General features: G+C 40.4%; 2 protein-coding genes across 3 annotated transcripts; one reads left to right on the top strand and one right to left on the bottom strand.

Moving 5' to 3' along the window:
• Positions 1-8,213: 8,213 nt before the first annotated feature.
• Positions 8,214-35,279, bottom strand: NSUN2 (NOP2/Sun RNA methyltransferase 2). Of its 2 annotated transcripts, none has more exons than XM_054058648.1 (20): positions 35,053-35,279; positions 34,816-34,973; positions 33,739-33,843; positions 33,520-33,625; positions 32,795-32,866; positions 29,724-29,808; positions 28,724-28,916; positions 28,237-28,311; positions 26,682-26,812; positions 24,016-24,089; positions 20,848-20,978; positions 20,142-20,238; positions 18,843-19,018; positions 18,224-18,316; positions 17,711-17,846; positions 16,321-16,401; positions 15,954-16,092; positions 14,967-15,006; positions 13,945-14,327; positions 8,214-9,247 (listed from the first exon to the last, which is right to left on the bottom strand). In XM_054058648.1, the coding sequence occupies exons 1-20, from the start codon at positions 35,134-35,136 to the stop codon at positions 9,108-9,110; spliced, it is 2,499 nt and encodes an 832-aa protein (XP_053914623.1). In that variant the 5' UTR covers positions 35,137-35,279; the 3' UTR covers positions 8,214-9,107. The 2 variants fall into 2 exon arrangements, 1 of the variants encoding a protein (XP_053914623.1); XR_008448506.1 differs by having other exon boundaries at positions 9,130-9,247; positions 13,141-14,327.
• Positions 35,280-36,105: 826 nt separating this feature from the next.
• SRD5A1 (steroid 5 alpha-reductase 1) lies at positions 36,106-59,532 on the top strand. The gene is made up of 5 exons (XM_054059772.1): positions 36,106-36,474; positions 39,102-39,268; positions 45,885-45,986; positions 47,414-47,564; positions 50,463-59,532. The coding sequence occupies exons 1-5, from the start codon at positions 36,134-36,136 to the stop codon at positions 50,527-50,529; spliced, it is 828 nt and encodes a 275-aa protein (XP_053915747.1). The 5' UTR covers positions 36,106-36,133; the 3' UTR covers positions 50,530-59,532.
• The last annotated feature ends 1,416 nt before the right edge of the window (positions 59,533-60,948 follow it).

Genomic DNA, 60,948 nt, shown 5'->3' on the forward strand with positions numbered 1-60,948 from the left:
TTTTATCCACCTGGAATCCCCCATCAAGCAGAGGTCTCCCCCTGAGCTGTGTAGAGCGGTGCCCAGATCTCGCCACCATGTTGGTTGTTCAACATCTAACATAGAACAAGGTGTTTGCAGAGGTTTATCTTTTGCCTCCAGTGCCCTTTCCTTTGTATTCACTATGGAAGACCGTTCATCACAACATCCTCCATTTGCTTGTCTTTCATTAAGTTCTTTATTTATAGAATCATAGAACCATAGAGCCATAGAATCATGGAATAGTTTGGGTTGGAAGAGACCTTAAAGATCATCTAGTTCCAACTCCCCTGCAATAGGCAGGGACACCTCCCACTGTATCAGGCTGCCCAAGGCCCCATCCAACCTGACCTTGAACACCTTCAAGGATGAGGCAGCCACAGCTTCTCTGGGCAACCTGGGCCAGTGTCTCACCACGCTCATGGTCAAGAAAGTCTTCCATATGTCCAGTCTAAATCTGCCCCTCTCCAGGTTGTACCCTTTACCCTTCATCCTATCACTACCAGCCTTTATAAACAGTCTCCCCTCAGCTTTCCTGTAGCTCCTTCAGGTACTGGAAGGTGGCTGTAAGGTCTCCTCGGATCCTTCTCTTCTCCAGGCTGAACAAGCCCAACTCTCTCAGCCTGCCCTCGTATGGAAAGTGCTCCAGCCCTCTGACCATCCTTGTAACCGTCCTCTGGACCCCTTCCAACAGCTCCATATCGTTATGTTGAGGATTCCAGAACTGGACACAATACTCCAGGTGAGGTCTCACAAGAGAGGAATAGAGGGGCACAATCACCTCCTATTCAACTTGCCTTGTAATATTCTCAGGTTTAAACTAAAACAAATAGCCATGTGGCCTCTGCAGATTTTGCTAATTCACAGTTCATGTTCTTTACAAATTTCTAAGTATTTAATACGCTATGCAGATCAACTGTTGAAGCTTAATGTTTTTAAACATTTTGACATCTCTAATTCTTTGTCATCCTGAAAACTGATTTCTCAGTCCTACTCTGTTTTCTATATCGTGGCCAGATTTGTAGCCAGAAGAAGATTCTGCATTTTTAAAGCTGCTAAGAAAGGACTTCCTCAAAAATTTTTGAACCATTAATTACATTATGATGCCCTTTATCTATTATTTTTTATTTCTTTTTTATTTCAAATGATCAATAGAACCTATTCATCAGCCGCAGGCATAAGGTTTACTGGCTCTTGATTCCCCAGATTACTTAGAAAGCTTTAATTTTTTTATCTGAAAAAAAGCCAGAACAAAGTAGACACACAGCATTTGTGTATTTTTAATGCCCTAGCACAAGTCAAGTTTCAGTGAGAACTTTTTTTACTATGTAATACATATTATTTTATACATTATGTAATACAAATTTGTATAGATAGAATGCATAATGTCATATATGTAAATGTGTCTAGGAAAAATGTTTACATTATATTATATAAGATATAAACATAATAATATTAAATAATATGTGATATATTATTATGTAATTTAGTAGTATATAATCTATAAATAGACAATTATATCAACATATGCATATATTATGTGCTATGATATACAAATATATAATGATATACATATAGTATATAGTGTAATATAATTTATAATATATGATGCATATAGTTTATAAATAATAATATAAGAAAAATTGAAAAAAATAGATTTAGAGTCTAAATGAAACATAAGCATTTAACATAAATTTAAACTGGTAAAATTAATTTTGGTATATCAATTTAATAAACATGGAATATAGACCATGGATTAATATTTCTGATGTGTTATGTACTACAGCACAATTTCATTTGCAGGTCTTCAGTGTCAGGCTTATGGCTTTTCCAAGTTGTTGAACACACACCAACTGGGCCTGTTGGAACAGGCCATTCTTTTATGTGTCATTTTGTTTCAGTTCCGACTATTTTGTTCACCAGTTTGTTCTGGTACTTCTTGTCCTCATAAGACTTAATCATCACTCCCAAGTCCAGAGCTGGCCTGTCTTCAACATTTTCTTCAGAAGCAATTGCCATTAAGAAATGATGTATCTTGCTAGCAATGCCCTTAACTGCTCCCTTTAAGCCTTCAAGACATCAGCTCTTGTGAGGACGTATTTCCCTCAGGAGCTGGAACCAGTGAGTGAGTGCATCAATGCTTAAATGTCTTGTTCACCCTTTGAAAGCCACTGTTCTAGTGCTTTGCGTACAAAAATGTCCTGGGTGCACCTTTTCCTTTTAACATTGGATATTTGATCATCAAAACCTTTCTAACATTCCTTTCATCCATAGCCTACTATTCCAAATGTTTTCGTTTCTTCCAGCAAGCTTCCTAAGTTTCTCCTACTGCTTGTTCTTTGCCCTCCCACTTCTCATCCAGTTCACCACTTCTCGACGGAGCTTTCTCTCCTTTACAGCCTCCCCAGGGACTCACAGCTCATTTCACTTTCCTGCTAGGAAGCACAGCCGTTCGTAAACAGCCACATCTGCACAAGAAGCAGCAGGCACAGTATTTGAGAGGATATTCATAGTTAGGTCAAATAAACTTTTCCCCTAAGCCAGGAAAGTCCTGCAGGAGTGCCTACCAGGGGAGGTAGCTTTTATTCAGTGTTTGCAATAAACAAACTCTGCTCTCCCACCTCTGAGGGAGCATTGCTCATGCGCGCTGCACCACTCTACACTGCTTCTTCAGCATCCAGGGCTCCCGCAGACCCATTCTACATCCTACAAGGGTGTAGGCAGACAGTGGTTTTGAACAGTTTGTTCAAGAAGGTCACCCCCTCCAAAGAACGTTTATATGACAGTTTGTGGAGCTGTTATCACGGCTGCACATATTCCGGCTTCTTTTGACAAGTTGTTATTGGGCCATCTCTTAGATGTGCCATATGTGAGAGCAATTGGTTGCTGCTAGCACACATCTTCCACACGTGAGGGGGCAAGCAGCTCTACATCCAGAGCCAGTATTTCTATCTGCGACTTTCAAGCTCAGTCAGGGGTCTGGAGGTAAATACGGTGGATTTCCAGTAATCACAATGCATTACTTAGACTCCTGTCCCCAGACCCTGCTTGGAAGCAAGAGCTGACAGCTTTCCCGGTGTTACTGGCTGTAAATTCAAGTGGTGTTTTTACCAGCTGTTTGAGATTTTTAACTTCTTTTTAGAATCATCGTCTGCTGTTCATTTTTGCACAGCAAGGCCCCTCTGTGGCTGTTTTAGCAGTTAGCCTGAGAAAAGGTATCCTTTCTATAAATCTCTGTGCATTTTCTCTGTAAATCAGCTGTAATTTGTTGGTAATCACTCATTTCCTACCAAGACCTCTCTGTTCTCCCATGTACCACCTTTCTTTTTTCTCACTATATTTCAGGAAAATACAGTATTTCAGTGCAGCTGTGTGAAGGGACAGCTGACTGGTTTGGCTACAGTTTTGCTGAATGCCTTTCCCTGCAGGAGCAGATAATTACCAGAGCAGTTGCCCAGAGAGGTGGTGGACCCTCCACCCTGGGACATTCCCAAGGCTCACCTGGACCTTGAGCAATCAGCTCCAGTCTTAAAACTGACTGTTCCTGGTGCATGGGGCTGCACTGCCTAACTTCCCCCAGTCCCTCCTAACCCAACCTATCTACTGTTTCCATGATCCCGTGTTCTCAGTTTAGTGGACAGAGTTGATTTGAAATAAAGCCTTGTTTGCCTCAGGGCACAGCCCGGAAATTAATCTAGAGAGATGGAAAATTATGTCAGCTTTTCATAGATGCTCGCCATGCTACAAAGAATATATCAGGGAAAATACCCTGTTTCATGAGGCTTACCTTTTCAGATCAAATCTGGTTTACTGTACTTTTCTATGAACTTCAGTAAAGAATTGGGCTGTCGTTTCAATGTAGTTTGCAGGGGTCAACAGCATTACCCTCTTATTGCAGCTCTGTACCGAGACAGACTGGAGTACAAAATGTTAATGTTCTGCCCTGTGCTCAGACTCCTCAGAAAAAGATTATTTTTCACCATTAGTGTTACATTATCCCTCCTATTTCTTCTCAGAGGGAACAGCACAGTCTCTGTAAAAGCATAATCAAAGATTCCATATTATTTTAAGCCTGCAAACCCTTTTGTATGACATCAGTTTTTAATAAACCATGTCACTTACGTGACCTGTTGCAATTTATCAAAGGAAACATTAGTTCTTATTTGAGGGGGTTGACTGAGGTATTATGTGAGTTTTCCTGAATGCTGGATGCAGATTCAAATCCTACGTGGATATGAAAAGCAGAATAAGCGAGTTCTCCATAGAAAGCAAATAAATTGTTTGGCGGTTGTGATAGCTGCTTTTGTTATTTGACACACTTTTACTAGGCTTTTCTTTAGCCTATGGTTTTTTATCACTGCAAGGCATACTAGTGTAACTTGAAAAGCTTTTGCTAAAACAAAAACTCAACTAAACTACTTTCTTTCAGAAAGAAACTGAAATCAAAACTGAATTCCTTTTGATATTAGCCAAACACTAAAGCCCCACCCATAGAGAAGTAAGATTTGAATGCCTTAATGTTGTCTCTGACTGACTTTAAGATGTTCTAGAGCATCAGAAACATCTCCATAGGACAGACTGACACCACATGGGACCTCCAGGAGACTCATCAGTGCACACAGGTATTACCTTTCTCCACAGATCATTTGTTCTTGAGATGGTCTCACAAGTCATCTAGAACAAAGCTAATGCTTGCTATCAAAACCTTCTACCAGTATTTCATTCCTAGAGAGGAATTTCCCAACCTCCTTGGAACATGGTGTAGTCCTGCCAGGTTTAGTGCCTCACAGGCACTACTTACACCGTTAGTGCAGAGACTTCCATTCTAAAATGGGATACCCGAGACACTGAATCTCCTGTGTCCCCTGATTTTACCACGTGCCTGTTCGCAATGTCTTATATCCCCTCCGGTCAAGTCTCAGCCCTGGGCACGGCGCTGATGTGGCGCTGATTTTGTTGGATGGCCATTTCTTGGCCAGAGTTGAAGGAAACTTGGGCTCTCCTATGCTGTATAATAACCAGATAATTCTGCTCTCATTTCAGGTATTTTTGCAGGAAAAGAAAAATCTAAAATTGCTCAGCTCTGCCCTTTCTATATGAAATTCATAGTCCTTATGTACAACTCATCCTTTGCCTCTAGAGACAACATAACATTTACAGCTGAACATACGACTTAATAAAACCAGGAACAATTCAGATCTGTAGATATCTCACATTACTCACGTACTGCAACTTCCTTCAGCTAGGAATGCAGCATTTTGAAATGCAGGATACAATTCACCAGCCTTGTACCTTCTCGTCATGTTATTGAAACAACGGTACAGTGCAGACATACAAAAATCAAAGGTGGAAGCTTCTTTCTACCACAGCAATCTAACGTGTTAACAATTTCATCAGCCGTTTCAACTCAGTCCTCTTTTATCCTCCAATTTATGATACAGTTAACAGGAAGTTATTCCTACTGCATTTCGGCAGATGCCAATGAATGAACTTGAATTACAGTAAATGAAAAGCGCTGGTAATACTAAACATAACACATAGGCAGCAGCAGATGCAGTGAATGTGTTGTTAAACCATTGCACTCTAGTTTAACTTGAGTTAAACATGTGCACATGCTTCCCTGATCGCTAAAGGGATACCTGAACAGCTGGAGGCAGTCTGAAGGTGTATTGGGCAGAAGAGTCTCAGAGGGGCTGTGAGAGTCTGTACGTTGCTGCAGGTGTTCACTCAGGGAGCAATCCTAGAATCAGAAAAGACTAAGATTTGACTAAGCTCTGGAGGTTATCTGGTTCAATCACCAGCTGAGAGCAGGGATAGCCTCCTGGCTAGATCAGCTTGCTAAGGGCCACACTCAGCCAAGTCTTGAAGATCTCCAAGGATGGAGAACCTGCCCCAGTGCACAACTCTTCTTGCAGGGAACAATTTTTTCCTTATGTCCAATTGGAGTCTCCCTTGCTACATCGTGCGTCCTTTGCTGTGAGTTCTACCACTTTGTGCTGAGAAGTGGCTTCATCCGTTCCACAGCCACCTGTTATTTACTGGAAGATAACCATTAGATCTCACCTATTATTTCTTATCCAGGCTGAACAAACCATTTCTCTCAACTTCTTCTCAGAGGGCAGGGGCTCCAGCCTCCCAACCCCGTTGGTTGTCCTTCACCAATGGACTTTTAAGCAGAAAAAGGACTCCTAAAAAGGGCGGAAACTTTTTCTGTTTGCTGAAGTGAATGTAAAAGAATACATGTATATAGGGAAGTAATATGTGCAAAATAACATTCAGTTTAGCGCGAGAATTACAGGATAGCAAGAAATCATTCTCTGTGGTCTGTTCTTACCTTGTTGAATGGCCTAAAGAAAACACTGATAATGTATTCAAGAGAAAGGAATCAGCAGATTATTTTCAAGCTGGATTGCCTCTTACTTCTTTTGAATCTGTCCTCTTTAAATAGTAATTAATGTATCTAAAATAAGAACTAGCTTTTGCAAAAGACAGTGTTGTTCATGCATATAATATCAATGACAAGGTCTCAGAGACCAGACAAGAACAACACAGAGGACAATTAAATAAGTCCTAATGAAATAAATCAGACATAGTCAAATTAGGCAAGCCTGGTAAACATCATCGAAAGATACCTAGAGAAGTGGCTCTCACGGTCTCAGAAGCTGAAAAACTTAGTTATGAGGGATTAGAAAAGAGTAGATGTCTTTGAAAGTCTGAAAGAGAGGAGCTGGGAAATAATAGAACAATCAGCTTAACTTCCAGGCTGTCGATCTTTTAGCACCTTTCACAAGCGCTAAATTATTTTTACCATAGCAATAAAATATATAAATCCAGATAACCTAAGCTGATTTCCCAGCAATCTATTTAAACTGTCCCTGCCGGGAAAATATATTACTGAGGTGTAAAACAGTACGTATTTCTAAGGTGTAGACCACTTCAGACCTGCTGACTGACTTACCTTTCTATGCTTTAACACCTGCCTCAGGTTCAAAGTTAAGAAATGATAAGATATAGAAACATATATATATATATATGTATAAAAAGTATAAACACCATAAGGTCTGTGCCTATTTGAATGACAGGTTTAAAAACAGAGGACGGGCTGACTGAGGCTGCAAAACTCAAGGTGGTGTTAAAATGTTTGTAGAGAGAATTGAAGTTGCACAAGAGAAGTAGCAATGTTCAACCGTTTTGGAAAGCAGGAGGTTGCTCTCTTTTTGTCCTTGCAAATAGCCATTTGGAAAGAAGGTGTCGACTCATTGTTTCTGATTCATGCTCAAGATCTTATAGGTACTGAGAAATCACATTACAGAAGGCAGAGAGAGATTTCTTCGGAGAAGATAGATCATGGGCCACTAACACGCAGCTCCTCCAATCGGTGAGAGAAGATGAAAGCTCAAAGAAGACCTCCTCTTTCTCTACAGTTCAGGGAGTTTTTCTAGTGAGTGTGACAGGTAACCTGTTGCAAACAGAGAGACCCGTTAGCACTGCAAGTGCCTTACACCAAATGGAGCACTCTGCCACGCTGGCTATCTAGAGGCTCCTTAGCAACAGACCAAACCTAAGAAAACACATTATCTTCCATCCACCCTTCTGCAACAGTTATCCTTTCAGTTAATTATTTTCTAGAAAGGGGGAGAATTTGGTTGGATTCAACACTCCTCAGGATCAGAAACTCTGTTATCATCTAAAATGCAGGTTTAAGGGGATTTCAAGCTAAAGCAGAGAGCCCCTCTCAGAAATCCAAATGGGACATCAGACAAGGGGATGAGAAACAGCTTGCATTGCTGTTTCACTAGTACTTTGAGATTGTCCCTAAGAGCAGAACCATTACACATCAACCCGAATAGCAAGATTAAAGCACTCAAACACCCTTTGTGTATGGGACATATGTGTGTGGGCAGTGGATGAAGCTGGGAACTTCTGTCTGTTCCTTCTTCTTCCATGATGTAGTCATGTCCTTTGGCTCCATCCGGTACTGTAGGCAGAGCTGAGAAAAATATGTTCTACCTCCATGGCCAGTATTTCTAGAGCAATTTACTGGTCCACCGAGTGGAGGTCATGAGGAATTCCAGTCCCTTTTGGCATTAAGATATATGTATTTTGAATCAGAGAAGAAAGTATGTATCTGCATTAAAGACGATCCATGCATTAAATATGATACTTTCAAAAATCATCATTCAAAATCATTTACATCATTTATTACCATGAGTATGTCACCAGATAAAAAGCAATGATTACTGAAAAATCTTTGCATTTCATTTTATTCTCTTTTTGTATTCGAGAGAACTTTGCACAAAGGTAGTTATGTCTTCTTCTTGTTCAGTAAATCAACACATTTTGCACAGCTGCACAGATTTTTTGTCATCAAGAGAAAAGCAATTTGGAAAATTAGAATATGAAAATGAAGATATGAGGCACAGAAACCCATCAGTAATATTCTAGAATAATTGCAGCAGCATAAACCTCATGAAATTTAAACCTGTCATGAAGTAGCCAGAGGTCTGAGGGTAGTCATTATCCTCCTCTACTTGTGGGGCTGTATCTGCAGTACTGTGTCCAGCAAAGGTCCCCCATTAGAAGTTTCACCAACAAACTGTAAAGGCCCAACAGTGAACACCCACCAAGATGATTATTAGGCTACAATAGATGAAGGACTGAGGAAAGGAGGAAAGAGCTGTGTTTGTGTAGCCTAGAGAAAAGACTGTCAAGGGGGGGTTCAGCTGCTCTCTTCAACACCCCAAGAGGTGGTTGCAGAGAAGATGGTGCCAAACTTTTCTCAAGAGTGAACAGTGATAGGACAAGAGGCAACAGGCAGAAGCTGAAGCAGGCGCGGAAAGCTCTAACTGGAAATATGGAAGAATTTCTTTCCCATGAGAATGGTTAAGGATTAGAAAAACTTGTCCAGAGATGTGGTGCAAATGCCATCCTTAAAGATTCTCAAGACTGACTTAGACAAGGCTCGGAGCAAACTGGCCCAACCTTGAAGTTAGCCATGCTTTGAGAAGGGATGTGGACTAATGACCACCAGAGGACCCCTTCAACCTAAATCCCTCCATTCTTCTGTGATTTTAATATCAGAAAAGCTCTCAGTGACTGACTGGTTCCTGATGCACTGTCCTCAGCTGTTGTCTGTAGCAAGTGTCCATCTGCAAGCTCAAGACGGGTTCACCTCTCCATTGTGAGTATGTGGAACCAACAAGGCTGCCCAATTGAACACACACAATTCCTGTAACAGTTGAAAAATAGCTGCTGAGAACCATCCATCAGCTAGGTCACCTAAAATCTACTAAGTTACTTGCCATCTGGCTTTACATCCTATGTATCCATGCATCCAGCACTATGGGTGTTACTGTTTATGTTCTGTTTTCCCTTCTCATTTTTTCTTTGCATGAAGAAACTACTGAAATGCTGATACGTTAGCAAGTGAATTAATAAAATCTTCAGGAAGTTTAATTATAGCTGTCATTATATTTTTATTTCTTATTGGGAGATGCTACCACATTTAATCCAATGTTATAACCCAGTGTTAAGTTTGTGGGTTTGTGATGGTGTTTATCTCCATGCAGGACTTGGAACTTCATTCCCCAGGAGATTTTGCATTTGCAAAAATTCAGATGATGGAGAATGATGAGTTGAAAATGGAAGGGTTCCTACAAAGTAAAATGGCTTTAAAAATCCACTTGAAACACCTGAAACAGACTTTTTTTGTATTTCAGGCCATTTCCCCAGCTCCCTCTTCACTGCCCTAGAATCAGCTGAAGGTACTGGCAGATCGCTGGACAGTCTACCAGACTGACAGCTGGCCAGGGAGACATCCAAATGTAACCAAACAGGAATACCAAGCATAGAAGTAAAGAAACTTAATTTAAATTTGTAACATAAGCAGCCACACCATAAGAAGCAAACCAGATTTTAGACAAAAGACAATACTGAAGTTTGTTTAAGAAACAGAGCAACAAATTAAATAATAATCAAATACAACCATGTGTTTGATACAGGAACCAGCGGTAGGTGTGGAAAATCCACCTGAACGGATAGAGGTGCAGACACCTCAGGAGCAACACGGCTCCCTGAGGGTACTAGCAGACCTGGGTCCCTCTGAAAGGGGCCCTTGCCAGTGCTCAGGGTGGGCAGCAAGGTGTCCCCTGTGCCACTTTGCTGACTGACTTTATGGAAAGCCAGCTGCAAAATGGAGCGGTAAAAAGATGTGGTGCTATGAGGGCACCAGCTGACTTTTTCAGGACGTTTGTTGGGAAGAACAGAACTGCTGTTGTATCCGCTCTGCTTTGCTGGGGGTTGTTTACAAGATTTGTCCTGGAAAGACAGCGGGGTAAGACCGTGCACCGAGCTCAGCTCTGGCAGCAGCACGGCATGACCACACTGCCACTTGTTTTCTGGGCTGGAGATTTCCCACTGGGAGAAAGACACACACTGATTTCCCTTTGCTGCAGCTTCAGATAGGGGTTGTTGCAGGAGCTAAATTGCTTGCTTTCACGGTTAAAGAGTAAATTTGAAGTTTATAGGCACAAATTTTTCAAGAGGTCTGTATACTTTGAGAAGTTCCATTGACTTTTCATAGGATTCAGACATTTAAGAAAAAGAAAAAATAACTCATCCTGGCAGCACTAGATTATGGTATATTAATTTTACGGCAAACTAAAGTATCAAGCTTCTAACAAGCTTCTAAAGCAATGACTAACATTGTGTAAACACTGATGAAAAAGCTACCAAGGAGTATCTGATCTGGTGTTTTCTCTGCTCTTCTTTCTAGGTTTTTTGGGCAATGGATTATTTTCTGAAGGCTCCAGCAGCTCCTCCTGAGGGCATCTCTAAGCAGAACGTAATCAGTCTATTCATTTCAATGCAGGAGTTTTTTTTGATGTTTCCCCTCTATTGCATATAAAAGCCCCTGCCACCAGTGCAAACCTCTATAGTCCCACGTTTATAAAAACCAGCAATGTTAACTAAACTTCTCTTCCATTTTCCTTTTACATTAATTAGAGCAACCCACGTTCAAAACCACCCAAGCAGAGGTTCAGCCACCTGACCACCAGAGCCACAGCAGCATATAGCTCAGAAGAGACAGGCAAATGAAACACATCCCATTTCATCAGGACCCTAGCCGGGGAAGCTAGGACATTGTTTTCGGCCACTACCTACAGTTTTGGGCATCTTCCTTTCTGGCAATCAAGGCAAGAGTAATTAGGACAGAGCAATGGGTTAAGCAAACTTGCAGTATTTTTCTCTCTTTTTTTTTAAAACTTCCTGCAGTCTCTGGGCTTTTTGGAGAGATGGAGTTTTTGGAGGCTGCTGTTAAGCACAAGAAAATTAGATTCCCAGTTTCTTGGCTGAAATCTCCCATTTGCACTTAACAGGGAAAAAAGCCCTCCAAAAAGCAAAGAGCAAAGCAAAATTTCCTAGATAATGCAGGAAAACGAGGCTACTCAAAAGGACTTCAAATGATGCAGATGTGGGCCCTTTTTCTCTTACAAGTCTAAGTTATACACTACTTCAGTCAATTTATGATCCAAGAACCTACTTTTCTTTAGCTCCCAGATAAAAGCTTTCTACTCTCATTTTAGTCTGTCTGTGGTAACCTCCGTCAAAAAAAAATAATCACGACTGTTCATTATCTATCCAGTTAGCTTAGCCTGAACAAGGCTGAAGGGAGACCTTATTGCTCTCTATAACTCCCTGAAAAGAGGGTGTAGTGAGGTGGGTGTAGTTGTCTTCTTCCAAGTAACAAGTGATAGGACGAGATAAAATGGCTTCAAGTTGCACCAAGGGAGGTTCAGATTGGATATTAGGAAAAATTTCTTTACTGAAAGAGTGGTGAAGCAGTGGAACGGCTGCCCACTGCAGTGGTGGAATCTGCTTCCCTGCAGGGATTCAAAAAGTATGCTGATATGGCACTTTGGGGACATGGTTTAGTAGGCACAGTGGTGTTGGGCTGATGCTAGACTTTATGATTTTAGAGGTCTTTTCCAACCTTTATGATTTTATGACTGTATCAACAAGTATTCTTATCAACTTAACTTCTCATAAAATTGTAGCCTTAGCAGAGTCACTGACTGAAACCAAGCTTACACTCCTCTCCAGGGACATTAGTAGATACAGTAACAGCAGGCACGGTTAAAAAACTTAAATTTTAACTTAAGTTTTAAAACTTGACCTTCTGATAATTTATGACAATCATTAGAGCATAAAAAGATCAGATGGATTAAAATTAGTCATGCACAAGGCTGAATACTGCAGACTGTGATGGTAATGAGGACTTAATTACACTGGCCTTCCAACCCTTCTTCCATTTCAAATGCCCAGTATGCCAGAATAAATGCAAAGATATGAAAGACAATGTTAAGTTTCATGTTTGAAGTTTCAAGCTGCTATAATTTTTTTTCATCATATAGTTTAAGAATTAAAACTCATACTTTCCATACACCTCCACTGAAAACAAATTTCTGCTATGCTGTTCTTCAGCATAAAGAACTGCCAAAAAAACAACCTGTGCCCTCGCAGCTCCTGATTTAAAGAATGAACTCAAACCTTAGCAAAATACAAGGGCAAGAACCGATTTTTTTATTAACCTATTTTATGGACCCTCAAGAGTCCATAATGAGTCCTGTCAATAGTTCTTCACTGCATGAGACTAATGTCTTATCAGAGGACATGGCATTATTTCACTTTTACATCTCTCCCTCAAGAATACTCCCTTTGAAGAAGTAGTTCAAGGGCAGGCATCAGAAAATCTGTTGCAGCAAGGTACAGTAAATGGATGCAAGCCACAGTAGAACTTCATCAGAAAAATTACACATGGTAAAACTTAGTTTGATGAGCAACACAAATATTTGCATCACCATGGTCCTAGCGGAGGACACCACCTTGTACTGCTGGTCAGTTTCAGGTCAACTTGGTACAAGTACAAAGAGTACTGCTGAAACAAAGCCACAAAGGATGGAATTTATATTATAAGCTTCTGAGGTAGACAACTAATTTTTTTTTTTAAGTCAGATTAAATAAATTACCCTTTTGGACCCAGGTAACCTCTTTTAAACATCTACTACACAACAATATATGTACCACCACACTTTAACTATTATTTCAGCTATAAACAAGTACCTTGCAAAAACTAGAGATGACTTCCACTTGAAGAAACGGCAGAGAAACGTAACCGCAGCGGACCTGAGGGATAGTTACAGACTCTTAAACAGGCATATTTCAAGATACAAGTTTGAGGCACCCTCAGCATACCTGAAAATCTAGTTAATGACATTTATTAGCTGTGCCTGTGAAACAACTCATCAGTCTGAAGAAGAGTCTCAGACATCAGCCTCTGGCAAAATGCATTGGGTTTTTTTATTGCCTGGGATGCTGTGCACATTTTTGAGTAAATGTTAACTAGGTTGTTAGAGATCCCATATGCGCATTTGTATGCAAACTCACATTGATTCTCTTATCCATTAAAGGACTTGCACAAGCAGTAATCGGACTGAGTGGTAGGTGGAGTAAGCAACCTTAAGAGAATTTTTTCTTCCCTAGAACATAGTGTGCTTTGAAGAAAACCACCAGTTTTTGATTTGAAGGAATTCTTGACCAGTTCCACAGGCAGTTCAATTGCACATACCAGTATTCCATATCAAATACGGGCTTTAGATTTTACTGGTGTATGGTCCATTGCCAGCAACAGCCACAAAAACCCACCAGTAATACAGAGCTTAAAATGGTAAAAAGACAACACATTTGAAGAAAAACCTCTTTATAATTTTCATGTAAAAAATAAAATACGCGAAACTTTGAAAGAGCAACATCCCATTCCAACCGCCATTTTAAAACATACTTCCATGCTAAGAGCAAAAGTCTGGATCTGAGCCTCATGGAAGCTGCCAAGTAATAAAGAAACTTAATCTTTAACATTACCCATACCTGTCTCTTTGCTTTCCTGGCTTAAATGACTGTTGACATTTTTACCAGATTGATCTAAATCCTCAATTTTATTTTCTACTTCCATAGCACTGCTTTCCATAGGAGTGTGAGAAGATTCTTCACCTATTTCTGCTTTCATTTTTGTGACTAAATCACATTCTTTGCCTTCCACATCCATTCCTTCTTCTGTTTGCGCCAGCCTATGTTGAACTTCTTCCTCTGTTTTATTTCCCGATTCCTCTTCTTTCCTCTTTGCTTTAAAGACTTCAACTCCCATCATCCTCAGGTAATGAAGTCTCTCATTCTTGGGCACAAAGGCACGGAGTGATGTTTTTCCTTGCCAACCACAAAGCACTATAGGACACTGAAGATCATCAGGTTTTCTACAAACAAGCAGTTATGTTTGGTTAACTACAAGACAGTTACAGCATATCCTGATAAATAAGTGCATCAGCTTTAACAGTGAATGCATTACATAACTATTTGTATAAGACACAAGTACATGGGTCTTAATTTCAATATCTAAACAGGTACCTGCTTGTCTACAAGCAAGAAAGCAATAAAACCAAAGTTCAGCATTGTTAAATTTCTGTGACAGACAAAGTAGTTTTCTAGTTAGGGTTTCAGAACTAACAAAAGCAACAGCAAGAGTAAAGTTCCATCTAAAAGGTTCTCAAGAGCTTCTGATACTACTTTGTCACAAAAAGAAACAATGAAAAAGTTTAACTTTTGTTATTCCAAATGCTGGACTCAACAGAGAAACAAAGAGACAAAACACATGCAGGGATACTGTGGAACTCTGACAGAACTACCAGTTCTCCTTCATAAAGTTACATCCTACAGTTGTTTTAAGAATACAGAGGCAAGACAGCTTCTTTCCCTGTTACTTTCTTTGCATCCCATCCGGTTTTACTGTTGACCCCGCTGCAGCTCTGTGGCTCCACTTCTGCTTTTGCTGAGTGAAGATAAGTTTTTGCCCAAGTTTTAAATCTGCGTAAATTGAAAGCAACACATCTACTTACTCAGGGTCCGGGTCGTACTTCAAAACGATACTTCCCATCGCTACAGGGTAGGGCGGTGGGGGAATAAAACAAAACAGATGTGTTACTTGGTACAATGTTAAAATGATTGTAATTTCAAAGCGTTCAAGAAACGTTTTTAGACAGCCACACAACATGAGCTAATTAGCAGTTATCTACATCAGTAAACTAAAGACAACACCATTTTTCTCGTTGTTTCTTTTCTTTTCTGACCAAAGTATGTATATAGTTATAATAGCAATTTACAATCCTGGCCCCTCCCGCCCTCAAACAAATTAAAATACAAAACCACATAGTGGATTAATGCACTCAGTGAATCTAGGAAGGAACTTCTACTTAAGCACATGAAAGAGTATGCCAGCCCAAACTTCAGAAAAATTGTTCTTCCCACTCCGTCTCATCAAACACTGATGTACAAGGACCAACGACAACTTGGAAACGAAGCAACATAAAAAAAGATTGAAAATCTGTCTTCATTTCTTCAAGTATTCAGTGCAGAGGAAATAAAAACTTAATATGGTTAAGACATTGCTCGCCATACTTGAGGAAATCAAATGAGAATTTGATTCTATAATAATATTCTATTTGTACATATCATGAGAAACAATTGCTGATGACAGAGTTTCAGCTGGAGCACTAACAAGCATAAAGATCAGTAGCGCACATAAAATCTTTGTTCATCAGATATTTTGAATGCCACCTCACAGCACTGCTTCACTGAAGTAATGAGTTTGGCAACTCTTCTGTTGTCTAGAGCTCACAAACCTTAAAAGGTTGTAATAAGAAAGGACTACAGTTTCAAGTAGGCACACTGGCTTTCAGTAATGCGTACTCATCTAATTAACAAGTATGTTTAAGATAAATTTAGTCAAAAATTTTAGAAAGCACAGCTTATGTGACAGGACTTTCATAAGTCTTCCACTGACCACATAATAATTATTTTGTCACAGCACAAATTGGAAAGCTTACCCATGTCTTTGACTTTCTCCTGTGTTCCGCTGCTAAATTTACTTAAGAATGGATTTTCCTCAGTTAGCAGAATCTTAACATCTTCTATGCAGACATTTATAATCCTTGCATGAATGAAAGGGTACAGAGTATAAATTCCCTGTTTAATAAATAAAAAAAAATGTTTCAAAGTGCAGTCTCTACTTTCTGAAGTAAAAAATGTTAAAAACACCATGTCCTTTAGCAAATATCAGAAAATAATTTTCACATTTTAAGCCATACTGAAAACACACATCGTCATTAATCTGACAAAGTCAACGCCAGCTGTGCTACAGGCTCTACAGGAAACCAAAGTATCTCCTTTGAAAACACAATGCTATGTAATTACCTCTTGTGCTAATCTGAACGCACATCCAAACTGTTCCCCATCACTGTTGCGAGACCAGACTTTTATCCCTGTGTTAATAACCTGCAAACGGCAAAGACAATAATCATTGTTAAGGAACAGAAATTCTAAATTACGACTATGAACTTGCTTTTTCCTCAACTGTTTAACTAAAACAAGAAAGAGGATAATTCTGCTGTAAAGTTTGCCCACTTGCACCGGACACTGAATCAAATCTATGTGAAAATTCACTGAAGAGAAAAAGGAATTCACACTATCAAAATGCAGTTCTGTCTCAACATAAACATCTTTTACTCGTTTCAATGTTGAAAACTGAACACTGTGAAGAAGCAGCAGTCTTAAAATGAGGGCAATGAACTATTAAGATCAAATTTTAATTTTAGCTTGAGTAGGAATTTTCTGGGTGATTCTGGGAAAGTCAATCAAGGACAAGATTGTAAAAATGCACAAGCACTTAATACTAGGACACTACATCCTTTGTGGTACCCAAAGTCTCCTTGCCTAACATAATGCACCAGTTTCTTAAAATTTTGTCAACTATGTAGCCATTTCCTGTCTGAAGGATAAAAGAGAATTACTTATCCATCTCCAAGATCTGTTGCAAAGATGTAACAAATATCCTTGGAAATTTTCAAGATTCAACTGGACAAGGCCCCAAATCATATCTGATCTAGCTTTGAAATCAGCTCTGGTTAGGGCAGGAAGGAAGCTACACTAGACGACTTCATTCTATCTTAAAATATTCAACGATTTTTAAGACAAACCTTTAGCATTTGAAAGGCATTTTCCACAGAAATCCATATATATATATATATATATAATCAACTAATTTTTCCCTCTGTTCACAAAACCTACTTCTTATCCCACTGTTATTCAGCTTAACAACTTTTCCAAGGTTCAAGTTTTGAAATTACTTTGAAACAATGTCACCACGTAACAGCCAGGTAATAGCTGAAGCTATCTGTTATTTGTGGTACGCTTTCAAAGCTCCTAATACTTCTATAATTAAGGGGCTCACAAATAAACGAGTGTCAACGTAAACTTGTGAAAGTACCTCAAGATCACATAGCAATGCTGGGACACATGTAGCCATTGTATGTTCCCCTCCTTTACTTTTAAGTTCCCTTCCATCTGCCAAACAACATACTGATTTTAATCTTGGAGACCGTTACTTACAGAGTAAGTTGTCTCAGAGACAACTCCTATCTCTGTAACAGAGGAAGGATAGAGAGGAAAATATTCATTCAGACTGAAACAAATGCCTATCAGAGGGCTAATCCTCTAGATAAACAATAAGCTCAAGTATAGTAAAACGAGACATCCACTGATGCCTACGATCTCCATTGCGAAAACCTGACTAGATGAACCATACCTTCATCTTCTCACTGTTGTTCAGAAGCACATTCCTTAGCTCCTTAGAAACCATGTACAGCTGTCTCTTCTTTCCTTCTTGAGTTCGAGTTAGTAAATTCATCTTGGGAAATGATGGGTCCAATGCATAGAACTTCCTGTGGCCATAATACTTGTTTTTATTAACTGAACAATAAAATTACATACTCAAAATGCATGGGTTATCCCATTTCCTCAAGCAATCTCTGCAAACACTTCGGCTCCAGAAAACAAAGATTAGACTTTCTAAGAAGCGTAACATCAGAGAAGACAAGCTGTCACAGACACTCAGATACACTCCAAAACTTTTCAATGCAATCTCTAGTTGGTTGTTTTCATTTGCAAAGAGCTCAAATGCTGAGGGGCACCTGGTGCAAAGTTAGGGAACAAATTTTATGCATGACCAACTAGACTCATCTTTTGCAATTAATTGAACAACTAATATTACTAAACTACTAGGAATTTTACTGCCAAAAAAGAAATATTTTTTTCTTACTGGATAGGAAGGAACAGTGGATCGTCTTCTGGGAGAAACACAAAGGGGTCTTCTTTAAAACCAAACAACTTCATTTTTTTAGATGGTGGTGGTCTGAAAAAACAAAAATGAACAACCAAACAAACCACTGCATTGTCAATTTTGGTAGAAGTATTTGGTTTAAAATCAGTAAATTCAGTTCATTTAGTCAACATCTGCCTCATGGTAATGATAGTATGCCAAACAGAATACTAACATCTTCCCGTGCTTCACCAAGATGTCACTGCTTACAATTTAACTTTATAAAACACAAAGTAAAAGCAGTGCCTGAAAACAGAAAACATAAAACGAAGTAAATAAAGAATTCTGAGGGAACGATTGTGAAGACGGTAAAGATAGCCCAAAGGTTAACTCCTAAAACGAATTTTTTTCCTTTAGGAGAGAAGAAAGGATTAACAGACTTTGAAAATTCTAATAAGAAAAGTGGTTATTGTCCTAACTTGCTGAAATAGACAGAAAACAAGGAAATTCATTAATTCTTCTTCACCAACTTCTAAATGAGTCTAATAACAAAAGAACTATAGAAAACTCAGCAATTGTGAAGCTTTCACATGACAAATACTTAGACATGATCCCTTACCCACATACTCCTTCCCTTTTGCTTTGGTCAGTGTCTGAATTCTGCAATTCTTGCATTTTCTTAGGCTCTTCATTTTCAGCAAGTGCTGGTTCTTCAGTAACACATTCAGAACCATTATCTGAATTAGCTGCTGTCACTTCAGTATCTCCTGTTCTTTGTGGTAATTTCTGATGAACCTGTTTTAAATTAAAGTATACTCAACAAAGCAAAAGGAGTATCTAACCTGGAACAAAAGATGCCTATGTTCTCTTTTTGCATGTGATTAATTCTTATTAGTTTGTATGCAAGTACTTAAACAGATCCATTTCAGGAGTTAATCTGATTACTAAGTCAAGATACCACTGTAAATTGCATTTACCTCTAGTAGTGATCTGGACAATTACGTACTGTCCAAGGAAGCTATTTTTGTACCATTTACAAAATCATGTTCAAGCACTCACAGAGAAGACTATTTTCAGTCAGGATCTGCTGGTTTCCTCGTAGGACTCAAAGTGACACATGCATCCTGCTGCTGCATGCTTTCTCTAAGAGAGCTACAATGTTAAACGTAGCATGGCATAAACTATTTGGATGATACATGCTTCTGAATAAATGCTTTTTCCTTGCCGCCAGATGTTTTACTCATAAGGTGTTCTAACAAAGCAAATAAAATAAACGGAAAACAGCTAAAAGGGATTCACTCAGAAGTGAAAGTTTCAGAGATATGAACAATCTACGAGATCAAATAAACTATGTCAACTTAAAATCCTGTTGACAGGATTTTAAAGACAATTGACAACGAATGGATTAAAGTCAGATGGCTGAAGCTGCTGCTGCTCCTAACAGTTTTACATCCATTCCCCAGCTGCTGATCTGCTAGACTAATCTGCTAGTGAATCACTCCTGAGCAACCAGCCACAGAGTAAGATAAACTGAAAGCAGAATTAGCTTTTAACACAGCAGAAAAAAGCCTTCAGCAGAGGGACAACACACAGCTGAAGGAAGCGACAGCTTTAGCTACACAATTTAATCTGCTTCCGTAATTCTTTCAAAGCCTTAATTTTAGGTTAAAGTTTTATCTTGCTATTTTACTATGATTTCAAAATCCCCCTTACTTTTTTTTTTTCCTACTTTAAAATGAGATTCTTTTTCAGGTCCTTAAGGGATTTATTTAGGAGTTTACTTTTAATTGACACACTGAACTATAACTGAAGGGTAGCTACATAACAGAAAACATACTGTAACTGCTCTGTAAGCTTTCAAAAATATTCCAGAAATGTTATTAAAAGTTAACATTTTAGCTCTTTTAAAAGAAGTTACCTTAGGCTGGCGTTTATTCCACGGCATTGGAGATTTTTTAATTAACACAGCCACAAAGAAACCTCCTGTGTTCTGGTGATGTGGCAGTATCCTAAGACTGAGGGGGGGAAGAAAAAAAATGCTGCAATGTATTCATCAGGATGCATTCAGGCTCTCACAAAGTCCTAGAAATGTTACATTCCTATTTAATTTCAGGGTAAACTTAAGTATACCTAGTAGAATTGTGCAGATTTAATTATCAAGCTAGAAACAGGATCTAAAATAGAGCATTCTGGCAAAATAACTTGCATCAGAGCAACGCATTCACTTCACCATTCACATCATAGCTTTAATGACTCATTTCTAAACACTATCTTTAGAATAGCTATGGAAAGTCTTTAATAGAAAATAAGCCACACTGTTAAAATGTTAAAGTTTTACAGACAAAGCTAAAATTACTGGAAAAGTATCTCGATTGAACACAAAGAATTTGACCTGTTTGTGTGAATACTTATTCCTTGTAAGCAACTTCCAATAATTTCTCTCAGTTAACTGAAATTTAAATATTGTTTACTGCCATTACATATGAAGCAATTAAAATATACTCAGACCTATACCAGCATAGTTTTATACTGCAACACATTCCTAATCTGACCTAATTATAATTTGCCCATCACTATACAAGGCAAGCACTAAAACCTCTTAAATCTACTCTGGGAAAACTTACCAACGCTCTAGATTCATTGCCTTTAGCTTCTCTTCATCTTTTATTGGAAACATAGTAGGACGTATTTGTGTTTGTCTATTTGAAGGCACATCTTTCCACTCTTCAAACCACTGTCCATCTTTCAGCATTACCTTCAGAGGAGTACAAATGAGTACACTGAAGAATACAGGTTACCACTTTACATGTTTTAATTAAAATACTTTCAAAATCAATGTTCAAATGCCAAAAAGAGAAGTTATTTTCTGGTATTGTAAATTAAGTTCTTTAAAGTGCATTGTTCCTTTGTGCATTGCACGTGTACGCTAAGAGCAGGAGATTCTTGTCAGCTGTACCTCTTTGCGTGCTTAAAAAAGTGTGTACTTAAGTAAAGGCTGGCACAGAATCAACTACAGTGATCTTTGGTAACCTTCTAAAACATACAGAACAGTAAATTACAAAGGAAGGACAGTGGTGGAGTATACAAGAAGATTAGTAAGCCACCAGATTTAGGATATACTCCTTATTTTTCTCCACGAGATCGGCTGTGAAACATTCTGCTAGGCAGCTTCCAAGCAGTATACAAACAAATAGTGCTACTGTAGTCTAATACACATTAGAAATAAGGAATCTCAATTTCATTACATAGGAAAGATGGAGGAGTGCAGCACAATAGCTTGGTAGGCACAGAGCCCCATTACACAGGTGCACACAGGTCATAGACAGAGATGTTTTCAAGTTACTAAATAACTATGTCCCCATACATTTTCTGCTCTGTCTGTATCTGTATTTTCTACTCTGTCTGCATCTGTATCCAGGACTCAGAGCACAACCATGAATTCACTCTAACAGATGGTGTGGACATAACATCACCTCATGCTGTCTATGGGTCAAAGCTTCTGAAGGACTCTTAAGATACAAGCAGGTTAGAGCCACAACTCTTGTAACAAGGGATTTTAAATCCTCTTTAAGCAGGAATACCAAAGTGGAAAAAAAACCAAACCAGGGAATATTTGGCTTCAGAGCTCTGGATGCTTAATTCTGTACTGGGCATTAGACTGTTAAGAAAGGCCAAATCCAGGGATGTGGGAACAAATGCATAAAATTAATGACTGAAATGAAGGCCTTCTTTTGTTGTCAAGACAACAAAATAGAGAAGTCATTGCAATGGTGACTTCAGGACTGGCAAGCAGGATGAAGTGTTTTCATACATCTGACTGTGATTGACTTGCAGGTTTAATTAAGTGTTCTACTGGAAACTGAAATGTAAGATCTATTTAGATTACAATTTCACTAAGAATGTTAAAACACAGATTTCAGTATCATGAAGTCTGGCACTTCTCAGCCACTGATCAGATCACACCTAAAATACTGTGCCTTTGCGTGTTCCTGAAATAGAAATGACTGTACTTCCAGAAGTCCAATATGCTACATGTCATATTGCTAGACGGAGACAAGACAGACTGTAATTCTAAACTGTTGTCCTGAGTTCAGCTTGAGAGAAACAAACAATGGGACCGATAACTAACTGGAAGTGCAAACGAGTCTACAACTATTTTGGATGTACTAGAGGAACTGCGCTGCACTGTTCGGTTTTGGTTTACCAGCCCAGCCACACAATGTAACTGGCAGAATGATGAAGCATCAAAGAATATAGTGAACTCTTCTCTACTGCATGTTTCACTAGCCTCTTGTTAGGGCAAAATGAAGACTAAAAGTGTTGCAGAAGTAGGTTACCAGGTCTGGAGTTAAAAAGGTCTCTTCAAGACTCTGAAATAATTCACTGGAGTTCTTTCATTGTCTGGCTTAAGGAGAGACTACTGAATGCTATTTCCAAGCACCTAAGTGTCCCTTGAACAAAATCTTATTTTTATTTTGCTGTTTCCAGAGATTTACAGTCCACTGATGCTGAGGAACATTCAATGTAATCACTAAGTCACAGAGCTCCCACTGAACATGTGTTTCACAAGGAAACAAAAGAACGCATAAAGTAAAAACAGCACCAAAGCAAGCAAATACATTCAGTGAAGAGCTAGCCAATGAGGCTTGAAAAAAAATACAGTAGCAGCAAGTAAGGGCTGAAGAAAGTCGTGCAAACTTTCAACAGATTTTATTAGCCCATTTTTTAAGATACCCATTAAGGAGATTTATATTTTAACTGCAAACACAGAAATAAATGTTACAGGGAATGGAATATACACTTAGTGACCTTTTTGTACGTTATTTTTACTATATAAAGTATTGGCTTTATACAGCACAAAAAAAAAGTAAAATCGAGACAGAAACACAGTTATGCATTTTATGTTTATCCTTCAGGTACAAACATATAATTTAAACTTTTGGAACTGTAAGAAGAAAGAAATCAGCTGACTTCTAAGCTGGATTTCCAACGGCAGAATGTAAGCAAATCTTTATTCCTTGCATCATGTTCATTAGCCTACACATAGCTATAAACACTCAGACTGCCATTGCAAGAGACTAGTGAAATGGTGAGAGAAGATAAAACAATCAATGTCATTTGCAAAGGTGCAGGCTCATCATTAAAATTTAATCAGAGCTTCTTTCCCTACTTCCATGATGGCCTTCTACATTCCTTGATAATACTCTTAATAAGAACCTGAGGAAGCTCTGGGGTTTTTTTGCCCCTCCCTACTTAGCCTGTTTCCAGACTCGAAATCACATAAGGCCTGGAACAAAATACAGGATTCTATTAATATTCTAGGATTACTCACATCACTGCACGGTTTACAGATTATTTCCAGAAAGGGTTTAACAGCTTTTATTTCCAAATGATTCAAATGGACCAGCTAAAGAACTGTAGAATCTAACATTCACAGACTGTAAAGACAGAGGAGGAGGCATAACTTAGAAAGTGGCTGAAATTATATTGCCATCTACAGGCCATATCAGCATAACATGAAAAAGGTAATTATAGTAAGAAGATATAAGGAGATAGAGGAAAAAGGGAACAGATAAGAGAGAAGGAGACAGATCAGGAGACAAGAACTTAACATGAGAAAAATTTCTAGTCTTCTCGTCTACAAAGCTATGTTGTCTAAAACTCTAAATTAGAGCAAATCACTACCATTTTTTCAGCTCAATCTAACATTTTGAAATGCTACACTTCAAAATTTCCCTAACTTAATACTCTAACATAGACCAAGAACTTCATAGAAATATCAGGTCTAGTACCTTCCATTTTGTAATTCCTGGCATCCTCTTCAAACCTGGCAACTCAGACGAGACATCAGCAAGTTCTAAGGCACCTGAAATCCCAAGCATATAAATATTCTTGAATACAGAATTTGAGATTTGTGTTCCTAATTAGCTTTATATAAAAGCAGTTTTACTTAAAGATTTAAGACCATTTAAAAACCATTGCTTTTTAAAACTTTCAAGGAACAAAACATTATACAATTCCTACCAAGGAAATTAAGAAAGAACTGTTCATAATAACTACAGAAGTTTGCAATCTATAAATTAAATGAAACATAATGGTTAGCTACTTTCTGTAGCAGCTGCATGGACTAATACTCTACAACCTGTATCACTAAACACCAGTGTTCCAGGCAATGCAGTCACACAAGTTTTTATTCTCACTTACTCAGTATTTGGATTTACTACACTGATTAAATGTTCGTTTCAGATAAGTACTCTTTTTGGATGACAAAGCCTTTTAAAATGCTTTATTCTCATATTCTCATTTTATGGACTTACAATCTTAGTATATTCCAGCACGACAGAAAAAAAGAATTTATTGGGTTTTTTCAATGGAAATATAATTCCACAGCAAGGTAAGTATTACCAGTCTAAGAGGACAAAAGGCTATGTGTCTAAAATATGTCAGATTTTTGCAAGAAACATCAACGGAGTATAATTCAATCTACTGAATAAAAACTTAAAGCTTCCCCAAGTCCAGAAAGAATGATACAAAACTTTACTGTTTAAATAGTTGATCTGTCTAGAGAAGAATAACCTTAAAATTCCTTTTTTGTGATTCTGGATACTTAATTTTTTAAGAATTAGGTAGCCTTTTTCTCATATTTTACGCAATTTATCAACCTGTTCTACAGCACCAACCATTTACTCTTACAATGACAGTTTAAGAAAGGCTTTTAAAAAAAAAAAACAACCAAAAAAAGGTGATACATGAATTCATAAACAAATTCCAAAATGACATTTCAAATCTGATTAAACTTCATGTTTGCATCCATCCTTTGAATATTCCTGCCTGCCTACAGCATGACTTCAGCTGATACCTCAAGACTACATCAGACTGATCAGGCACCAAATAATCTGGCAGAAGTACTGCAATTCCCAGTGGAGAAATAAGGTACAAAATTGCCTTTTCCTTATCCTTCAGCCCTAAATGGAAGTGAATCTCTGATCTGCTCCACAAGTAGCAGCGTAACACAGTGCTAGGAACTAACAACACTGAAGAACCAATATACCTTCCTGACTGTCCTGAGCAAATCTTTTGAGGTCCAACACCCTTTGTAGACCACTGTAGCACCTCACCTTTCTTTAGCTACACGTACATTCAAGGCCCACGGATAACATTTGCTATCTGGGATATATCATAGCCTCCCAGCAAGCAAAGACAAGATTCAATGTCACAGCCAGTCAAGATCCTTACTTCCAAGTACTGAATTTGCCCCAGATGCTGCAATTGTTTGCCTCCATTAACATACATACTGCTTGGTGCTACTATCCAAACTAGTCCTTATTGCTTTTCAGCCCTGTCATCGTTAAACTTAACTCTGGCAATATACACCCTTTAATAAACCAAGCATGTTACAAGTTACTGGAAACATGTCTATGTTGTTCTTTTACTCAGTCTTACACAGAATATATTTCTAAAATGAAAATAAGTGGAAATTAGACAGTCAATTCCTAATTATCTGCAGGCATTTTAGCTAAAAGGCTGTTTCAGAGACAACAGAAATTGCATGTGTAATTTGGGGCCAGGATAGTGACTGGCACAAAGGAAACATTACACAGAACAGTCTATTCAACTTCCAGAACCAGCTCAGCTCCAGGAGAAATTCAGCTGCTTCTGCTCTGTACAGCACTCAATTTAAAGTCTGTGCAACTTTTCCTACAAAATCCAATTAGTTGTCTCAAAACTTTAGGTTACTGACTCACAACAGTATCCATCAGCTCAAGACTTGAAATTTGGGCTAATAAACTCTACTATCACAAACTTATGCATTGCAGCTTCCCAGCTCACATCAATTGTGCCACCTCTTGCTACTTCACAGGATGCGAGACTTAATAGGAACTTAAGCAAACCTTCACATGCAAGTCAAAAGTGTATAAAACCCATGAGCTTGGAGACATTAAAATTCCAAGCATGTCAAAATGTGGGTCAAATGATGCTAAAGGTATCAATAACTCCTACCTACTGGGGCACAATAACATTCCTCTAAGTGCTTGAGTACACTCTAGGCTTTTCACTCGTAGCACGTAGTATTTACAGTATTATTTACAGTAGTACAGTATTTCTTCTGGAAAATACGCCGTGTTTTTAAAGTGAAATACAAATGTCAGACATAGACTCCAACCAGTGGAATCGGTTAGCAGAAGCCAGATAAAACAGACTGAATTCCATCGATCTGTACAAGTCTTTTCTGTACCATTAACACACTTTCAGATTTTATATTTGCACCCTATCTAGGCCCATCTAAGAAGACTGCTTGTTTCAGCACCAATGAAATCCTATTGGTACCAAAAAATTGCTGCAGTTTTGCATATTTGGAGCATGCTACCTATGCTATACTTATTACTACCATACACGTATCCTTTTTTGGGGCTAAGAAAAAAATATTTCCCCACTCTGCCCAAGCTCACACTCTCACCTTGACTCTTTTCCAGCAGAGATGCAATCACAGCTTCATTTTCAATAGGATTCAATGAACACGTAGAATATACCATTCTCCCACCTTCTGCCAGCTGTTCAACACCACGAGTTGCAATTCTTAACTGCAATCTAACAGAACACTCTTAGACTAGCCAGGCACTATTCAGGAGCCAGGAAGATTTGAAAGACTTGCAATCAATCAAATTTCTTGCAGGTAAAGCTCTATTGCAGACATATAAATCTCCATGGACAAAGCCAACACCAAGTTCCACAGCTGTCACCAGTATGCAAATTCAAGTCAGTTTATACTAAGCCAGCTTTGTGCAGACACGCTCACAATTACACCTAATAAAAGAGCAGTTAGGTTAAATCTTAACACTACTGCATAACTTTTAACATAACAATCTGTGCTCCATCGAGTTTATAATAAAGTACTTAACACTTGAAAAATAATACCCCAAGACTCACTCTTCTTCTCAGAAATCTAGAACTTAAATGAGGAGCAATCTGACTCTTACAAATATTATGGATGACACAGCTTAGCTAGCACTGGCCTTCTGAGAAAAATATCAGTAAGTTCCATCACCAGCTTGTACCCTACCTGCATGCTTACAACTAAAATAAAGCCTGTAACTAAGAATGAATTATCAAGTAGTAACAAGTCACCATAGGTTAGCTGAGTCATAGTAACTAATAGCATTCCCAGCTCATTACAAATGCACAGTAAAATGTTCTCATCTGTGTTTAAATTACTGCTTTTTACCATATACCTGCACTAGGCTAAGCACTCATTCACCATCAGTTAACATAAATTGGTCTCAGGTAACTGAAACTGTTTACGTATGATCGCAAATAGTCTAAAGACTTTATTACTATTAAATTCTACATATTTCTTTATTTTCCAACAGTATTTTACCTACTTAAACATTAAGAACCCAAACCAAATGATTTGTTGCTTTTTTCATTAGCTACCTCATCTATATTAATACAATGAACCTTATTATCCTTATTGTCCTGGAGAGGGGCTATTCATAAAGGCTTGCGGTGATAGGATGAGGGGGAATGGGTATAAAGTGGAGAGCGGCAGATTTAGACTAGATATTAGGAAGAATTTCTTTACCATGAGAGTGGTGAGGCACTGGAACAGGTTGCCGAGGGAGTCTGTGGCTGCCCCATCCCTGGAGGTGTTCCAAGGCCAGGTTGGATGGGGCCTTGGGCAGCCTGATCTAGTGGGATGTCCCTGCCCATGGCAAGGGGGTTGGAACTAGATGATCTTTAAGGTCCCTTCCAACCCAAACTATTTTGATTCTATGATTATGTCAGATAGTCGTAAGAATACAAACAATTTAAATTCACACACTCCACTCCGCACATCTGAAATATTACACTACACTTCCTCTGAATGACACATAAGCTCTAGATACGAGAGAAAAGCGACTCTTCTTAGTCTCTGCTTTGTCACATATTAACATGTGAATGCATGCAGATGTTAGATACAGGAAAAGGAGGAGAGAGAAATAAAAGAAGCACAGATGTGTAATAAGCATTTTTACCCATGGAGCTGCAAACTGTTTTGTGTTGTCCACTTCTTCCATACATCAATGTTTTTCCTCATGGTTCCATCTCCACTGTTACAGCAGTTGAATAGACATGTATTATTTGTGGTTAAAACTCATTTCATATTCAAGTCATTTGCTGCAGTAAAATATTAACAGCACCTCTCCAATGCTAACTAGCTTTCCAACACTGTACTATTTATTTCTGCAATATTGTTGTATTTCAGTATCCCTAGCATAAGTTTAAAATCTGAATCCCTTCAGCTGACTACATTTAAGTACCACTTGGAATGAAAAAAATTCGCCTTGATTTGGCATCCCACTACCTAAGACAGTTTAATCTACTTTTTTGCCTGTTTTGTAACTTAATATAAAACATAACTCGCTAAGAAACTCAATAACTCAGTAACACAAAAATTCTAGCACTGCTCTTAGTGCAATAAAATCTGCATATTGAAGATTACAAAGATTACACCCCAGATACCTGCAGGGGACGTCACATAAAATCCTGTCATAGAAGAGGACCTCTTTTCTTCCATCAACATCTATTTGTAGATTAGGAATGCTGGAGGCATCATGATTTACCACCATGATGCACGGACTGTTTAATCTCTTAGCCTGATGAACCAGCAAATAGCAGCGCTTGTTGTCGACATCATTGGCAATTACAAAACCCTCTGTGAACATCAAAAAGTGGGAATATGCTTTAATATTCAGCAGCTAAATAGTGCGTAGATTACTGTCTTATCTTCAATGTTGTGTATACCTTTCACTACAGATTCTTACTTAAAAGACTGATTACAAATAGAGGATCACTTACTGAACATAAAATAATATAAAATATGTTGAAGTTAACTGATATGTCAAAACATAGTCTCAAGAGTTCTAGCTTGCATGCAGTGGAAATAAGGCACAACCAAGGCCCCTTCAACACTTCCCTCTCAAAGTAAAACCCCTCTAGCAAATAAAACCTCCACTGCCACCAAAGATAATCTCTGCACACCAGCAGATTTCCAGTAGAACACAGAAAGAATTCATACCCCTAACTTAATTTCTACGGGCAGTATTTTCTCTGTGCATCTAGCTGAAAGTAAGGATTCTGAAGCTTAAAAAGAGGATAAACATAACAACCATTTGACGGCTAAAGTAGCTTAATCCAGTGTTTGCAGTATACCACTAAAACACAGGGGCTCATGGGCGGCCTTCTACTGAGTAAACCTGATTTAGATACAACACTTGAGCTCTAATCACATCTACTGTAGTCTGCACTGTCAAGAGATATACACAATCCATTTCTCTCCTTCAAACCAAGGAAAGTTTCAAGGAAAAGGTGGAGTACTTCCCATCTGACAGCACTCAATCACTCTGGGAATTCAACTTTGGGAAATTCGGTTACTTATCTGTGATATTAAACAATCTTCTACAAGAAAAAAAAAGCAGAAATTCAAAGTTAAAGAAGTTTTTAATAGTTTTTCCTGACTTACTGGGAAAAGGAACATTCATGTCTGCATGTAGCATTTCAATGAGCTGTGCAGTCTTAGATCCAGGTGCAGCACACATATCTAGAATCTATAAACAGCAGAAAGTTAAAAACATCCTATCTCGTATTTTTAAGTACTTGAGAAATTTACTATGTTTTCTTGTTTAAAGTAAGTTTTTTTACATACACTTGCAGAATTATGGTTGTTCTGAACAACAATTTACTAAAAACTAAAGTACAGATCTGTTCTTTGTATGCTTTATCTCCAAGGGGTCTAAAATATAAAACGGACTTTGGTTTGTAGGGAAAAATACATCAGATGGAAAAAAGATGGAAAAAAAAAAAAAAACCCGAAAGAGAAATCTGAATAAAGCCATGAGGATAAGGCCTTTTTTATCAGCTCACATGTGATTCAAACTGAAGTTAACTGGAATTTTACATATATACATACATTCAGGGCAAAGTTACACTGAAGAGCAAGTACTACTTTTCTTTAACTATCAATAAGTAATCAGAGATTATCCGACACCGTTGATTATACAGATCTTATAAAAATGAACTGCCATCCCTCCCCACACATTTATATTTTAATGAAAGAAATCAGAGCAGCATAAACTGTTTCTATATCCTGGAAGAAGCACTTGGGAAGTATTCAAACAACCTTCAGGCAGCAGAACAGAGGAGCACAGACACCAACACCTCATTTCTGTCATATTTTTCCCTCCTGGTTCATCATAGACTTGGCCTGTGATCGAGTCATCCATAGAATCACTTTCATAGCAAACTCTTTGACAGCTAACATTGTTTTCTTCAGTAAGGAAGCTTAGAGTCTTTCCTCTTGCCTAGCTGCAGATTTTCAGAAACACATGACTATCTTCTGGACCTTCAGCTCCAGTAAAAGTTAGCTGAAATCACGCAACAGGGCAAAAGATGCAGATGGATCTGCTCAGATCCTCATGCAAGCCCATGGCATGACCAAGACTGTGCTGGAAGACAGACACCAGAGAAGTGCAAAGAGCATTTACTGAGAGCTCCAGAGAGCACATGATAAGCGCTGCCACACAGCAGTGTTAACACATCATGAAACACACTCAGTAAGAGAATGTCATACCTGTTCTTTTAAGTAACAGTAGTGATGCTAGGGGTTTCTACTTAACTTTTGTAGATAATGCAAAAGATAATGAAGAATAAGCAAGCATACACTTGCTCTAAAATTGTCCAGCAAATTGACTAACTTGTGAAAAATTGATTGAAAACATGTCAAACTTACTGTAGAACACAAACAGTGAGAATATTTTTGCATTAGATGGAAAATAAATTCAAAATCCATCTACAGAGAAGCTTGATGGTCATAGAATAGTTTGGGTTGGAAGGGACCTTAAAGATCATCTAGTTCCAAACGCCCTGCCATAGGCTGGGACACCTCTCACCAGGTCAGGCTGCCCAAGGCCCCATCCAAGCCAGCCTTGAACACCTCCAGGAATGGGGCATCCACAACTTCCCTGGGCAACCTGGGCCAGCGCCTCACCACGCTCATCATGAAGAAATTCCTCCTTACGTATAGTCTAAATCTGCCCCTCTCCAGATTATATCCATTGCCCCTAGTTCTATCACTACAAGCCTTTGTAAACAGTCCCTGCCCAGCTTTCTTGTAGCCCTCTTCTGGTACTGGAAGGCTGTCCTTGTTTAAGATAGGAATCAACAGATAAGATGACAGAAGATGTTGATTAGGCATGAAAAGAAACATGCAATTCTGGTCATAGCAACAGCACAAAAAATAAGGCAGTACGGAACATAAATGATCCTAAATGGCAACAGCCAAAGCATTGTTGCAGTAGCTATTTGCTGTCTTATCACAAGAGAGGATAAAGAACCTATTTTGAGTCTGATTTACGAGCAAATCTGTGAAATGTTACACACAGTCTGGAAAGTGCTTGCTAAAATGCAAAGTTAAACACTCAGTCCTACAAACACACAAAGCTAATTTATATGCAATATAAGTAAGATGTGTGCAAAAATAGTCTCACTATTTGTGTTCTATAGTAAGCTGAACATATTCACTACCTGTTCAACTCCAGACAAAACTCAAAATGCACCTGTGACACATCAGGACTGAATCTATCAGTCAACTCATTGGTCAGTTAAGAGAGATGAGATGATCTTGCTTCACATAAGACAGCCATCAGCCCTGTGTGATAAATTGTATTGGAGTGAGAGCAGGAGAAAAACTGCAAAGTTACATTGGTTAAGTAATGATAATATAAAACCAAACACATACAAATAAGTCTTTAAAGAACATAGGTCAGAAGTTCAAAAAATTTTAAATTTTAAAATACAGCATGAAAATTTTAAGAAATAAGTGCACAACATGGCTGCTTGATATAGGAAGGCACTTCTAACTAGGTTACTCGCTTAATCTGTTAAGTTAATGACCTAACAGATTGATTCAACAAATAAGGGTAGAGCATGAAAACATCACTAAGGTTAGAATTGTGTTTGCTTCCAGATATCCCCAACCCTATAATCTGCTATTAGAAAATATCATGGCCATTCCTTAGACGCCTCACTTAAAATTAGCAACCTATACTCTTCAGCCACCATCAACAGCACACTTCAGCTCACCCAACTTATTTTGTCTAAAGACTTATAAGAGCAAAAGTTAGAGAAGAAGAAAGAGAACACTACCATTTGCATCTGGAAAACTAAATCTGTTCACAGTGTAAGGGAAAGCAGGAAGCTAAAACCAGTTATCTCACTTTAAGAGGGGCCTGAAACCTGAACACGTAACTTAGATGTAGCTAAACACACTAGCATTTCGAAACTAAGATTATGCAACTACTTAAAGCAAAACTGCTTTTTAGAGGGTATTACACCTAGCTGAAAAAGCAGATGTTCTTCTGACAGTGTATTTGTGAGCTGCACACTACCTGACTGCTGCTGTTTATATGCAGAAATCATAAAACGTGCCAACCCAAAGCATGACTGTGTAACAGCTCTAATACTGCTGTTGTGATTTGTACTTCAATCAAACTATCTCCTCAGAAAAAACTCTTGTACGTGGTACACTAGAGTTACCTTATGATGAGGATTAACATTAAGCAGCAGTGGTGGAATCATACTAACAGCCTCCTGACGACTGATGTTTCCCTTGAAAGAGAAAAAAAAAAAGGGAAAGAAAGCCAAGCTCCTTTTATTCCACAAAAGAATGCATTTATTTTGCAATAAAACTTCTAAATCTCTATGTAGTAAGATAATAAAGCAATTAAACCCACACTATTACACCTTCAGCATTGAAGTTTGTTAGCATTTAACAAAAAAAAAAAAAACCAAAACAATATTTCACTTAATTGAAATTTCTAATGATTTTGTATTTACTCTAAAGCTATTAACTTTGTGGACATATTTTCTGCTCAGAAGAGATGAGAAACGTGTTGAACCGAGTGAAAAATTCCATTACTAAAGGTAAGTCTTGTTATGTACACATGTGCATTTTTTACCAGATTTAAACATCTGTTTTCTAACAGCAACTAATTACTTTACAGAGATTCATTTACACATTCCCAAATGAAAAAAAAATGCAATTAGTATATGAGAAATATTTGTAATTGCAGTTATGTGCCACAGTCATGGGATGAATCACTGTCAACAGCCACATAAAATCTGGATTCTTCTGAGCTTCCCAGCTCCTGAGAGAAAAGGCACAGTCTTGATTTCTCATAACACATTCAAATAAAAAGCTGCACGGTATATGAAAGAAAGAAAGAAAAAAAGAAAAATAACAAGATCGATCCAACACTTACACACTCTGTCTCGCTAACCAGAAACTGATGAAATTTTTCCAGTTGCGGTGACTTGCGTAAGATTTTTCTACTCAAATTAGTGTGCCAGGCTAACTCTTCAGGATACCTGGAGGCAAAGAAACGGATAAAGAGCAGAGGCATAAGAAAGACAGAAACCAGTCTGTCAGGCTGGATGACGGGAATAGGCTGCATGCTGTATTTTGCTTCCCATTCACTTACCAGCTCAGCGACTGCGGTATTTCGACTTTTTGGCCATCTACCTCTAAGTCCTGCAGTTCTTTGAAGTATTTTTCCTTCAAAGTGTGGAGGATCTCTTTGGCATGACTGCAAGGGAGAGAGATAGAATCACAGAATGGTTTGGGTTGGAGGGGATCTTAAAGATCATTCAGTTCCAACCCCTTTGCGACAGGCAGGGACAACTCCCATTAGATCGGATTGCTTAAAGCCTCATCCAACCTGTCCTTGGACACTTCCAGGGATAGGGTGTCCACAGCTTCCCTGGGCCCCATTCCAGTGCCTCACCACCCTCATTGCAAAGAATTTCTTCCTAATGTCTAGTCTAAATCTTTACCCTTCTAATTCAAAGCCATTAGGATAAAAGAAAATGGCCTCAAATTGTTCCAGGTAATGTTTAGACTAGATATTAGGAAAAACTGCTTTACTGAAAGAGTGTTGCTTTCTTTAACAAAGTGCTGCTCGGGGAAGTGGTGGAGCCTCCATCCCTGGAGGTGTTCAGAAAGTGCATGGATGCGGCACTCTAGGACATTATTTAGAATACACGGTGGCGTTGGGCTGGTGGTTGGACTGGATGATCTTAGAGGTTGTTTCCAACCTCAATGATTCTATATACATGTGTGGAGAATCTCTGGTGTGACTGCAAGGGAGAAACATAGAATCACAGAATGGTTTAGGTTGAACATGATCTTAAAGATCCTCCCAGGGCAACCTGTGCCAGTGCCTCACGTCCTTCACGTGAATTTCATTAGAATTTCTTGCTAATGTCTAATCCAAATCTTCCTCCCTCTAACTTAAAGCCTTTCCCTTTATCCTATCACTACATGCCCTAGTAAGCAGTCCATCCTCAGCTTTCTTCTAGCCCCTTCAGGTACTGGAAGGTCGCTATAAGATCTCATTGGAGTCTTCCCTTCACCAGGACAAACAAGCTCAACTCTCTCAGCCTATCCTCATACGGGAGGTACTCCAGCCCTCTGATGATCTTCGTGGCCCTCCTCCGGATGAAGGAACGGAGACAGATCCTCTGCAGACTGCAGACTGCCTCCCCCCGCCGGCCCCTACCTGCGGTACCCGGTGATGCGCAGCGTGGCGGGTAGCGGCTCTCTCAGCGCCGCCATGAAGGCTCCCCACTCTCCGTCGGGGACGATGCCCAGCTCCCGGTAGTACCGCTCGAACAGCTCGTTCTCCTTCACAATCTCAGGGTACCCGCCGGCCCAGCCCTGAAACGCGCCAACAGGCCGTCAGCCTCACCTCGGCTCCCACGAATCCCGCCCCTCTCCGTCCCGGCCCAGCTCTCACCGCTCGGTCCCCGCCGCCGCCACTCCCCTCCGTCCGCTCTTGCTGCTGCTGCTGCCGCCTCCGCTCGCGCGCTCGGCGGCCCATGGCGGCCAGGCACCGCGCGAGCCCCGCAGCACGCCTTAACAGACGCCCCAGCCCCGAAGAACCAGAGGGGCCCGAGCGGCGGCAGCACCGCGTGTCCGAGCCGCTTTGCCCGCCCCCAGCGCCCCTTCCGGGAAACGAGCGTGACGCGAGGCCCCACCCTGGCGGAATTTCCGGCTCCGAGTGCTTCTCTGGCCTGAGGCGGCCACGACCAGCAGCGCGTGCAGGGGGCGTGGTCGACACGCCCCACCCCCGCGCTGATTGGCCCGTGCCGATGAGGGGGCGTGGCTTAGCACATCTTCCGTCCCCCAAGTCCGCTCCAACCTGCAGCGGTCACACCCAGCGGTGTGTGGAAGGGGCGGGGCAGACCATCGCCCCCCTGCGCTGATTGGCGTGGCTCCGGAAGGAACTTCCGCCTTTCGCGCCGCGCCTGCCCGCGGTGGCCCTGCCCACCGGCGCGTGGAGGGAGCGTGTGTGGGGGCGACGCCCCCAGCGCTGATTGGTCCGCCGAGGAGAGGGGGCGTGGCCACTGAAAGAACTTGCGTCCCCGAGAGCCCCCTCAGCCTGCGGAGGCCACGCCCAGCGCTGCCTGCATAGGAGATGCCGGGGCCGCGGTCCCCTAGCGCTGATTGGTCCGCCAGACCGCGGTGGCCACGCCCATCATCGCGTGGAGCGGACGGGGTGGACAGCGTCCCCTGCACTGATTGGTCCGCGGCGTCCTGGGAGGGCGGAGGCCACGCCCAGCAGCGCGTGAGGAGGGCGGGGCTGACCCCTCCCCAGCGCTGACTGGTCTGCGAGGAGAGGGGGGCGTGGCCCCGCCTGAACGCCCGCCCCTAGCTCCTCTCGCAGCCCACGGCGGCCACGCCCCCCGTCGCGTGCCGAGGGGGCGTGTTCGCGCGCGCCGCCCCGCGCTGATTGGCCCGTGGAGGGGGGGGCGTATCCCGTCCCGGGCGATGAATGGAGGTGGTGTGGCGCGACGGGGCTGCGTCCGCGCTGCGGGATGGGGGGCGGCAGTGGCGATGGTGATGCCGGTGGGGCCGCGTGCGGCCTGTGGCAGTGGGCGGCGGGCCCGCAGGAGCAGCGCCTGCTGGAGTTGTTCTCCTATGGGCTGGTGGCGCTGGGTGCCGTCTCCGCGCTGCTGCTGCACTTCATCCCCATGCCTTACGGGCGCTACTCGTCGCGGCGGTTCGGCTGGCTGCTGCCCGCCCGCCCCGCCTGGGCGCTGCAGGAGCTGCCCTCGCTCCTTGTCCCGCTCTGGCTCTGTGCCTGCGGCGGGGACGCGCTGGCCGCCTGGGCCAACAGGCTGCTGCTGGGCTGCTTCCTCCTGCACTACGCGCACAGGTGCTGCCGGGGGGGGCTGGAGGGGCGGGGTGGGGCCGGTCCTGTCGGCGAACGCTCGGCTGCTGTGCTCTGGCTGCAGGGACTGAGGCGCTGCTGGGAATTGTCCGTGGCAGGGGGGTTGGAACTCGATGGACTGTAACGGTCTCTTTCAACCCAAAATATTCTATGATTCGATGCGCTTGCAGCCCAGAAACCAACCCTATTTTGGGCTGCCTCAAAAGCAGCGTGGCCAGCAGGGCGAGGAAGGGGATTCTGCCCCTCTGTTCCTCTCTTGTGAGACCTCATCTGGCGTGCTGTGTCCAGTTGTGGAATCATCAACATAAGAGGGATATGGAACTGTTGGAACGAGCCCAGAGAAGGGCTACAAGGATGATCAGAGGGCTGGAGCACTTCCCATACGAGGACAGGCTCAGAGAGTGAGAGAGTTGGGCTTGTGCAGCCTGGAGAAGAGAAGGCTCTGAGGAGACCTTATAGCGACCTTCTGGTACCTGAAGAAGACTATAAGAAAGCTGAGGAGGGACTGTTTACCAAGGCTTGTAGTGATAGGACGAGGGGCAGTGGGTATAAACTGGAGAGGGGCAGATTTGGAGTAGACATTTAGAGGAATAGGTTGCCAGGGAAGTTGTGGATGCCCAATCCCTGGAGGTGTTTAAGGCCAGTTTAGATAGGGCTTTGAGCAGGCTGGTCTAGTGGGATGTCCCTGCCCGTGGCATGGGGGTTGGAATTAAATAATCTTTAAGGTGCCTTTTAAATGAAACCATTCTTTGACTCTATGATTCTAATTGGTTTTAATTATTTAACATAGTAATTGCTAAGGTCTCTTCTGCTTCATTACATTAAGGTATTGTCTGTTTTAACATGAGCCAAACAAGTAATCGTGGTGGTGCCTGCTGCTTTGCTTTGCTAGTGTGTGGTGGAGTGCCATGGCACCTTTAGGGAGCAGCATAGAAGTGGGGTGTTGAGCACTCTCTCAGGGTGCAGCTGAAGCTCTCCTGATAACCCCTGTTTAAGCAGTCGCTTGACCAGATAGTCTTGATGACCCTGAGTTCCGACAAGGAAGGTTCAGCTCTGGATGCTGAAATAAAGTAGTTCTAGCATTGTGAAAGAGTAGCTATATTCCAATTAAGCCTTTGCATGTCGTATTCCAGCTCAGAGTATTCAATTGTTCATTAAAATACTGGCAAAACTGAGGCTGAAAGCCTCATGTTGCTGTGTAGTCAATGGTATTTGGGTATTTTGTAGAGCTACTCAGCAGAAGGCAGCTCAGATAGATCTCTGATGAAACTTCGTTGTTCCCTTCAAGTCGTTGACTGTAGTTACTGGCAGTACTCCACAAGTAATTCTGCTGGTACATTAACTCAGCAGGGAGATTCGTCAGGCTAGTGTTAAGCCTAGTGTGTGGCTGACACAGTTGATTTTCAGTGTTTATTTTGGGAGGCTGTTGGTTTTGACTGAAAGCATTTTACATCCTTGTGGTTGAGAGAGATGCAAAGTACAGTTGGCCTGGTAGCTGACTGTCTTTGTAAACCCAGTAGTGTGTCTTTATTGCCTTTTTTCTGTTCTAAGGAGTAAAGAGATTAGATTTGGCATGAGATCTTTAACTTGTCCTTGATGCCTGGGAAGAGCTAGAAACCTGAGGCAAAGATTTGTATGGAAAGCTGAGCTGTGCTGCAGTTTTTTTTTTCCAGGTGCTTATTGCTGTTGCTGTACTGAGGGACTGAAACTTATGTGAACATACATTGGAAGAGACCTGTTACTGAGTTATGCTTTTTGTAATGTAGCAGGCTTTAAATACTCAATGAATTTGTCATGCCTTCTTGAATGTAGTTATGATTTTGCTTCCTCTGGAAAAAGTAATTTGAAGCAGTAGTCCTTGAGGAGCTGGAAAACATGGGAAGAAGGATCAGCCTTCAATAATCCCACTTCTATATCATTATATGTTGTAACTAAATTGATAGGTGATTGGGTGTTGGCTAATTACATAGGGCAGAACACACATTCACCTGCTTTGCTTGTTTGGAGCTTGTTTGTATACTCAGGTAATCCCTGGGGAAAAACAATCAAGATTTCTCTCACAAATGGGAGGGTAGTGATGGATTTGTCATGTCTTCAGCAGGTGTTGTAAGTTAGACCACAATTGTCAAGGCAAAGCAATTAATGGTTTTAATTAACTCTTAAGGCAAGGATGAAACTGAGCTCAGTGAGGTTCATTTCAAGGAGATTGATTCTAACTTCTGGAGGTGCTGGTGGGTTTGTTGTAGGTGTTGCGTGACCTAGCTCATTTCAGAAGCCTTGATGGTATTACTGAGGATTTAGGAACAAAAGAGGACAAAAATATGCTGTGTTTAACATCAGTTACCTTTATGGCTCTCGTCAAAGTAACTGACTTGGACTAAGAGTTCAAAATCTCTGTCGTAAGAGGAGAGTGGGCTATCTTGTAGCTCCAATTAGGCAACAAAATTAAAATTTAGGTGTTAGAACAAGTATAACTATCCTTCTTGACTGGGATCAAAGACTCTTCTGAGGGGTGATGAGCAGAATAATATGGGCTGTGAATTACAGTTTTGGACATCAAACATATCTTTAATGCTAATGCATTGTTTTTTTTCTCTCCTTGTTTGCTATAGGGCGCTCATATTTCCTCTTCTGATTCGGGCAGGAAAACCAACACCGTTTTTCACTTTTGTGTTAGCGTTTCTGTTCTGTGCTTACAATGGATACTTGCAAGGCCGAAGCTTAAGCAACTATGCAAAATACCCTTCAGGCTGGTTAAGAGATCCATGTTTCATTACAGGTGAGTTAAAGCATGTTATGAGACCGTTAGGTGTAGTTTTCCTTTGTCTTCACAGCCTCGTATTTTTTATTATAGTATCTTCAATCCCATTTTATAACTTTTCTCATGGTTCATTCTCTTGTTTGCTGTAGCTGGAAGCCTTTTAACCTTTTTCATTTTACAGCTGTGAATTTACACTCCTTCACACAACATCAGTGCTGCCAGATGAGCTGACTCATCTTTATTGTGTAATACCAAAGTAAATATGGGCTGTGTATTTTATTTCAATCTAGGAACTTGAGACCTTAAAGAGAACTAGCAGTGTGCAAGTTTAGAAGAAACAAAGCGGATTTTTCACATAATGTGTAGATAAAATTGAATCCCATGTTTCTTGATGTCGTAGGTACTAAAGGTTTATATGTGGTCAAACACAAGTGAACAAATTCATGAAGTAAAAATCCAGTAAGGGTTGCTGCTAAAAACAAAGGTACGACTTATAATGACTAAAGTCCTTGATGTTGGGGTAATTACACATGCATGCACATATGTGCACCAACCCACCCACCTTTGTAATAGGAGTGGATTTTGTCAAAGAAGTACAAAACCGGCCCATGAGGACTGAGGTAGAGAGAATGATCATTCATTCCGATCAGGAAGTGAGCTTACGTTTATACGTGAAGCCATGTTTATGATTAAATAGCCAAGATATTTAGTGACCAAGTATTAGGTTTTCCTTGTTTTGTTGTATAGGTATCTTTTGCCTGCTGAGAGAGCTGGGGTTGTTTAGCCTGGAGAAGAGGAGGCTGAGGGGAGACCTTATTACTCTCTACAACTACCTGAAAGGAGGTTGTGGAGAGGAGGGAGCTGGGCTCTTCTCCCAAGTGACAGAGGACAGGACAAGAGGGAATGGCCTGAAGCTCTGTCAGGGGAGGTTCAGGTTGGATATCAGAAAAAAATTCTTCACAGTAAGAGTCATTGGGCACTGGAACAGGCTGCCCAGGGAGGTGGTCGAGTCTCCTTCCCTGGAGGTGTTTAAGGAACGGGTGGATGAAGTGCTGAGGGACATGGTTTAGGGAGTGTTAGGAATGGTTGGACTTGATGATACAAAGGGTCCTTTCCAACCTTGTGATTCTGTGATAGTGTCATTTTCCAAGGAAGTCTTTACAGAAAGATCTTTTTGATATAAAGATAAGCCAGAATATTTTGCCTTGTCAGTCAAAGACAGAATACTGGGCTGTGTGAATCCTTGATCTGGTCCAGTACCGTTGTTGTTCTGGAGCCAGAGCAAGTTAGTTTCTTGCAGACTACTTCTTATTCTTGCTATAAAAGGCTTGAGTTTTTCTTTACTCTGCTATTATTGTGGATGACAGCAGAGGACCACTGTGCTAAATGCTATCATGACTATAGGATTGATGAAATGGAAATAAAAATAGATTATCTTGATGGAGTACAAGGGGAATGAATTTGGTGGGTGCAGGCACTTGGATATACTTGAAATTCTATTGGTACTATTGAAGCTCCAGTATCCTTAGACTTGGATCCAACAAAAACCTGATTTGAAGATCAGCTGATCAAAACTGCTGAAGACACTGATGCAATGTCAGATTTTTCTGGTGTCCTAGTTCAGTAACTTAAACAAAAGATAACTCAATACAGTGCTGTAAACAAATGAGTCAGGAGCCATGAATCAGTTCCTCCTTACTGAAAGATCTTTAAAAAAAGTCCAAGACTGTTCCTCAGATTCCCTTGGGCTTTGTTTTTAGTTTCAAGGATTTCTTAAAGATGTTAATGTATGAATGATAACAGGTTTATCTGCCTTTAGTTACGAACGCTTTTGTGGGTGAAATAGTTCTGGTTGTTTTTTTGGGTATTTCTTTTGGGATTTTTTTGTTGGTTTGTTTGTTGAGTTTTTTTTCCCAAATAGGAGCAGTTTGGAATATATGTTTATATAGATATTTATTTCCATTACTGTTAATCGTAAGAGATGTGTTGCTTTCATGACTGTTGTAAGTCAAAATATTACCTTCTAAAGTTACCTTGGAAAGTAATAAGGTGGGGATTCCTGAAACACATAGCTACCATTTTAAGTGTCACTCTGACTTTTTTGAGACTATTATTACTATTAATCTTTAGGTGAAATTTGGCATGGCTGTGAAACAGCCCAACCTAAGACTTTCTTTTGTTCTTGTAACTAGAATATTTTTGGGGCTTTCTTGCTTTTGTTTTGTAGTGCATGTCAACATAATTGGAACACAGTGAATATTTATAATTATTTGGTATTCATCCCAGCTAGGTACTTCAGGTATCTGGAGTTCACACTTGTAGCTTTGGTCAACTCAAATGCAGATGTGCTGTATCGTACACTGAATACTTCCTGAACTGTCACTGAAATGTGACTATTTATAATTACTAAAAAAGAAAAATTGAGTAGAAGATTAGAAAATAACAATAGCAAGGAAGCATGTTTGCTAACAAGATATTTCTTCAGTCTGTCTGAAGTTACATGTAGAAAAGAAATGGGAGAATTTCTACAAGTAGCAGCCAGAGAGGCTTCAGTAGCTGGAAGCTGAAATGAGAGAAACTTGTGGTGAAGACAGAAATTTGGAGAAATGAGGCTGATTAACCATCATGGTGGGGGGCTTCAAGCTTCTTGTGTTCTCTGTCTGTTGGGTCTTAGTATAAAGATTTACTGGCTATTTTCAGATGTTTAGGAGTTACTTGTGGGAAAACAATAGCTTATATCTACACCGGCTTATATCTACTTGGAGAAGCAAAACAGATTTGATGTGGTTCCCTGATGGTTTCTCTGTACTGTGTGTTGGTTTAGTTCAGAGCCATGAACTCCTCTCTTTTCAGAGGAAATGGAGATGTTCAGCTTCAAATGCAGTACAACACTTGATAAAATCATGACCTTGCAAACCAGTGTGGGAACAACTTCATAATCTTTCAGCTTAAGCTTTAAGCATGTCTGAAATAGTGAATGCTACAAACAGGGGTATATGCACCTGTTTTACCTTTGTGTTCTTTCCTAATCTATCTGTACTTATAGCTAGATATTCTTTATTTCCTTTGCTGGCTTTAATGTCATCAAACCCTTTGCAGTACGTCATATTTCTTTTCTTACTCCTTTAATCCCCTTTTCAACTACTTCTTCCTAATGTCCATGGCCTACCCTTCTATGTGTTAAAGCACTTTTCTTCACAGCAGCTCCGCAAAGCAGAGCAGTACCTGTAACTTTAAAGATGCAGGTGACAGAACCCCAGTGCTTAGTCTCTTGCGTGAGGCTTTTTGTGGCAGTCATGCAACCAAACACACGTGCCATCTCTGCTTTCAACACAGAACAGACATAGAGAGCATAGGCATTGTCCATATCTGGATATGGTCTTATGACCAAGGTATGTGGGTTAGTCAGTGTCTCTTCTAATACCTATAGGCATCTGGATGCTCCAGATGTTCTTGTGCCACCTTGGTAAGACTAACCACAATCTAAGGTGAGGAACTGGTTCACCTGAAGTGTCTACCCGCTGCTTTTAGCACAACAGTAGAAACTAGCCTCCTGCTGTTTCTGTCAAGCACCACGAAATTCAAAGTGGGGACATGAGCCACACAGCAGTTACCATACTGTCACCCTGAAATAGCCTGCAGAACAGGAGTAGGTCTTTTTGCATGAGATTCTATATGGGTGAGGGTGAAGAGGGTGCTGGTGCAACAACATAAACGTGCTCTTCTGTTGCATTAGGTCATTTGGTAATAGAGACCTGGTTACTGTCCCTGAGCAAGGACAATAGTATGAGCTTCCTAGTATGAACCCAGGCCTTAATCTCTAGCTTTATCCTGATGAAGCAAAAAGGCCTCTTGAGTTTAATAGTTTGTGTGATGTGATGTAAGTTACATGGTGCATCCTGTGATTCTGAGAATCTGCTGGAGTATGCTGTGGCTCCCTTCCTGTTTACATATTTGTTTGCCTCAGGTGGAAGATAAGTCACGCAGATCATGGTACATACACAGCTCTTGGCTTTGTAGAGTGCCGTACTAGGATTCAGCCATGATGAAAATCTGAGAATGAGGACAGTGAAGTGTAATGCCCATAGAATATAGGTCCAGGGAACGTGATTATGCAGCACTTCAGTGGATCTGCATATCAGGGGAGTGCTGTGAAAAGAGCCTACATTCATCGGCTTGCGGTCCATGAAGAGAAATTTGATTGCTTCCTTCTGACATGTGGTAGTTTTCAAGTAAGAGTAGTAAAAATGCACAGAGTCAAATGTGATGGCATTTTGGAGAAATCAAAGGGTCTCTGATTTCTTCTCCTGAAAGAAATTCAGCAATCTTTCTAGAAGTGCTACTAATTTTTAATATAGATTTTTCCTCATGCTGGTGCTGAGGTGAATTAGTAGAAATATTTTTTACACTTACATCAAATTAGTCTGTGTGCTTGTTAAGAAAATCATGCTTATCTATCAATAACACTCCTTGTTTTCCAGGGTACTCTCAATCTTCTTTGGCAAGTAGCAAACTGGTACATAATTGCTAATGCTAAGAGAAGCAGACTGTTTATTTCTGGATGCAGTAGAGCTTCAAGGTTCTCTGCAGAGATCTGTTTTGAAGGAAAAAAAAAATAAAACTGTCTAGCTTACTAAAAGTAGAATTCAACACCATTTGAATTATTTACTCTATAGTTGTGAATGTTGTCAATATGAATTAATCTGTGAATTCCTAATTATGTTGAGCTAATCTATTTCATGATGATGTAATTGCATTGAATATATATATGTGAAAACATTACAGTAAGATTTTGCTACAAAAGGTGCTTTAGGTATGGCATCTACATGCTTTGCTGATTGAAATTTGCTGCACTTGTGCTGTAGGAACAAAATCTTAAACATGCTTTTTCACAGGAATAAATTCTGCCACTAGTTTGGTAATGTAAGCAGATTGTAACATGCTAATCAAACACTTTATTTCTATAGTTGAATATGGAAAGAACTTTCACGCATGAACCTCAATTTCTCTGCAGAGTAGTCATTTCCTAATCCATGTAGAAGCAGACAGCTAGATTATTTAGGTAAATGTAGACCCCAGGGACACAGAGATGAATGCTTCCCATCTAACAGCTTCTTTGAGAGACGAGATCTGCTTACATCTGTAGCTTCACTTTCAAATGTAGCCTAGGTCTTGGTAAATTAGTCTGACAACCTACTAGTCTTGCAACATAGCCTTAGATATCTGGATATCCACTTAGTGGTTTTGCTGAGATGGTCGTTCTGCTAGACTTTCCAGTACTGAATGAGAACCTTTTGAAAGGTTTAAGTTATGGGCACAAAAAAGGTGAAGCTCTCTTTATCTGGCCTGTGAAGCGATTGTGCTCTAGAAGCACATCATTGGCATTTTTTTGGTAGTTTAAATAAAAATCGATAACTTTGGAGGTGAATTCAAAACAATACACTGGATCTACCCTCAAACGCCAATCTTGTCTACTCCTGGTAACAAGAAATGCTGCTTTTAAACGAAAATATCTTAGAATCATTAAGGCTTGAAAAGAACTCCAGTCCAACTTCCAGCCCAACACCACTGTGACGACTAAACCATGTCCCAAAGTACCACATCTACATGCTTTTTGAACACCTCCAGGGAAGGAGACTCCACTTCCCTGGGCAGCTGTTCCAATGCTCGACCACTCTTTTGGTAAAGAAATTTCTCTTAATAACCAATCTAAACCTTCCCTGGCATAACTTGAGGCCATTTCCTCTTGTCCTATCATGTGATACTTAAGAGAAGACATGAGGAAGAATTTATTCACTATGCGGGTGATGAGACACTGGCACAGGTTGCCCAGGGAATTTTGGATGACCCTTCCCTGGACGTGTTCAAGGCCAGGTTTGATGGGACCTTGGGCAGCCTGATCCTAGTGGGAGATGTCCCTGCCCATGGCAGGGGGGTTGGAACTAGATGGTCTTTAAGGTCCCTTCCAACCCAAAACATTCTATGATTCCATTATGTGACTCCTTTTGAGTTACCCAATGCAATTATGGCAGCAGGACAAAAGGATGCAGAATGTGACAGTCTCGGCTTCTAGAAAAGCATGGTATGAATGGTAAAACCATTCTGCCAAATGACAGGAATAAATGGTGTGTGAATCCATTCATAATTTTATTATTCTTTTTATTGTACAGAAGTCTGCTGTGAAAACTCTCTTGTATTGTCAGTAAAAAAAAAAAAACAACAACAAAAAAGACTGAGATATATCCCTCTGTCAGGAATGAGAGTAGGTATTTTGGTGTTTAAAATTTTAGTCCATTTGGTTTTCTATGTCGAAGTTAGGGGAATACATACATTCTATCTGTGTATATATGTACATACCTACCTTTATAGAAGTCTAGCAACATAAGAATAAAGTTCATACTTAGAGTACTATTTCTAATTAGACCTCTGTTGATTACTGTGAGCTCTTCTGACCAAAGAGCTCATTGTAAGACTGGGATTGTGCAGAATGTCACCACAATTGCTTTATACTACTTATGCTGCTGGTACTTTGAGGATAATATGCCTAATACGTGATCTTTGACTGTACCTGATTTTCTGAACAAGTGCTTTGGCTCAGTGTATTAAAGACAGTATTTTAAATATTTCTTTTCAGGTATTTTAGGGTGGCTAATTGGCATGGCAATCAATATACATTCTGATCATATTCTCAGAAATCTGAGAAAACCTGGGGAAACTGGTTACAAGATACCAAGAGGTGAGTAAAAATGTTACAGAAATTTATATAGCAGAAGAAGCATCTCTCACGTGCAGAGAGCTGGGACTGCTTAGTCTCGGGAGGGATCTTATCGATGCGTATGAATATGTGATGGGAGGGAATAAAGAAGGTGAAGTGAGGCTCTTCTCAGTGATACGCAGTGACAGGACTAGAGGCAGTGGGCACAAATCTCTAACATGTGAGATTACATCTGAACACATGTTTTTCTGTGAGGGTTGTCAAACACTGCAACAGGTTGCTCAGAGCTGATGGAATTTTTGTCTGCAGTCATGCTCCAAACTGGACTGGACTTGATCTTGGTCAACCTGCTCTAGTTGACCCTGCTTGAATTGGTTGGGATTGGACGGCATGATCTCAAAAGGTCCCTTCCAACCTAAAATGATCCCATGTAGATGTGACCTCCTAAAGTCTGGTGCATTTTTGGTGTAGCTAGCACTCTATGATAAAAGATGAAACTAGAAATAGCAGTTTGTTTACCCCAAGAAGTGATTTAATAGTGTGGGGAGCTTATTTCCTTCCTACCCCCACCCAAGCCAAGTATCCTAAGGCATCTGTTTCGTGATATTGCACAGCGCGTGCAAGTCTGGGAATTCCTTGACCAACTTTGGCTATATTTTTTTAAATTTGTAAAAATGTAACAGTACTTTACAACTTTTACAAGAATCAGCAAAGTTAAAATATGTCCTTTATTACACTTGGAACAGATGTGTGTAGTCCCACTGGTAAAGCATGTAGTGAGATGTTATCACTAACATTGGAATTAGGGTGAAAGTTCTTATCTTTATAAAAAAATTCCCAGCAAGTGAGTACTGGTTGTTTGTGGTTTACAGCCAGTTGCATGTATTTAACACAGACTGCCAATTATGTCTTTCACGGAGTGTCAGGGCTGAAGCAGTAGCCCTGACAGGGTACGGGCACAAAAGGGCAACATATTTTTAGCTGGAGGATAAATTTTGAACTTTAATTCATAGTAATAATGATATTCATAATTAACTTTTTCTGAAGTACTTTAAGAAATTAAACATTGTATACTAAGTAACTCTGAAATTATGTTCTAGGACTTTTAGGGGAGAGCATATTTTCTATTTTTACATATTTTAAAGAAGGTTTAGTTTATGATCAAAGAGCCAGCTTGATATCATCATTAAGTAATGATTTACAGAGGCATGAACTCATTTCTCATCTGGTTTTCTTTCATGATTTAAAGAGGAGAAATGGACTTGGATAAAGTCTGTCTCGTAATAAAGTCTGAAGTGATTCTTGATCCAGCTTGAACTGAAAAACACTGCCTTTAAAAGTTGTATAGAGACATTAGTGCTATAGGTTTTATTTGACTTACAGTAAAAGACAGCATTAAAAATATCTTTGATTTAGGTGCTTTTCAAATATCTCTGTCCTGCTTTCAGGAGGGATGTTTGAGTATGTCAGTGGAGCCAACTTTTTTGGAGAGATCCTGGAATGGTTTGGGTTTGCCCTTGCTTGCTGCACCATTGAAAGCCTTTCGTTTGCATTGTGTACGCTTTTCATCTTGGGTTCAAGGGCAAAACAACACCACCAGTAAGTATTTATATCTTATAATTTCTGTTGTCTTTATGCCACACTTCATTTCTGTTTCACAAATTATGCCTCATGCCATAAGGATGTTGCAGAGCAAGTCTTGTGAAAGACTGCTACTGCAGTGGAGAATATGACAGAGAATAGTCTGAGTAGTATTAAGCACGGCAGAATTTCAGTGAGTTAGTACTGAGCATGAAGACACTCAGTGTACAAGGAGGTGGTCAAAGTAACGTATAAATGAACATAGTTCATCCAGAGTCTATAAAGATGATAGTCGACTTTGCGAAAGTTGTCTTAATGGATCATATACTTTCCCTTGCAGGTCCAACTTGTTTCTATGATATTAATCTTGTAAGTCACTAAAGTCTTCTGTAACGGGCACACGTTATAGTCAAGTGTATATCATATTGTCTATAATCAAATGTACAGACAGTAAGAAAACAATTCTGGTAGATGATGTTTAATAGTTTCTGCTCTGTCATTAAACAATCTGACTGCTAAGGTACTGTATGCATAATGTGGCTTTCATGGTAACAGAAGGAAAATTTCAGAAGAGTTGTTTCCTGGAGGAATTCTCTTTAAGGAATAGCATGTTTAAAAGAACTTAAACACCTTAATCTTATTTTGGTTATTTTCACATTCCTGCTTTGGTTCCAAAGCTTGGTGGCATAAGAGGAAATAAACATGAGTTGACAGAGCAAATAGATTGAAGAAATTGCCATTGCCAACAGTCTGCACCTGTGACTGTGTCTAGTGGAGTCTTGAAAGCCTCCAGAAAAGGAGGTTTTCCTGCACCTTGTTTGTACAGTGTTCCAGGTCTGTATTGCACTCCCAGTAAAGAAGTTTTTCCTACTATCCAACCTAAACCTTCCAAGCCTGTCACCTGTGACCATCTTTCCTTGTTTTACCACTTGCTATTACTGAGCAGAGCCTTGGAATGTTTTGGGTTGGAAGGAGTATCTGGAGGTTGTCCAGTCATCTGGTCTGACCTGCTCAAAACAGGGCTAACTGCAAGGCTATACCTGGTTGCCCAGAGCCTCATCCAGTTGAGTTCTGAGTGTCTTTAAGGGTGGAGGCTTCAGCACATCGCTGGCAAAAGATTTTTTCATGTTCTCACAGGGAAGAAGGTTTTTTCCCTTACATTCATTTGGAATTTTCCATATTTAAACTTTTATCCCCTGCCACTTGTCCACTTGCACCTTCAGGAAAAGTCTGTCTGTCTTCTCTCTAATATCGCTGTAGGTAGAGGAAGACTGCAATTATATCTGCCTCTTAACTTCTTTTCCAAGTTGAACAAGCCTACTTCCCTCAACTGCTCTTACATGCAGCTATGAAGTTGTCTTAATGACCATCTGCTGCATTCCTCTCCAGTTTGTGGACATCTCTGTTGCACAGGAAGCCAGAAACTGGAGACAATAATGCAGATACTGCTGAATACTGGAGATTAAGCACTTCCGTTGACTTGATGACGCTATGATTGGTAAAACAGGGCAGTATGTAGTTAGCTTTCATCATTACAGGGATCCATTACTGACTCATGTTCTACTTGTCCACGGGGCCACCTATGTCCTTTTGTGCAGAGCTGCTATCTAGCCAGTCAGTCCCTGGCCTGCACTTTTGCTTGGGGCTATTGCATTCCAGCTGTGAAACTTGTCTTTCATTCATAGGTTTTCACATTTGTCTTAAATAATTTCCCTTCCAATACCTGTAGGCAGCAATAACAGAGCCCCTTAGTCTCTTCCTTGCTAGTCTAAGCAGTGCTAGGTTTCTCAGTCTCCCCTTGTGTAATACATTCTTCAGGCTCAAAGTCCATGGTTGATTTTTGTCTGTCTTAAGCCTTGACAGCCCTCGTTCAGAGCTCTTGACTTGCAGAACGTTCTGAAAAGCTAAGGGTTGAAGGATGTAATCTATGCTGAAGGAGAAGTGCGTAAAAATGAAAGACGGGTACAGGAAAAAAAAACACAACTAAAAAATAGCAAATTCATTTAAGTGAAGAAATATTTTGGTGTAGTCTTTAGTTTGAAAAACTTAGAATAAATGAAAAGGATAAATAGTGCAATGCTGGTGTTCCACAGCTGCAGGTTATCATGCGTTGCATGTTTTGTTCTCTACTTATTCCACCTTTGATCTTATAATAGCATATTATCATAGCTATTGATAATATGAACACCTGCACCTTGGAGGAGCCCAGATGAAGTTAATGCTTTTTTTTTTTTATTTTACAGAAGCAGAAGAATAAATATTTGAAAATGGGAGTGAAAGTTTGTTACTTAAGGTGGCCAGACAAATAACATTTGGTAGTGCTATGCATTTATTCTCCTAAAATTGTCTGGATTTGAAAATAGGGATAGTCTTCAAGAGGGATTAGCAGTAAGGCTAGTATGTTTGTAACATTCAGTGTGATTATCCAAGTCCTGACTAGAACTAAAGATGTTTCTGTCCTGAGCAGGGCTGTTGTTCTGGTATGTAAAGTAGCCCTTGCTTCCATGTGAAGCCATTATACAACTTGGCATGCTGCCCCCATGAATGTTTATATTTCCTTCCCCGCCCACCTTCCCACCTCTTCTAAAACGCAAATACTCAGGATGCATAACAACATGCGTTTTGCAACAACAGGCTGTTCCTCCCCTGGTTGCTCTTAATGCATCTGTTTGATTTTTTTTTTTTTTCCCATTGCTGGCGGCAGTAACTTGGTTTCATTGTAGTTGGTGGATAGATGTCTTTAGGATGAGTGTGGTAAATGGCAGCTCTCTATCTAGATGAGAGTAGGTTCAAGAGATATTTTTCTGGTTTGTAGCCAGAAAATATATGGATTAAATTAAAGGAATTGTATAATTAATTTCCTTGACAATATTTTGGAGACTCAATCCCCATCTGGTTTTTGTCTTTCTTTTTCAGATGGTACCTTGAGAAATTTGAAGATTACCCAAAGGACAGAAAAATTGTGATCCCATTTATTTACTGAGCTGTGCTTCTAATGCTCTTTTTTAAGTAGCTACTTATTGTAACAGCTGACATTTTACAGGTGTTGGCAGTTTAACAACATGCTCTCATCACTGTGACAAAGCCTTTGTATCAGTGCTGCTATTACCTCTGCTTTTCCTCTTGATGAATACCCAGAATCTGATGAGTGTGCAGAATAGGAACTGAATGCTTTTCCAACAGTGGAGCACCATCATAAATACATGAGGCAATGCATCTGAATTCACATCACGGGAAGTATTGTACAGGAGTTCTGATGCTTCCTTTTCTGCCTATGCAGGCTTCTGCTGTTTCCACTTAATCCTTTCTTCCTCCCACCTGCATTTCCAGGAAACTGATGATGCGGACCAGAGATATTAGATGAGTTGCTTTTAGGTGAGATACAGTGTTCTTCCCCCTCTTTGTGCTGTGACGCAGATATGGACACTGTAGAGTTAATACCACTTACATAAAGAGCTATAGTGCTATCTTTCCCAAATAGTACACCAAGATTGTCATCTACCTCTCAAATTATCTCAATATTCAATGTGTTTTCTCTCAATGCTATTTTTAAAAGGCATTCCTTACTTGGAGTACTTAGGCCAGCCAAGCACTGTTAACAATGTTTTTTAACTTTACAAAAAAAAGTAAGTTTTATTTTTTTTTTAAATTCTCTTACTGTGCTGTTTGGGGCGGGGGTGGCAAGTGAGTGTATTCCTTCTCCTATTAAGTCTGGATGATTTTTGTTTTCAAAAAATCTGGAATCTTTTAGTAATGCTTCTTTTATTAATATCAGTCTCATACCCCCTACATTGTTTTTTACTGAAGAACTCCAGAAGTGTTTCCAAAACATGATGGTATCCCAAGCATATGGACTTCTAAGTTCCGGGCACATCTGTGCCCTTTATGTGTCTAAGAAATTCTTAGAATTGCTGAAAAAAAACCCCAACAGTCCAAGAACCAATCCAACAATCAAATAATAATAATAGTTGCAAAGCAAAGAAAGCAAAAACCCTAAACAAACAAAAAAATCAAGATTATTTCCCATAAAACCCCAAAACTCTGCTAGCATACTTTGGAATTAATAGAAATCAAACTCTTTGCCAAGTGTCTTATCTGTTTACACTGGATCTGTTGGGTTATGTTGGGTTAATCAAACCAAATTGGTATTATAATTGGGCAGTTTCTGAGTTTTTTAGTATGGTATTGTCTAAATCTTGAAATCCTGTCTTTGCTATTGAGTTACACTGCTGTTGTAATCAAAGTAATGTCTGTGATGAACTATACCTTTAAAATTTTAGGTTTAAAAAAAGTACGTTCAGGAAATGGACAGTGGAACAGGGCTTTGTGTCCTGAGCTTCTGCTTAATAGTTGTTTCTTCCTCCTGTGCTTCCTGTCATGTTTATGTAGTACTTATTGCACTGAAGTCTTGGCTGTCGTTAAGGATTTATTCAGTGGTATCTGTAAGTGTAACAAAATTCTATAGTTACTGACTGAGATAGTTGAAGGAGGGGAGATAAACAGGTAGTCCTGCTGTGATAACCTGCCTACAGCCAAGCCACTGGACTGCCAGTTGCTCTGCATAATGTTTACTTGGATAACTGATACTGCTGTCAGGCAATAATCATTCCTTTGACGCTAGTGTCAGTGCTTGATTCTCAAATTGTTTAATAGTTTCTTTAGTGTTTACATCTCTTTCCTTAGTGTTTTACAGGAAATTTGAGGCTTCCCCTGTTGCTTTTGTTATCACACTGTAAATTTAGCACTTTATCCTAGCTGTTTTGATGAACACTCAGTCATGAATTTCCCTGAGGAGAGGATGACGGGGAGGATGATGCTGAAGTGGAGTTAGTAGACAATAAAAGTTAAGTAGAATCAATTAAAGCATATTCTGAAGAAAATTTTAGAAACCTAGTCTTGCATATTACGATAGTTCTAAATCCTGTCACATCCTTCCAGCAGTTTTTTAAACCTTGGTATCTAAATCATCCTGCTATCAAAATCTGGGAAAAATTGGGGGAAAAAACACAGGACTCAGAGTGCTATCTACTCTAGATGTTTAAATACTTGCATAGTTTATGGTGAATTAATATCTTATATCTTTAGGGATATTTGTTAAAATCACTAATGAGGCAGCCAAACAAAAAAAAACAAACCTGGCTGCAGCACTTCAGACTGCAATTGTACCACCTCATTTTTAACTTCTATGGACAGGCAAAGATATTTTTTTAATAGTGAACAGTGAAATAAACTGCTCTGTATGTCTCCTTATATTGAAGAGCCGTAGCTTTCTAGTCAGTCTTTATTACAGTTTACAGAGCACTTGCATTGATGCCTCAGTTTTGCTCTAGTTCTATGCTGCTAAATATTTATCTTGATTAAAAGTTCAGCTGGTTTGCTCACATGAGGTTAACTTGTTTTACCTATAGCAGGATGTGGATCTTGAAACGTGATGCTCTGCCAGCTTATCTATGCTCTTCCTCTTTTTAGAGAAAAGGAAAAGGTCTAAGGGATGTGAATATGCTAGTGCATTTAGAAATTCTAGTTAATTTGATTATAAAAAAAGGAAGGAAAAATGGTTTTTTTCCTTTGTGTTATGTTCTCATTGTACTGCTGGAACCATACTTAAGTAAAGTATGGAATTTCTTTGAGGCAATTCATTAGACAACAAGACTTTGAGGAGCTGATGAGGGAAGAGGGGCTACTCTGTGGAAGAGGAGCCGGAGCAGAGACTTTACTCCTTTCTACAACTACCCAAAGGGAGGTTGTAGCGAGGTGGATGTTGGTCTCTTCTCCCAATTAACAAGCAATAAAACAAGAGGAAAGAGCCTCAGCTTGAGCCAGGGAGGTTTAGGTTAGATGTTAGGAACTATTGCTTCAATGTAAGGGTTGTTGAGCATTAGAACAGGCTGCTAAGAGAAGTGGAGTCCTCATCCCTGAAGGTATTTAAAAATGTGTGGATCTGGTGCTTAGGGACATGGTTTAGTGGTGGACTCAGCAGTGTTAGATTTATAGTTAGATTTGATGATCTTAAAGGTCTTTTTCCAACCTAAATGATTCTATGACTCTTGCATTTCAAGACCAAGTTACATTGGTGAAAAGCATATGATCAACTTGGTCAAATGCTAGAATTGCATTCTGTTTAAACAAGATCTCTTTGGTTTTTTGGTCATACTTCAGTCATGTTCCCTTCCCCTTTCAGAGTCTTAGAATTTTTCTGTTAGAAAATATTTGATACTAAATTTTTCTTGGAACTATACAATCTGAAAATAAACTGTTTTGCCCATTCCAGAGGGAGAAAACATCTATGCTTACTATTGGGTATAATATCCATAGCAATTTTTAACGGAGACGCTTCTATTCAGACTGCCTACATCTTTCCCAAGTATCTGCTACTAATAAAATATGATTTGCAGTATCTTGTTTGAATACTTTTTTCTGTTAGTAATCCTTGCTCTAACTTGTGGAAGCTGACCAAGGCTGTTGTACCTGCAATTTCATTATCCTAAATGAGGTCTTGAGAACTCTAATAGTAAGTTTGTACTAGAATAACCTAGATTCAGATGTGAACTTGATGAGATGCACTCAAAAAACCTGGAATTATTAAAAGTGGCAAGATAAATATTTGAGGTTATACATTCTTAATTATGTAAAACAAAGAATGCAGCTGAGATGTTCTACACTTGTGGTTAGAGCAAAGATTAATAGAAGCAGAGGCTACTCATTTGTGTTCTTGTGCTGCTAGATCATAGTGAGCTCTTAGTTTGGAACAACTGTAGCACATGCTGTTCCAACTGTTTTAATTGCAGTTTAACAGCCTGTTGTCTTTTTGAGGAATGAAAATAATGTACAAATGACTTGTCATATAAATTGTATTCTTTAAGCAGGATGCCTACCACAGAGTTTTTTGCAGCCTGTTTAGGAAAACAGCTCTAACACCTGTTTGTAAATTTAAATAAATTAATTATTTTAGTATGAAAATATCCCAGCCTGTTCTATACTACTAAATTTTACCAATAACAGTTACACTTGTTGGGGCAGCCTTTCACCCATACATCTGTCACTTTTGTGAGGAAATAGACCTGTGTGTAAAATTGCATCACTTTTTGCAGTGATATAACATATCTCAGCATGTGTGTGTCCACGCAAAAATGTACGTGAGCAAGCAATGTGGGAAATTCCTGTTGCAAGACAACTGAAGGGATGAGCCTAAAACAAGGTTTGCACCTGAGAGAGTGGCACAACTCTGTCTCGCTGATACTTAGTTTGTTTGTGTTAAAAGCAAAACAAATAAATTATATTTTTGTTGTGCACGAGTGGATGGTGACTGGAAGAAAGGTAAGATTGTGCCCATTTTTAAAAAGATTAGAAAGGATGACCCTGGGAACTACCGACCTGTCAGCCTCTCCTCTGTGCCTGGAAAGATCATGGAACAGCTCCTCCTAGAAGCTATGCTAAAGTAAATGGAGGACAGGGAGATGATTAATGGCAGCCAGCATGGCTTCACCAGGGGCAAGTCCTGTCTGACCGACTTGGTGGCTAACTGTGATGGGGTAACCGCAGCAGTGGACATGGGTAAACTGATGGATGTGATCTGTTTGGACTTCTGTAAAGTCTTCGACACATCCTTCTCTCTAAATTGGAGAGAGATGGATTTGATGGGTGGATGGTGAGGTGGATAAGAAACTGTTTGGATGGTTGTATTCAAAGAGTAGTGGTCAATGGCTCAAAGTCCAGATGGAGATCTGTGACGAGGGGTGTCCCTCAGGGGTCCGTACTGGGACCGGTGCTGTTCACTATCTTTATCAATGATATTGACAGCAAGATTGAGTGCACCCTCAGCAAGCTTGCAGATGACACCAGGCTGAGTGGTGTAGTTGCCACACCGGAAGGATGGGATGTCATCCAGAGGGACCTGGACAGACTGGAGAAGTGGGCCTGTGTGAGCCTCATGAGGTTCAACAAAACCAAGTGCAAGGTCCTACACCTGGGTTGGTGCAATCCCTGTTTTCAGTACATGATGGGAGATGATGTGCTTGAGAGCAGCCCTGTGGAGAAGGATTTGAAGGGTGCTGGTTGATGAGAAGCTCAACATGAGCTGGCAATGTGCACTCGTAGCCCAGAAGGCCAAACGTGTCCTGGGCTGCATCAAAAGAAGCTTGGCCAGCAGGTCGAGGGATGTGATTCTGCCCCTCTATTCCTCTCTTGTGAGACCTCATCTGGAATACTGTGTCCAGTTCTGGAATCCTCAACATAAGAGGGATATGGAGCTGTTGGAACAGGTCCAGAGGAGGGCTACAAGGATGGTCAGAGGGCTGGAGCACCTCCCATATGAGGACAGGCTGAGAGAGTTGGAGTTGCTCACCCTGGAGAAGGCTCCAGGGAGATCTTATGGCAGCCTTCCGGTACCTGAAGGGGTCTACAAGAAAGCTGGGGAGGGACTGTTTACAAACGCTTGTAGTGATAGGATAAGGGGCAATGGGCATAAACTGGAGACAGGCAGATTTAGGCTAGACTTTATGAAGAATTTCTTCACTGTGATAGTGGTGAGGCACTGGCACAGGTTGCCCAGGGAGGCTGTGGATGCCCCATCCCTGGAGGTGTTCAAGGCCAGGTTGGATGGGGCCTTGGATAGCCTGATCTAGTGGGATGTCCCTGCCTATGGCAGGGGGTTGGAACTAGATGATCTTTAAGGTCTCTTCCAACCCTAACTATTCTATGATTGTATGGTGGAAGCAACAGGTTATTTTTTCACAAGGATGGAATAGCACCTATATAAGAAGTGATACATCTGGTCTAACACCTCTCCAGAGATGGTGTGTTACCAGTGGACTAGCAAGAGTCTTGCATTGATGCTTTTGGTCCTTGTTCTGTAATATTTGCCGTTTCTTTTTTGGAAAAGTCTGTCTACCTCTCCAGCTTCTGAGAGGATATGGGTACCTGTGTCTGAAGACGGGCTGATAGCAAATCCACATGTTCTGGCTGTTCTGGGAGGGAGAACTCCTTTTCTCTGTGGCTATTGAAAGGGAAAATTAGTACAAACTTAGATATAAACCAGGAAAAAAAAAAAAAGCTGTGTGATCGTATCCATTAGCTGGGGTTCAAAAAAACAAAACCAAACCCAACCCTAATGCAGCACTGTCGAGACTAAATAAAGGCCTGTCTAATGTGAGCTGGCATAAACTGCTCTGAGTACTCGCTATTATTGTGTCCTGCTGGCTGTGGTGCTGGGTTGGGATCCAGCCTTTTTAATCCACAGTGGTGTACTGGTGAACAGACAGAGCAGCTTCCAGTTATGCTTCCCTGCTCTGACTGTGTTTATTGCAGGAGACCATGAGCCAGATGCCATGAAGAGCCAGGGTTTTGCTAATACGCAAATGGCACTGGGAAGAGAGCCTCGGAAACAGAAACTGGGTCTACTAATGTAGATTTGCAGGATTTAAATGTTTTGCAAGGATAAACATGTTTCCTCTTTCATTCTCTGCCTGCTTCTTTGAAAAATGGTTGCTCTATCAGAACAGGAGAACTGACTTGAAAGTCCCCAATAGTCTTTTGAAAGTGTTCAGCTGTTAAAGTCAAGTCATTAATATAAACTGACATCAATAACCAAAGATAAAAGGTCTTTAGGGTACTTGAAATAATCCTTGCAAATTTTACTAGGCCTCAGAACTGAAGACTAATAGATTAAGCATAATATTTGGCATGAACTATTGAAGTATGTGATCATTACTGATAGAACAAAGTAGTAGGAAAAGGAGTTTAGAAAAAAAGAACAGCTATGCAGATGCCATACAGCAGCTTAATCTTATGAAAGCCAAATGACCAAGAAACACCAGCTCTGAGAGAAAAACGAGCTGGGATATTTTTCATGAGCAAAAAGAGAACTAGTCTGTTGATGAACAGGATATATTTTTTATTAATTTTAAATTGAGATAAGGTAATAGATTTGAATACTTGGACCGTGTTTATTTCATATTAGTCATTAAAATAGTGAGGGTAAAAAACTTGGCGTTGTGCATTGAACCTGTGTTCATCCAGAGATTCCCATTTGAAGATACTCAAAAGCCTCCTTGAAACATAGTCTCTAGGTGCAGATAAATTAGGTAAGGTTCTTCTGCCTTAATACTTTAATTCCTCTACGTGTTCCCTCAGAAGTTTTCTTATAGCATTATTCCTGGACATAATTTTTAGATCCCTGGCTTACAGTCTTAAGGAGGGTGTCACGGACCACGTGGCAGCTGCCCGTCTTATCCAAGGCATGCTTGTTGAATTGAGCACAGCTTTCTCATTGCTTTCTAGCATGTTCTCAGCAATGTCTCCAAGAAGATACACTTAAATCTCTCAGAGCTATTTTTGAATTGGGGTGCTGTTTGGCCTGCTGAGGTGGAAGACCTTTAGTATACCTTTGAAGAGGTCCATTTGTGCTGTTAGTGTGATCAGGATGGAAGCAGCTGGGACACAGCACGTCCTCTTACCCCTCAAACCTCACCAGACAAGGATAATAATATGCTTGTGAAACTGAGTTTATCTTTTTTAACTAGACAAGTCTACTGAGGTAGATTTGTATGTATAGTATTTTGGTTTTAACTCCCTCTTTCTTTAAGTTCACTTTTTTGTTGTTTTGGATGTTAATAAAACTAGATATAATAAAGCGGGGTTCCATTCAAAACTGCCATATCCATGATATGTGATTCTCTCAGTTCTCAACCTCTTACTTCCTTTGCTCATTGAGGTCTGGTGTCCTCACTAGATACCACGTGGCTGTTGCTGGAGTTTCTTCCTCCAATTTCTCCTTCCTTTGTGAATTAGTCCCTGCAACTCCCTGCTTTCTTGATTCGCTGTCCTTTAAAATCTTGTTTTAAAGTATCTATTTTTCTCTTTCCCATATTCAGTCTCTTTGCTACTCTGCTGTAACTTCCTCTAATATATAAACTTCTAATAAAACACATAACTCCTGTTGTTATCAAATTTTCTCATTAATCATTATTTGCTCCTGTTTATGAAAATGTTATGCAAGTTTGTAGTGGGTTGACCCTGGCTGGACAGTAGGTGCCCACCAAGACACTCTCACTCCTCCTCCTTAACCAGACAGGGGAAGAATAAATACAATGAAGGGCTTGTGGGTCAAAATAAAGACAGCGAGATTACTCACCAGTTACCGTCAGAGGCAAAACAGACTTAACTTGGGGAAAGTAATTTAATTTATTGCTGATCAAAAGCCAGAGTAGGGTAATGACAAATAAGAACAAATTGCCTTCTCCCCATCCGTTCCTTCTTCTCTGGCTCAACTTCATTTCTCTGCACCACCAGCACAGGGAGACAGGGATTGGGAGTTCTGGTCAATTCATCATACGTTGTCCGCCACTCCTTCCTTCTCAGGAGGACTCTTCGCACTCTTCGCCTGCTCCCACATCGAACCCCTCCCACAGGAGACAGTTCTCCATGAACTTCTCCAGCGTGATCCTCCCGACGGGCTGTAGTTCTTCATGAACTGTGCCGTGGGTCCTTTTCATGGGGTGCAGTCCTTCAGGAACAGACTGCTCCAGTATGGATCCCTCATGGGGTCACAAGTCCTGCCAGCAAACCTGCTCCAACGCGGGCTCCTCTCTCCAAGGGTCCATAGTGGCTGCAGTGCAGGCTTCCTAAGAGGTCACAGCCTCCTTCAAACATCCACCTGCTCTGGTGTGGGATCTTCCATGGGCTGCAGGTGGATATCCGCTCCACCATTAACCTTCATGGGATGCAGAGTAATCTCTGCTTTCACTCCTCCTCCTCCTCCTCCTTCACCTTGGTGTCTGTAGAGTTGTTTCTGTTACCTCTCCTCACTCCTGTCTCCCAGATGCTGTTGTGCAGCATTTTTTCCCCCCTCTTCTTAACTATGCAATCACAGCAGTGCTGCTACCATTGCTGATGGGCTCAGCCTTGGCCAGCAGCGGATCCATTTCAGGAGCCAGCTGGCATTGGCTCTATCGGACACAGGGGAAGCTTCTGGCATCTTCTCACAAAAGCCACCCCTGCAGCCCCCCCCCCCCCCCCCCAAAACCTTGCCACACAGACCCAATACAAAGATTTCTTTTTATAAAATTGCAAAATAAATCAATTACATGGCACTTGTAGCGTAGGCAAGTGTCTTTTGTCAATTGCTTTAAGTAGTTTTCTTAAACTGAAACCATCATGCAGTGTTTTGGAAGGTAGACATTCCAAACCCCAATGGGTAATACACTGTAACTGCTACTTTGAAAAGGGCTGCTTGCAGAAGTCCATAAAAGTGAGTCTCAACTGGTATCATGGTGCTCAGCTAAGCAAGCTGGGAAAGAAGGAAACCCACAGAGAGAATTTTTAAATTCAGCCTTTCAGGGGCTTACAAATTTTGTCTGGCTTTGGGAGTTTTCTGCTGGTTTATTTTGGGTTTAGGTTGGTTTTGGGTTTGGTTTTTTTTGGGAGTGGTACACTGTCCTACCCAGTGGTGACTTCAGTTTTTGCCCTACTGCATGGGACAGAGGTGCTGGGAGCAGAACATGGTTTTGGAGTTAGAGAGGCATCCAGGCAAATCGACATGAAGGCCCATGAGACAGGCAGGAAACCAGGGATCTCTGCAAATGTCACATGGCATACACATAGCTGGAGCTCTCTAAAAGCACTTAGGTTTAAGGCAACAAGGTTTGACATGGCTTGGTGATCGCTTTTCAGTGTTGAAAAATTAACAAAGTAGAGGAAGACTGTGTTTTCCTGATCAGGATTTGGATGGAGAGGGACTGCAGCAGATGAAAATAACCACAGTCTATCACATGGAGCAAAGAATAAAAAACTAACAAGAATAAAGCGTGTGCAACCCTATTCACTCAATAGTTGGTAATTACAGCAATTACCCTGAAAGTTAAGCTTCAGACACACTGCAATAGCTGTTGTAACATAAGTGTAACAAATATAAGTGATTCAGTTTCTTCCTAAATATCCAGGTGTATGACCAAGCCTAAGTATAACAGACTTGTAACTTCTAGGTGTTAGGGGTTGCCAAATCCAGCAGCCTGAGAGAGGTGAGGCTGCTCCAGGCCCCCAGGTCCTGCCACTAACAAGGCTAAGCATGTATTCCCAGCAGGCACACGTACAAACGCCCATCTACAACACTTACATGCGTGTATGAGTGGTTGGTCACGCAGATCAGCACAGACACACTCAGCACACATGCAAACACAAACAGCACCAACAGGCTCATCCTGCTCCCCTCTCTGGCTGACTAGGATGAAGGCCAGACAGTGGAAAAATCTCCCAATGCTCATGTACTACGTGGATCCCCCCAGCAGCTGCACTTAGCTTCCCCGGTTTGCCCAGCAGCTGCCCCTGGATCCCAGTCTACCCAGTCACGGGCACCTGGACATATGAGCCCCTGAGACTGCAGCCCTGCTCCAGCTTCTGGTACAGA

Source organism: Cuculus canorus, chromosome 2, assembly GCF_017976375.1.
Source record: "Cuculus canorus isolate bCucCan1 chromosome 2, bCucCan1.pri, whole genome shotgun sequence".
NCBI classification, from domain to species: Eukaryota; Metazoa; Chordata; class Aves; order Cuculiformes; family Cuculidae; genus Cuculus; species Cuculus canorus.

Coding starts and splice junctions, on each gene's coding strand:
- NSUN2 (XM_054058648.1), bottom strand. CDS start 35,136: ATGGGCCGCCGAGCGCGCGAGCGGAGGCGGCAGCAGCAGCAGCAAGAG. Junction 17,847..18,223: donor CCACTGTTCCTTCCTATCCA/GTAAGAAAAAAA, acceptor TTATGGCCACAG/GAAGTTCTATGCATTGGACC. Junction 16,402..17,710: donor ACAACAGTGAGAAGATGAAG/GTATGGTTCATC, acceptor TGCCGTTTGCAG/GTTATTAACACAGGGATAAA.
- SRD5A1 (XM_054059772.1), top strand. CDS start 36,134: ATGGGGGGCGGCAGTGGCGATGGTGATGCCGGTGGGGCCGCGTGCGGC. Junction 36,475..39,101: donor CTCCTGCACTACGCGCACAG/GTGCTGCCGGGG, acceptor TGTTTGCTATAG/GGCGCTCATATTTCCTCTTC. Junction 39,269..45,884: donor AGATCCATGTTTCATTACAG/GTGAGTTAAAGC, acceptor ATTTCTTTTCAG/GTATTTTAGGGTGGCTAATT.